A 55,213-nucleotide genomic window follows, 5' to 3' on the forward strand; every position below is an offset into this window, starting at 1 on the left:
TTATAAACTCAAAAGTAAAACATCCCGGCACATTAAGTTAATGAAAATTGGGGGAGAAATGTGCTTCCAATTATAATGCAAATATTTTCACAATGCAACCAATGGTCTAAATGATCTTAACCAGTTCTTAATGATCTTCAACAGGCTAATTTAAAAAAAAAAATATATATATATATATATATATATATATATATATATATATATATATATATTTGGGGTGAAATGTGACCCAGACATGTTATTGTGAGATGTAGTTTTTGAAAAGCTATAAATAAGAGTAGCAAATCAAACATTCATTTTCATTTTAAACTACAGCAATTGTTTTTAAATGACAGAACTACAGCCATGTTAAAGGAATGGTTTACAGTACTCAATATACTGGCAGATTAATATGTCTACCATAAACCCTTGCCTATTTACCAACCTCTGCACACACTTCGCTCTTTCTTTCTACTCTGCACATGCTCTCTGCTCTCTTAAACTCATTTGACCTTCATATTTTCCCTGCAAGCAAATCTCTGACGCGTGTCTGACATGACCTTAGCTCTCTTCACTTCAGTCTTTTCAAAACACGGGTGGCAAATCCTTACATGCCCCGTTTCCTACATTCCCATTAGTTAAAATGAGGTACAACATTCCCCTTGACATTCACTTTCACAAAGTATAACGCTGTCTAAAAAGAAAAGAAAAAAACTACTGTCAAGTTTAATATTTCTTTCTTAATCTCTAATATCAGTAAATCAGCCAACGTCCCATATGACGAGTGAGTGTGTCCTGCACAGTGAGGGTAGTAGTCTAACCAAAATGATTGGGAGTGCATCATTGCAAACAATCAAATATGAACTATAAATACAGTTCCCAAACCATCTGAAAGAGGGGGGACTAATACAGCTGTAGGTGAGAGAACCATCATCTGGAAGGCCACGGTTTTCGAACATGCCCTTCTCTATGGCTCTCTCAGTGCTCGGACTGCTGTTTCTTATGGAAGGGGGCTTTAAGGCGACTCCAGAAAGAATGGCTGCGTCGGGTTTTCCTCTCGCTTCCCCGCACCATCTCGGTCTCGTGCTGGCGGATCTGACGCACCAGTGCGGCAAACACCTCGTCGATGTAATAACGGAACGCTGCGGAGGTCTCAAAAAACGGGCACTGGAACTCTCTCGCCAACTGTTTGCCCTCTTCGACAGACACCTGAAGGTGTAAGGACAAAATAAATAAATACATATACAGAACAATAGTAAATATATATGAAAAAGTTTATAAAAGTTATATATGACAAAAGATTCGGCTCAGAGTCTCTTTTGCTGAAAAAAAAGTTGGAAAAAAAAGTAAAACAGTAATATTATAATATAGTAATTACATTTATTTATGTTTATTTTAAATAACTTCATTTGAACAACATTTTGTATTCATTTCAATGTTGAAAACAGGCTTGTATTTTTGTCCTTGATAACTAAAAAGAACAGCATTTAATTGAAATCAGAAACCTTTTATAACATTATTGATGTCTTAATTTCTTTTCAAAATCTTACTGACCTCAAACTTTTGAAAGGTAGTATACAGTGTTAATATAGCCTACACTATACACTAAAGTACAAAATAGGTTACACTTTATTTTAAAGTGTCATTGTTACAGATGTAAGTACTGAGTAATATTAAGCAACTACATGTACTTACTATACGGTTAGGATTTGTTTGAGGGGTAGTTGCATGTAATTATGCATAAATTACTGTTATTACTATGGTAAGTACATGTAACATATGTAACAAGGACACTAAAATAAAGTGTTACCCAAAAATATACGAGTACTATAAAACACTTACACAGCATTTATTAATCTGTTAATGTTAATTTTCTAAACCACAATCTAGCAACCACACAGCAACACCCTCACAACGACTGTGGTGGCGATTCTAGAATTGGTTGTTCAGTGGATTTGGAAATATACCAGTTATGGTACAGTAAGAATCTTTCCAGTGCTTCATATTGTTGTGATGTCAGTCCGTGTTCCCCTGTCTTTTCATGTTTAGCAGTTCCCTGTTATGTCTATTAATCTCCCCAGGTGTTTCAGATTAACCAAGCCCCGTTGTTATCTTGTTTAGCTTGTTTGCCCTTGTATTTAAACCCTGTGTTTTTGTTCAGTCCTTGTGATTTCATTTGATGCTATGTTGCAAAGCTGCATGTTGGTTGTGCCGTTCCCGAATCTGAGTTTGTAAAGTCTGGAGTTTGTTTAATAAAGTGTGCTGCATTTGGATCCTGCTTCCTCCTTGTTTCAACCGCATCGTAACACATATATCCTAAATGCACAATGCAGCCTATTGTAAAAAGCTGAGAAAATGTAGTACTTTGTAACTGAATGTGAACAGACTGAGACATCCTTTAAAATCATGGGTCACACTTTAGATTAGGATCCAATTCTCACTATTATCTAACTATTAACTACAACTTTTGCCTCAATAAACTCCTAATTTCTGCTTATTGATAGTTAGTAAGGTAGTTGTTAAATTTAGGAATTGGGATTAAGGGATGTAGAATGTGGTAATGCAGAATAAGGCATTAATATGTGCTTTATACGTACTAACAAACAGCCAATATCCTAGTAATATGCATGCTGATAAGGAACTAATTAATAGTGGGAATTGGACCCTAAACTAAAGTGTTACCAAATCATACAGCCAACAAGAAGCTTTGTAAGAGAGGCCATCAAGAAGCCTACAGCGACTCTTCAGAAGTTACAGCCTTCCATGACAGAGATGCTTGTGCGAAAGAGTGAAGAACTTATGGTATCTTGGCTAGAGTTTGCCCAAAGGCATGTGAAGGCCAGGAAGATTCCGTGTTCTTCTCAGACAGCACAATGCTAGACTGTGTTTGGCGCATACGCATATCGACAGAGCACATCACAATGACACATCATCCCTACAGTGAAGCATGGAGGTGGCAGCATTGTGCATTAGGGATTCTTCCCTCTGGCAGGCAATGGAGACATCATAAAGACAGAAAGAACATGGATGGAGCTGAGAACAGAAAAATTACCTTCAGTGCAATGACTTTGAAAGATGACAAAAATTAAAAAAACATTAAATTTAAATTAAATTAAAATAAAATAATCCAATTCTAAGCACTGGTGGAACAGTTTAAATTGCTCCTCATAAATGGTACCCTTCCAGCTGGATAAGTAAAGCTACCACTTGTTTTTTTGTTGGCCAAAACCTGTAGATAAGTTGCATTTGAGTACTTCCGGTTGCATCGTCCGGAAGTCAATGGGTTTTTAAAATGTTTATTTTTTTTTGTTAAATGTTTAAAATAAGGTATGTGGCTAACATAAGTGCAAGGTTTTATGTTATGATTTAATGTTTAATTCTACAACATAAAATACATCAGTAATATCCATTTGTGATTTTACTTGTCTTGAAAAGGGCAGTTGCTATCAAATGTCCAAATGGGACTAAAGAAGTTGTCTGGGACATTAAACATCATCACGTTGAACAGCTTAAACTCATTTACTCACTAGTCCGCTTTTTACAGCCTCGTGTTTATAATCACGCTCTTGTTATATTCCAATACACACTTTCAGGGAAGAAGAGAGTGACTTTGAAGTCATGCAACTGTAGTGTAGTTCGTTCAGAGCCTAGGTTTAACTTTTTACTTTAGGATTCAAAATTCAATTAAGTTGTGTTCATTTGTGAAGATTATCATGATTAACAAAATGTGTAAGAATCATAAACTTACTGTATGTTGGTCACAGAGCTTATGTTCTGCAATAATCCAAAACTCCTATTAGGTTTTTGTTGAGGAACCCAGGTGAACTTACAGGTTGGCCTACAAAAATATGTCATCACTGCAGTGCTCTATAACAGCTGCCAAAAATATCTAGCATTTTATAGCCTATAGTATTTTGAATTGATGTGATACATCTTGGTTCCATAATGTATCACAATATTATGCAACAGAATCTGAGGGGGGTGAATATTTATATAAACACTTTATTTCTATAGACCTTATGTAGCCCCGCCCCTTTTCAGCGCTGCGCTCGTTGTCTTTTGCTGCCGGTCTGTATTTTCACAGCGATCCTGCGTATTTATGAATGAACGGCTCGTTTTAAAAGCTTCCCAGTCTACTGACATTTGTTAAGAAATCTGCTTTAAACATTACAATCCCCATGATAACTTTCGTTAACTTTACATTAAGTAAATCCACTTCAAAAGCTAATTACTCCTGGACAGCAATGCCATAGAAATATACAGAGCGACCGCAAAAACGGAAGTTCAAAGACAATATTCTAAAGATGGCGGCGCCCTCGTTTCCCTGGTGCATAAGGTCTACAGGTACAGGGGTTTCTGGTAAATTTTCTCACCTGTCTGAGATGGGCCAGGTCAGACTTGTTTCCCACCAGTACGACGGGGGTGTCCACGGTGCGTCTGACACGGTAGATCAGCTGCTTAAAGTGCCGTGCCTCCTGGAAACTGCGGCGATCCGTGATGGAGTACGAGATGATAAAACCTTCTCCTGCTCGCATGTACTGATCACGCATCGCTGTGAACTCCGCCTGGTATAAGACAAATACATGAGGCCTTGTCCATCCACCTACTCATGAATATGATAACATCAGTTGATAAATTATAGAAATATTCCGAAGATCAATGCAGCTCAGTCAACAGCATTTATGGGATGTTGTGGATTACCACAGACAGTTTCAACTCCTCCCTCAAGTTTTAAACCAACACAAATCATGTTTATAGTTATTCCTTTACAATAGAAGTCTATAGAGTCCCGAAGTTATGACGTCACTTTGTAGGCCAAAACGCGGAAGTGAGTTCAACAACTCTTTGTAGAACACAGATCTTATTTTTTGCGATTTTCCAAAAGTCTATGGGGAAAATGCATAGCTTTTCGATCGAGGGAACCCATGCGCCGCTAACTTCTCTAACTTCGCCGCTAACTGACGTCATAACTTTGGCACTCTATTGGGTAAATACATTCCAGAACTTCTGAATCTCATATTAACCCTGTATGCCTAACATAAGAAAAATCTTCTTTTTTTTATATAAATGGAACCGTTTATTGAACCTTTAGACAACATAAAAACATAAAAGAAAAGTTTGGTCATATTGTTTTTCTTAGAGTATTATATTTGATACATCAGGCTTTTATGGCTCATATAGTATGATATAGTGAGAATATGGAGCTCAGAGGCTCCATTACATGCAATTTGCAGCAGTAGCTGATATTTATTTGGCCAAAAAGTAAGATGAAATTCTGATAGCTTGTAATGTAAATCAATGAGATGCTTTCATAAAATAAATATAAATATCAGTTATCAATTTATATATATCCCAATAGGAGATATTATAATCTATGTATTTATTATTATTAGGCTTAATAGGGTACATTTTCCTTTGCAAAAATATGAATTATAAGAGCTATTTGAACAGGAACACCTATAGGCAGGTGAACATCTGGTTAAATTTTATCGATGTAATTCCTTTGGAATTTTCTTTAAAAAGTCACTATCTTCTATCTTTGTTCATGTCATGCAAAATAATGGAATTCACTGGATTTACATTGTCATGAAAGGCAGTGCTCGAAATGGGTAAAAAAAAAATGCCAGCACTCCCAAGGGTTAAGAAGTGCAGCCCACTTCAAGCACTGATGTCAGGAGTTGAAACATTATATATATAACTTGACACAGAGATTATTAGGCAATTTTACCACATTAGTATGAAATTCCAAAGCTGGCATAATAATAAATAAATACATAAGTAAATATATGAAGAAATGTAAAAAAAAATACATAAATATATACATAAATAAATATACAAAGAAATGTAAAAAAATATATATATACTATTTATACTTTTATTTCATCATTTATGTATAATTGTATATATGTCTACATTTACTTATTTCCATAGTGGATAATTTCACATGTACATGCTTCCGTGTCGAAATATCTTTTATCAGATCTGTTGAAGATGTGGTTTCTGTTCATGTGTGTCAAGCCATTTTAGAAATCCCAATCAGACAATGTTTTTACGGCCATGTACAGGATAAAGAGTATGTATGGTCACCCAATACACATACAGTTAAGGGTGATATTAAATTACTTAAACCATGATATAAGATTTTGGCCATATTGCCCATAAGTCATTTATTTCCTGTGTGACTTGCAAAGCCTCGTGTTTCGTTTGGTCACACCACAAGGTTTCACTGTGGCCTCAAAGCTTCAGCATTGCCACTCTGAGCTTGATTGCTATGTCTAAGGTAAAACATGCCCCTCTCATTACCATATGGACAAAGAAATGTAGAAATGAATAAATCTATAAATAAATGTGGAAATAAATAAATGTAGACATAAAAACAAATTTTCTAAGCGAGTACTTGTCTGTCGAGCTTGTTACAGCAGGATGGATTCTGATTGGCTGTCAATGTTTTTATCGTTCATCAGCTGGATAAAATTGTTCTTAAAGTGATTCCAACGATATCATTTCTCTGTGCCGTTATTGTTATAGCAGTCGTATGAACTTTGCTATTCTTTAATATTGAAAAATATTTTTTGAACTACGTATTTTCGTTATCTTTATAGTTATCGTCCTTGGTGTGAACGGGCCTTAAGTCTTGTGTTTATACTTTTGGCCTCATAGTGCATTCCTGTAAACTAGGATTTTTATTTTTATTTTAAACAAGTGATTAGTATAGGTCAAGTTTTCTGACTTAATTGACATTATGCCACAGATGCATTATGAAACATTCCTTGAATGTCTCAACAATGTTACCAATTGAACCGTAAACTAGATTATTATACTGTAGGCAAAATTTAATTAAACTCGTGATGAGATGACTAATGTATTTTATAACAGTGCTGAGTGATCCAATGAGGATAAAGCAGCTGACTCAGAGAGAAACATTGTGCCTGTGTGTTTGTGTCTTGTGAAGTGACGGCCGCAAAGACGAAAACAGAAAAAGGGAAGTGAGACATATTGTTGAAGGAGAACGACCCTCTTATAGTCTGCAAAATAGAGTGTTAAGTTGACTTGACTTCACTAAACTTTACAACAGAGGTTTTTGCGCTTCAGTGTCTGTCTGATTCTTGTTTTGTTTTCCATGTGCTCATCTTTATCACAACATCCCTCCCGCCTACCTGTCCTGCTGTGTCCAAGATGTCCAGGTTTGCTGGCTCATCATCAATGCGGATCTGTGTTTTATAGGCATCCTCTAAAAACAGTAAAAACACATGCATGAACATAATGCAATGGTTGATGAGGGATCGCAACAACATTAAACAGCTCATATACTGTATTAGGGCTGTCAACGTAAACGCATGTGATTAGTTCAAAATCCTTAATGCCTTAAAATTATTTTTCTCATTATTCTGCATTATTATTTTATTATTATTCATTATTATTATTTATTGAACATAATTTATGTCACGCACTTACATGATCTTAGAAGTCGGGAGTTTATCACACTGAGCATCTACAATGGTGCAAGCACCTGTAACTTTGGTAGGAGGACTTTTTTTATTCTATTATTTCATTTCTCTTCTTAAATTCAATTTTTCTTCTCTGTTAAGTTTTCAACGCACATCGACGCACTGATCGCACATTGTATTTATGCACCGACACATTTCAGTACATTCACGTTGTTTCAACAATGGTTTAGGTTTTTATATCTCCATGTGGTTCTGTTCGATATCGCAACTTGACTTGTCTAAAATTTAAACAAGCTCTTTGCTGTTGCACTGTACACATACTATATTGTGAATTCTGAAAAGTATTTTTTCTTTGGTGTGCATAAATTTATGAATTAGCTATTTGGAATCCTTATATCATTTGGTTATTTGGTGTCCTTTGGAGTCTCCAGGTGTCCTTTTTTGGAAAGACACCTAAAAAAAACTTGCAGAAAACACAGTTTTGTGAGAATCACCTTCAATCTAATTGTTTACTTTGATGGATATAGAAACTGTGATGGATATAGCAAATGATGACAAAATGAACGTGTTAAAAATATAAATAAGTGTGTGTGATTAATGCAGCCTTGGTGAGCATTAGATACTTCTTTCTAAAATGTAAAAAAATTCTTACCAACCCCAAACTTTTGAACGGTGTATGAGACAGAGACAGCAAAATGGATTCAACATAGCAAAAGAAAAATGGCTTGTAAAATACCCAATTTACATTGTAAAAATTAATTTGACATCACCTCAAAAATAAAATGTGTAATTTCTGAGACACTACCGAAAATTACTGGTTGCTCAGGTTGCTCATTCAACATGGATAGCAGAAAGTATTACAACCTTTATATATATATATATATATATATATATATATATATATATATATATATATATATATATATATATATATATATATATATATTCCATTAATTTGCATCAAATTAAATATGTCATCCATCTAGGCTAAGACTCACTGGGCCACTTTTTGACAGTCATCCTGAATTCACCATAATTTGCTCGTCTATACCAGTAAGGTCACAAAAATGTAACACAATATCAATATGAAATGTAATATAATAATTAACTGTTAAGTTAAGACGACATGTTAGATATTTCCTCACCGATAGTAGGGTCATGATCCTCTGGAAATCTGTGACTTATAAACTGCATGATGATGGCTATGAGACAAAGAAAAAGAGACAAGCAGAGTTCTTACATAATTGTGATATCATGAAATACAACAAGAGGAGTGTAAACATCTCCCCCTTCTCCCTCATGCGGAACAAACACACCCTGCTGTCGGCATGTATTTGCTCTGTATGCGCTCTCTGCTCTGTTCCCATGGAGACAGCGATATAAAGAGAGAATATCAGTCACCCTGAAGAACCTTCTGTAGTGCAGTCTCAAACAAGGAGAGCAAAGCTTGTGCATCCTCACCAGGTGACCTCCACTCATCTCCTAGGCAACAGACTCCTGGAGGCGAAGGAAGTTGCTAGGCACCTGCACCTTCATAACGACCAGACTGAAGCACTGAGCCAACACCCACACCTTTATTGTCTGGCTGCCAGGCACTGTTTGTCTACAACTGTAAACCAGCCTACTGTCTGACCACAATACTGGGCTGCATCGAAAGAGAACAATATCCCGATAGGAAAATATCCCAATAAAAGTGCATGAAGAAAATAGACACAAGGGTAAATCGCACAAAAACATTTCATGTTAAATTCAAATGAAGAAAATTTTTCATAATTTCCATTACAGTATTTTCAATTATGATCATATTAACTTGCCAATGCTGTAATATAGCACTGTCGGGCCAGTGCGAGCCAGGGCTTTCAAAGGGCCGTGCCGGGCTAATATAGCCCTGGGCCTGTAGCACCGAGCCCAAAACACACTGCGTTTCCACTGTCGGGCCAGAAGCTCCACAGCACTTCACCAAAACACGCCTCTGGAACAACGTCACACATCATTTCAGTTTTATAAAAAAAAATTTTTTTAAATGGAAGTTTTATCAGAAAACTAATCAGAAATAAATCCCTGGGAACTGCGTGATCGCAAAACAAACATGATAAAAGCGACCGTTTGCTGGCAGTTTTGTTGTTTACTTGAATATTTAAAACCCAAGAATCGATGTTTTACCACAGGTTTACAATAAAAAGTGATACATTGATCATAATTAATTAATTTGTGTCAAAATTGCACATTAGTCACACAGAAATAAAGTGGTTAACCGTTCTATTTCTAAAAAGAAAGAGGACAGACATACTTATTCAGTCGCATCTGATTCTGTTTATCTGGTAGTTACAGGACATATTTACATCACATTTAGAAAGAATGATCATTTCTACAAATATGCCACCAAAAATACAACCCAAGGAGCTTTAGCACTCTCTCCCAGTAGGCTAGTTATATAAATATAAAGTATAAAAAGACGAGGCTACTGACAGATAAAATAAAAACATGATTGTGATAGCCTTTATGATTTGTCTGATTTCTTCAAGCGTTCATATTTACCATGTTTACTATGGTAATGTAGCCTGACAAGACAGACCCAAATCAAGATGTTGGGTCTTGGAGCACACCATTGGCAGGGCTCAATCCGAGGGGCGGGATAAACGGTTGTCTTTCAAATTCCCTCGGCAAGCAATAGGATAGCGTTACAACCAACCAGAGCAACGAAGAAGGTGACGTAGTCAGAGCGACGGACTTCAGTGTCGTTCTTTGTTCTTTTTTCAAAGAAAAGCTTAACTCCAAGTTTTTTTCCAGCTCGCAAGCCAATGGAGAGTTGCTAGACGACACTGGCTGCAAACTAAAATTTGCTGCCGCTAGGGTGCATCTAGATTTCTAGGCTAATGGTAATGGTTAGCGTGCATAGTCTTTTGCATCGCGTATAAATATTTCTACCTTTTACGGTGGTCAGAATCCACATTGGATCACAAACAGAAGGCATTCAAACATGAAAGTGAGAAAGTTTTTTTTTTTTCTCACCAGCCACTGTGGCTAGTGATTTTCCAAAGTTACTAGTAGCCACTCAGCATTTTCACTGGCCACAATTTTGACATCGGTACCATGGGGAAAAACTGCCATATAGATATTTTGAATATTATCTCATTATTTGGCAGCAGGTATATTAGGCTGCTGTTACTTTAAGACCTGATGCACGGACCCATTATGATTTATCTCTCTCAACTGTTTACGTTCTCTTAAATAACTCAATTTAGCACTGAGAGGCTGCTTTATGTGCACGCATGAAATTCAAGCCCTGTAAGACCTACAATATTGATCTTGCGCAATTGAAGCGCGTGAGTCAGGGGAGGCGGGTTTATGTGTCATCTCGCTGTCGGAGAGATGAGAGAGATGAGAACGTGCAGCTGGTATCGTGTATCTATTCTGTGGAAAATTAGTATTGGAAGCATTTCAGATATTTAAGTATCGATTTGTATCGAAAAAATATATATTTTTGACAACAGTACATGCACTTAGTTTATTATTTCAGATGCCTTTTTAAAAGACTACAGAGTTATCCATTAGCATTCTCAGTGGTTATTGCTCACCTTCAAATCTACCATCTTTGTACAGTCCCAAACCCAATTATGAACTGTGATGTCACAGACAGTAGACCAGAGAAGCCCAAAAAAATGTTTTAAGAAGAGCCAAATGGTCATGTCTGTTTTGTCACTGTTTAATGTTTCCTTGTTTGTCTTGTGCCTGAGCAGATGCCTTTGTCTTTGTTTGTGTTGGCCATGTGATCCTCTCATTCCGCCTCCTTGTTCCCGTTACCACACCCCCTTGTTTAGTCCTTGTCTAGTCCTCATTTGCTTGATTGTGTGTACCTGTTCCTCATGTGCTCTGCTCCCTTTATATTGTGTTTCTGTCCTTCATGTCTTTGCTGGTTCGTTTTGTATCCTATGGTATGTTCCTGTTCGCTTGCACGTGTCTGCAGTTCTAGTTGTGTATTTGATTGTTTCTAGATCTAGTGTATCCAATTGTTTCTAGTTCTAATGTATCCTAGCCTACTACAGACCAACAATGTATTGTAGCCCAGATGGGATGTGAAGTGAAGTGAAGTGAAGCTTTCTGAACCAGCGAAGCATTCAACACAATTGTATCGCACAAAGGTTCATTGCTCGAAGCTTTTCAAATCAGAGCTCGACCAGGACCAGGACCTCTGCTGGTGAAAGTTAGGGAAAGCGCTGTGTCGCAAAATGTTTCAAAACCAACCAACGCATTAATCTTAGAAGCAAAAATAAATGAATGGATGGATGAATAAATTAATGAATCAATATATTAAATACATGACAATAATCTGTTCCATTGCATATACTAGTAACTCAAAATAACAAAGAAAACATTTTGTATTGTGGATGTGAAAATTTTTCCTGTTTGTAATCAAATAAAACTCATGAATAGAGGAAGTAATTAAATGCAGGTGCACACACACACACACACACACACAAACACACACACACTTTCACACGATTATGTAAATCTGTAGCCTACTACAGACCAACAATGTATTGTAGCCCAGATGGGCAAGGCTTATAGCGGCTTTGTACTTAATGATCATTGTAAGAAGTGTTCTTTAGAATTACTGGTGCTTGGGGAGAGGGTAGTGCTTATAGTGTTTTGAACTGGGACCAGTCCTTTGAAACAGTGGGAGTATGTATCAGTGGCGGCTGCTGGTCTTTCAAAGAGGGGAAGCTCATTTTCAGCCTACATCATAATTTTTTTTTTTTATTTATACTTAAAAAAATATATATATATATATATATATATATATATATATATATATATATTGATCGTTCATTCATTCATTCATACATACAGTATATATATATATATATATATATATATCATGGCAGGCTAAATCAAAGGTCATCGCTCACTGAAGTAGACAAAGAAAATGTTATGCTTTTGAGAGTCTCCACTGAATTGACACAGAAAAAAAAACATCTATAACTATAACAATATTTCATACAAGTGCTATAAAAAAAAAAATTAATGACATTTTTTTTAATGCTCAAAAAGGTAGGGACACCAATCCGACGCCAAAGAACTATGAAAGCCAACTGTGTTGTCGCCTCACGTCGAGGAAAAATCTACGCTTGAACACACCGAAAGGACTACAGGCGACTGTCAGCTACAATGCTGTCAGCTATGGCTGCGTGTAAAGGAGATAACTGTCTATTAAAGCAGATATATTCGTCTATATTCGTCATTCAAAAAGGGAAAGCAAAAAGTAAGATTGCAGGTATACAAACCATAAACAAAGCAGTGCTTACTTACCGTTTTGAATATCAATCATGCTGATCACGTGCAGTGGAAGGCTCAGGTAAGATGACGTAAAACTACAACAGCCTTTCTGTCTGTCCCGTCATGACTTCTGTGCTCGCTTTCATCAATTTTGCTCTTATTCTTGTGCAAAGACTCGTTCGCTAAACTGAACAGCCTATCAGAGTTCTCTCTCTCACCGACGGCCCAACGCCGATTCTACATTTTGAATCGGCAAATAGAAAACGACGGCATCCGACTAGAGCCACACACTGAAAAAACTGGGGGGAAAAATCCAACACCAACACACTGAAAAAACGAAGTCGTCAGTCGACACTTAAAAACGGCCTGACGTTACCTGAAGCCCGATCGTCGGCTTGGTGTGTCCCTGGCTTAAATATGTTCCAAAACACACAGTGGCCTTTACATATCCTTTATGAAAACATATAATTTCTTACAAAGAAAAGTGTTTTAAGGGAGATGGATGGGATAAAGTGGGGAAGAGATTTGATTTTTACTTGATCACTGGAGGATTTAAGCATTATAAAGTGACTTTCTAGTAGGTCCCTGTTTAAGCTACTTAGAGGTGGGCTATTTCACCAAAACATTTAACACAATATGAGTAATGTTCAAGCTCAGTAAGGAAAGAAATCAAAATATAATAATTATTTCTAAAGATTTGTCGAAATAACTTATCGAATTACAGCTGTTCTTTATATTTCTCAACATCATCACTTAAAAATGTTAAAAGCATTGAAGGGATAGTACACCCAAAAATGAAAATTCTGTCATCATTTACTTTCCCTTAAGTTGTTCCAAACCTGTATGAGTTTCTTTATTCTGCTGAACACCAATAAAAAATTATATTTTGAAGAATGTTGGTAAACAAACAGTTGACAGCACCCATTGACAGAACAGAAGAAACTCATACAGGTTTATAACAACTAGAAGGTGAGTAAGTGATGACAAAAATTTCATTTTTGGGTGAACTATCCCTTAAATGCATTTCACGAGTTCCTTTGTCCATATCATTTTTAAAGCGTATTTGGCTTGCTGTCCGCAGTGCAGGGGCTAGAGGAAGCAGTTTTAACTCGAGCTTAGATATACCCCGCATTGGGACTACAAATGCTTGGATGATGAGTATGGTAGCAAGATGCCTAAATTATGTTGATGGAGTTGGGGAGGTGGAGGGATGCCAAAACAGCTGATGCCAGAGCAAGTTGAGTGGCTGCTTATATGCTCCGGCAGTTCATTGAAAGATTAGATGGGTTCACTCCTCCCGAAATTACGTTGTGAACTTCACTGACATAGACATTACAGTACGGTATATCAACAACAGAGAGACAAACAGAGAGAGAGAAGAAGAGAGAGGGGGAGAGAACTGCGTTACTTACCACTTTTGCCCACACCACCCTCTCCTAACATCACCAACTTGTACTCGCGGGAGTGACCCCCTGTGCTCCGTGAGGACTCCATCCAAATCACTGGAACACACATCACACAAAACAAAATGTTGTTTAAAATAGTTTGAAAAACTTTAAGTTTAAAGGTTCAAGTTTAAAGTATACTTTAGAGACGGACGGACGGACGGTAGATGGATGGTCCTTGGTGATTTGTCAAGTCATCATAATAAACAATAGAACCCTCAGTGTCTAATTCCACAGCTGCACTAGTGCATGAATGCGGGCCTGTAGCGGAACATCAAAAAAACACCCAGAATAAAAAGCACTTGTAGAGGCTGCATTTGACACCCAAGCTTCTGTTTGATGGAGAAGAGGAAGTGAGTCATTCTTTCGAGCTATTCATGTGACAAAGCGAAGCATCCACAGGGTGGGTGTTACATTAACCACAGTCAATAATAGATTATCTGCCAGTGTACCCCTGTCTGATGCATTTTCCCATTGTCATTGACTGTAATGCTGCATTAGTTACTGTAGAGCAGGCAGCCCTTCTATGTGATTTCCAACAGTCGAAATAACACCTGACCTGAGTAGCATTCTTTACGTTTTGAGCAACTCTATTTAATTGTGTGTGTTAAATGCAGCTCCTCTAACTCTCATTTTGTATATCCATATAATGTTTATTTGATTATATTTTGTGTGTTAGAGTTTTTGTGCTGCTGTCGTAATTGATTGTCATTGTTTATGGGAAAGCAAGCGAAAATTTTATTCATGAAAGAAAAAGTTATGAGCAGCTCTTGTGGTGTCCAACATTGAATTTAACATTGTTAGTTAATAATAAATGGCTCAGCAATTTATTATCAAATAAATACCAAAAAGGGTTTAAATTATTTAAGTTGACAGAATCATTATTCTGCAGCCCCTATTATTGTCACTTTTAATCAGTCATGAGAATCATAAATTCAACCAATTTTTTCTGGTATTGGACTTTCTGTTGCCCCTTATTTACCATGGTAACTATAGTGCACTTTGGGGTACCATAGATTATATATAATGTATAGTATTTACACTTTATAATATAACATTTTTATTGTTAGAAAATTGCAAAAACACAAAAGAATATGAGTTTTAAACTATTCAGGTATGATGCAAATTGTGGTAACAATGTTGGACAAAAATATAAACATCACAGAAAATACAGCAGCTAAACTTAGTTCGGCCTCGAGCTTCAAAATCAAATTATATAATTTGCTGACAGTTTTATTGTAGCTACTTGATTATTGTAACCGTGTAACTGAGGTATGTTGGCGGAAACTATGGTTGCTGTAGTACGTTTGAAAGGGAACTTTAGTATAAAGGCCTTTTGTCATTGAGTGGCACAAACCCTCCGCTTTAAATATACCCAAGTTAAAAGGGAAACTTGCACAACCACGAAAAAAGAGTATTTTAAACTAGCAAAAGATGAGTAGCAGCCTGGTAATTATTTCATGACCGAGTTTGAAATGAACCGCACTACAGGACTGGATTAACTGCAATGCAATAGTTTGTGATATTAATAGACAGAACGCCTCGACGACATTCTTTGAGTTAACCTTTGACAATGCATCATATATATGTGTGTGTGTGTGTGTGTGTGTGTGTGTGTGTATAAATAACGTTATTAGTTATATTTTCAACGTTTATTTTATAATTTTTTAGTGGTCATCAAAATTTCCGCGAAACTTTTAACACTCTTTTGAAGTTGTTGAAGAAGAGCCCACAATTCATCGATGTGAGTGAGTAAACGTATACTTCAGCGACAGTTTATTAAAATAAAATAAACTAACGAAACATAGTAGCCGCCGCCGTTACAGTCATTTTGCTTTTAAAAAGTGTGATTCTGTAGGCTACATGATAAAACAATGACATCGAGTTGAGTTACTTGGTGGCTTACCTGTGTCACAGGATCTCTGTCTCCATTGGGACTTTTGTATCGATGCAAATTATGTTTAAATATTTGATGTTAGAAAATTCCTGCCATACAATTCTCACTGTAAACATACAAAGCCATGGACGAATGGAGCAGCTTAGAAGATGCTGGGTCCTAAAGCCCGCACAATTACATTCAGGCCATTGACAATTGACAATGACAAAGTAGAACCCTAACATAATAAGTTATAGAATGAAATATAATTATCATAAATCAATTTACATACATAAATCAATTAAAGACTAGTTAGTACAGTTATTTTTCCTTTCTGTAAAACTAAAATAAATTAAAATTGTATGAGTAAAGTTATAAATATACAACAATAAAATAAATATATGGTATTTAATCTCCATATTAACAAAGAGTATAGAAGAACAAGAGGCGAAACTCTGATGCTTTTTTGGAAACAGCCACTATGGCCGCCATTTTGGGATGAAAATTCCAACTGGAGTTACTGGACAACAGCAGATAACAGTTAATCCAATCATTAAATACACATTTGAGGTAGTTTTTTCTTGCTTTTTTTGAGTATTACCATTTTATGCAACTTTACACATCGATTACTATTATTAGATACCAACTCCACTAGGCCTGAAATAAATTTTGTACGTTTTACCCATACAAAAATGTAATATTTGGCCATATATATATGGCCATATATGTTATATTTTAAATAGCATGACATCTATACATCTAAATGACATCTATACATATATTTGACTTATCTGAGAACACAATATAGCCTATGCCTGCAACAAATATGAACATTTATGTGTCCAAACATGTGAAGAAAATATTTGAGTTAATCTATATATGATACCATATCTGCATATATTACAGAGTATAGTATTGGTTTCTCCCATATATGGACAACATTAAGTATAAATATGGGACATATTTGTTTCCCACATATTTAATAAATGTATGTAAACATACATGCATGTGATACTGATGCATCGAAATAAGTACTTATATGCATATGTAGATATATGCGTCTTAGGCTACATATATTTAACATTTATGTGCATATACAGAAAAATATATGGCACTTACAAGAAAACGGCCATTTTTTCTATATTGTTTCATATATGTCTATGTGTTTTATATGAATTTTGCATATATTCTCATATAGGCAGCAGACATATGGGCACTGACATTAGGCTATATATGTAATTTACTTATATTGACATATATTACATTTCTGTATGGGTAATCCCCTGGATTATGCTACAAACATGATGATCTTATAGAACACGATGGACAGTGGCTGATTTTTTCTGTTTACATAGTCTTGCTTTAACGGTCATTAATATAAGATAGTAGCTAGCCTACTGCAAAAAAAAAAACAAAAAAACAGTTGACTGTAAAGCTTTTTTATTGCTGTTATATTGTCCAACATTCCCAATTATCTGATATAGCATGTCCTTTACTTACTGTTATATGTTGGTATTAATTCAGGGTTTGTAATGCTAATACTAAAGGTTTTGTGGGAAAAAAAGTAGGCCTACAACCCCAAAACAGAAAAAGTTGGGACATTTTGTAAAATGGTGGAACTCGCGTTTTCAGCCATGACTTAGGTGGCACATGCGAAGCAGACCAAGCTGGAGTAGTGAAGATGCTGAAGCCATAAGGCCCAGCATTTTCTGAAACCTTTTGAGCGGGACTATAGTGCCGCAGCGGAAGGATCTCATGGCGCGCTGAACGTTCAGTCCGCGCTCCGGCGACAGGCGCGCTGTCATAGACAGCGAGTCCAGTACTTTGCCCAGAAAATAAATTTTCTGACTGGGAGACAGCGAACTTTTCGCCCATATGACTGTTAGACCCAGGTTCTCGAGATGCTTGAGTAATATGGTGTTCTATGAGCACTGAGCGGGATCAAGCTAGAATCAGCCATTCGTCCAAGTAGTTCAAAACTCGTTTGCCCCAAAATCTCAGGGGTGCGAGAGCTGCGTCCATGCACATCGTAAATGTACGGGGTGCCAGGGACAGGCCAAACGGCAGGACTGTGTATTGATATGCCTGGCCCTCGAAGGCGAATCTCAAGAAACACCTGTGACGTGACGCTATTTGTATTTGGAAATAAGCGTCTTTCAGATCTATTGACATAAACCAGTCCTCCTGGCGAACTTGCGCAAGGATTTTCCTGGTTGTAAGCATTCTGAACTGGCGCTTCACAAGCATTCTGTTCAGTTGCCGGAGATCTAGAATGGGTCTGAGACCCCCGTCTTTTTTCGGTTCCAGAAAATATCTGCTGTATACACCCCCTTCGCTCTGAGCCAGAGGTTCTATGGCCCCTTTGCTCAGTAGTTTCGCTATTTCAGCTCGAAGTAGGTGAGCTACCTCGTTTTTTACCATAGTTTCGACACGCGCCGTGTAACGGCGGGGACGTCGAGCGAACTGCAGCGAATAGCCTCTTTTTATAGTGTTCGGCACCCATTCTGACACCCCGGGAAGCTTTATCCACGCATTTGCATGAATAGCTAGAGGTAGAATGAGATCTGGGCTCTGGCCGCAACGTAGTGGTGACCGAAGGGCTCCGTTGTGCTGAAACGTAAACACTGTGTTTGCAGTGTTCGAGGCGGGGGGTGCGCTGATCACAGCGGGCAGCCTGGCTCGACTTCTCTATGACCTCTTGTGGGGAGAGAGCGAGCGGGGCGAACTCCTTGGGGTTTAACATGTCTGTGAGGGAATGTGGTAGCGGGACAGCGGGCACACTCACTGCACTGAGAACACCGTCGGCCTGAGCTGACTGAATGTGTGTTGGTTTTGTTTTTACAGAAACCGTTGGAAATGTAAAAACCGGCTTATTTACTGCAAAATACACTGGGACAGTCACATTGTTTGGAACTGAACGAGCGAGAAGGAAAATCCGGCCGCAGCGGGATTTGAACACCGTCATTTTCCTAAGGGGGCAAGGAAGTTTTTGAGACATCGGGCTTTATTTCAATCCTTGGCCGGGGCCCGCGTGGAGGGGGGCGGCGGCCAGTAGAGCGAGAGCGCGGTCTCTGGTCTCGGGCCTGGCGGCGCTGAGGAGCGGCGGCGGTGGGCTGCGGCTGGGAGCTCCGAGCAAACAGCTGTTTTGAGCGACCTGCTGCGGAACTATAGCGCTTCGGCATGAAGTGCTTCATTGCCTGTGACGTCTTCTGAACCTCGACGAATCTGTCCGCGAAATCCTTGACGGCAGATCCGAAGAGGCCAGCTGGGCAGATGGGCGCGTCGAGGAACACAGAGCGCTCCGAGTCCGTCATCTCCGATAACGTCAGCCACAGATGTCTCTCAGCCACGGTGAGAGAAGCCATGTTTCGCCCAATGGCTTGTGCAGCGGATTTCGCGCCGCGAAGAGCCAGGTCTGTAGCGCTCCTTAAATCCGCACGCTGATAGCTTCCAGTCCTTCCTCGTCCATTTTGCGGAGAAAGGTCGGCCTGGAAGATCTGCAGAATAGCCATAGTGTGCAGTGCTGATACGGCCTGGCCAGCGGCGGTGTAAGCGCGACTGTGCATGGCGGAAGTCGCACGGCAGGCTTTAGAGGGTAGCACCATCTGAGCGCGCCGTCCAGCAGAGGGCAGGCAAAGATGGGCTGCTACAGCTGCTTCCACTGGAGAAAGAGAAAGGTATCCCTTGTCTTTAGCACCGTCCACCACGGAGAATGCTGCAGAGACAGAGGTACGCAATCTGGCCGAGAAGGGGGCGTTCCAGGACTTCGCAACTTCTTCGTGAGCTCAGGTAGAAAATGCGCGGGCCTAGACTGTGACGGGGCGAGGTCCTTTTGCAGGAAGAATCCGTCCAGCCGGTTGCGCGCAGGCTGCGCGGGCGGACTAATCAGTCTTACTCTTCGGATTCAAATTAGACTAATCTATGTTTTTATGTTACTGACTAAAAAAGGCTATGACATAGTCGACTAACTTGTAAGACCAGTCAAAGCCATTTATGCAACCAGCCACAGCTCTGTTTGTCAAATGTAGCTGTTAGTTAAAAAATATATATATATATATATATATTTCTTTTTTTGATCCACTCCCTTTTAATTGAAAACTTGCAGTTGTAAATTGAGCAAAATAAGGGGTGATAGGCGATAGATTACAAATCAGGTTACAACTTGAAATGATTTTTGACAATGTATCTTTAAAGCAGAGAAAGAGGTGAAGATCTGATCTAGTGTATCAGTTTTTATTTTATTTGCACGTCCATTGTGTTAACAACTTCAACATACAGTACAAGTCAGCATTAGTGTAACATACTGTATTTAGCATAAACTCACAGCAGTATGCAGATAATTTGCCCTCAAAAGCATTACACTTCATATTTTATGTTAGATGTCCCTGAAGATCATGTAGTGAAATGAGCAGTATTAGGCTAGATATGTAAAGTACATGTTATTACACTGTACTTACATTATACATAGACAACTTGTACTTACAAATATTGAAAAGGCCAGGTAACAACATGAATCACACTACAGGTGTGGTGAACTAACACTGTTTATCATCTAGGCTGTTTTAGGGACAACTAAAATAAAGCTGAATCACTAACTTCACTCCACCTTCACATATCGACATTGCGGTATCCAAATGGACTAATATATTTATTACAATAATTTTCTTCTCAGTTCATTTTCTTCTTTGTTCAGCTTTCAATGTATTTGTACAACACACAACAGCAAAAAACTGAGGGATTGTTAGGGACCAGTGGCAGAGAGAAAGAGGGGCAGATAGTACTTCATAAAAAGATAAGGTTTACACAAAAAGAAACCATTTCCATTCCAAGTAAAACAGTTAGATACAAGAAGAGCAGAAAGTGCTACTGCCCACCAGTGCATTGGAACAAACACTCATTTACAGTTGGTTATATTCTTCTTTATGTACTTATTGATATAAAACAAGCTTTTTATGCCCAAAAGATCAAAAAAGTTCAAGTAACACAGGGAGCTGAGGGTTAAAGTAAAGAAAATCACGCATGTATCATTTCACGGTTGCATTGTGTAATTTGGGTTGCTGTTTTTACAAAAGTGGGTTTTGCTGTCATATATAAACCACTAAAAACTGTAATATATACACCAGTTTTGAAGCAGAAATTTAGATAGTGAATGCATGCAGGGTTAAAAAAACACTATAGAAGGTGGAAAAGTTCATTCTTTTATTGTAAATGTATAGCCTGGAAGTGAAATGGCAAGTCTGGACTAGGATGATGGGCACATGGTTTCTTGATTTTCATGAAAATGTGATTGAAATGTGATTAATTTTCTCCTAAACAATGGTTAATCTCATTATGTGGTCTTTAAAACTCGCAATGAGCTTGACTACAGAGAATGCTTGGGCCTAATTTACTGCTATATTAATTTCACATGTTAAATACGAAATATCTCTAATGTGCCGGTCGATTTCCTTTTCCTGCTCTCACCCTCCCACTTTCTGCCTTACTAACTTAATATGCGCTTATTCGCACTGGGAAAATGGCATTTAAATCTGCCTCAAGGGCTGTGGCCACCGAATTACATAATTAGGAACACATCCACATTCACATTGCATGCCTTCAAACATAGACCCATGGGCCTACTGTGAGACTGCGGTGTGAGATGCTTCATCGCGGTCCCCAACGCTCAATTTGCTCTGGGGTGCGATATAAACACCACAAAACATTGGTCATTTACTTTGGTTAGTTTTCGACAGCTGGCGCCGACCAGGTAATGGTTACTGGCTCATGCCAAAATCCTAAAATGGTCATTTATTAGTCCTATCATAGTTGTTAGGTTTTTGATATACCATATACATATAGATATATAGATATATATTCTTTCTTTTGAAAACAAATCATAAAAATAAATACAGTACTCTACGAAAGTGCAAAAATTGTTCTGAATCTGCATATATCTGCGTTAATTCATATAGACTAACTTACTGAATAACCTAAAAGGTTATTTAAGTTATTAAGATTTCAAAGTTGGGGTGGTTAGAGGTCTGGCTAAATTTAATTTCTGTTATTTCATGACAACCTTAATGTCAAAGGTATATTTGGCGATATTCAATTGTATTATTAAAATAAAAAATCGAAGAGTACCAGTGTTACACCCAATAATACATTATGTACATCTTGACCAAAGACATTAGAATTAGTTGCATTGCCTTAAGAATTAAGTGTGGCCTTAAAAACATGTTTGTTGGCAATTAAAACTGTGATGTTAGGTACACTTAAAATGTACATATTTGCAGACAATACGCAAATATGCTAATATCTGTCACATTTGGCTTTGACTGTTAATTAATCTTTATTTCCCTCCAACTTTTTTGAACAAACCTTCCCTGATCTCTGTGTTATGGCAGCACAGCAACTGGGTTAAAAGTAATTTGCAGTAAAATGGAAATGTGCATTGATATGCCCGAAGAAGAAAAAAATCAGTCAATGAATAGTAGATATGTTAAGAAATGCAACAGCAAATATGTCATAGAAGTGCTTTGTCATCAAGATGGAGAAATTAACAATAATGTATAAGTACAGCTACAAATAAATAAAGCAGCTACAGCATGGAGACAGTGTAGACTGGCTTTACTGTATGGAACATTAGAGTGTTTTCATAAATTAAATACATTTTTAATCCTGAGCTGACGATCACTATTTTTTTATTTGGTGGTTGGCTGAAAACTCTGCCTTAAAACCAAGTATTGTTTAACAGATATTTAGAGTTTTATTATTTTGTTTGTTTTGTTTTTTCAGTGAAGTTACATCTCAATTTCAGCGTCATCAAAAGACTAAGCATTAATAAAAACTTTTTAAATGGATATAAATAATAGCCATATTTCTAGCTTTCCTTCTGTGGTAAATATTAGCATGTTAGCAAAAATGTTCATGATGGCGTCCAGTTTATATCACCATTCATCCGTATTTACTATGAAAAATTCACCCCATTATTTTACTAAAAAGTGGGCTAGAAACTCACTTTTTCTTACTGCCCTCCTTTAGGCTAAATATAAAAGTGTCTCAGTATCTCTAGCATGCGGCTAATTGAAAGTAGTGTATGTATATTTTGAATATGCCTGTATACTGGTGAAAGGCTCTGAGGATACTGTAGTATAACTGTCATACAGGTATTCAGAGCCATAATTTACTTTTTTTCTTTCTTTTTTTTCTATGACAGAATTTTTTGCTATAAGTTTAATAGAGAACTTACTAAGTGGTTCCGTTAGACTGCTTCTGGTCCTTTGTACTGACACACATACTCATCCACTCATTCACCTATCTATATAGGGAAAATGAGAGATTGTTAAATGGGCTTCTTTCTATAGAGGGGCTGACAGGAAGGAAGTGGAATAATACACTTTGCTTTCCCAATGTTTTAGCCAGACACTAGTACTCTGTAAGGTTATGCCATTTGGCAATCTGCCGCCTCGGGTTGTCACAGACTTCCCTCCAGTGAGTCACCCCTGATGGAATGGGGCTCTGACCACCCAGAACCAGGCGACCCACAACCTCATTCTTCGTGGTGCGGTCAAAATCAATGACCAGAAACTCCACAGAGATGTCCGGCATTAGCTCAGCGGGAACATCGTAGATAAAGGATTCATTAAAAACGGGATTGAGTGTGCATTTCTTGACATGCGTCTTCTTCTTGGCTATGCGCTTGCGGCCGTAGAAGACGTTCACTTTAACATAAGGGTCTGTAGATAGAGAAATAATGATGTGAGAGGTTAGATACTGATACGTTTTTGGCATCATCAATGGGATTATTTGAGTATCTTCACTCTTAAAAATAAAGATTTTTTGGCGTCTATGCTTTCATGTGGAACCCAAAATATAATATTTGCAACACCCCTCTTTATTTTTAAAAGTGTGTATTTTTGTGTATATGTGTGCTGTGCACTTACTGCCTGAAAGACCACTGATGTCCATGGTTGGCAGGTGTTTGGCCTTAAGGACCACCACATTAAGCCTGTGAGTAACAGGATGGTAGGACAGTGAGACCAGCAATTCCCCGCGACTTTCGCACTATGGAGAAACAGAACAGAAATTGAACAAATGCTTATAAGCATACAAAAAGTCCATCAGATAAATGACTAAAGATCATAGTGATGAGCTACCCGCGATGACCTGTCAGTGATCACACAAGACTGATGTGAAAGGATTGCCCCAACGACTCATGATACTCAGCTCTTTCAGACTCTGTCCCATAGTAAGGTAAGCCTAGTCCAACTATCCATACTGTACTTCCCAGAGCAGTGCTAACAAGAGGAGGATGCCTATCACCCAGTGTTGTGGTCGAGATCAGCTCTATCGAGTCCAAGGCCAAGACAAAGACTAGAAGAGGGTTGAGTCAGATATAATACAGAGACCGGAAGAGGGTGTGAACGATTCAGGCAGTGTAAATAAGTTCAGGATGAATAAAACCTGGTTTTGCATCAGTGTCACACAGTGTCACTCCTGCGGAGAAACACGATAGCACCAGAGTGCATCATATTCACAAATCGGCAATGATTCTGACTCGAGGCCAAATCCAAATGCTCCCAAGTCCGTGACAAGGCCAAGAACATAAAAATATGGCCTTGGAGCTCAGACTTCAGGCAGAGGCCAGTCTTGAGTACTACAACCTTGGTCAAGTGCTTCAATGCCCATGGCCATCATAGCCAAGTCAGTGTTTGATTGTTGAGAAACCTAACGGCTTTTAATCCAAGTAAATCCAAGTGGTCTCTCAACAATCAAACACTGACTTGGCTATGATGGCCATGATGTTTGCAAGTTATAGGATTAATTGTTCTCCTGGCACTCCTGACCTCTGGGACAAAACCAGACTAAAAGTAAGATGTTTTTGGAAATTGTCTTTGGAGGGTCCCCTGGTCAAGAGCAGGGGTTTCAAATCCTGCTCCTGGAGGACCACTGTCCTGCAGAGTTTAGCCCCAATTGAACACACCTGGACCATGGTAATCAACATTTACTAGAAATTTCCAGGAAGGTATGTTGGGACAAACTGTAGCTAAACTCTGTAGGATCTCCAGAACTGAAATGGGATTCAACTGGCCAAAAAGATGACTGCATATGGACTGCTGGTGTCAAGTCTTCAGAAATATTGGCAAGTACCTTCTGTCAGCAAAGTCAGGGTCCTCCAAAACTCTAGGAGGATTGGGAGTGTAAAACTGAAAAAAAAATGGAGGAACTGGAAGAGAGGGCTACTCTCTGAGAAAACAAAGGAAATTAACATTTGAACTCTCTTGCTATATATCCATCCCCATTCGAGACACGATCATACTTGAGTTGATCACCTCCCAATTTACACATCATTTCCTTCACGCATCCCTACCTGAATTCACCCAAAAATCTATATGGTTTAATATGTACAATTATCATACAGTTTTATACATGTTTGGTATCATTTGAAATGTCTCTCTCAATGTGACTGGTACAAAGGTCTCATTCCCACATAAGTAAACCAAAAAGATAATAAGATGTGGAGAGTTTAGAGATATCTTGTTAACTGCTGTGGGTGTGACCCCACGTAAATCAACTTCTGTCCCCATTAAGTCTGGGACAGTGATTAATGCAAATTGCCACTGTGAACTCATGTTTACATTTGAAAAGAGGTTTCTGCCTTGGTCTGAGTATTTAGGAAGATGCTGAAGAAGGATCGTGGCGATTTGTAACTCAAATTAGCCTGTGATGCGGAGTGTGTGCAAAACACTTCGCATCATGTATTTTATAATGTTCCAGAGCATTTGATGTTTTGTTTTTATTATCTTTGAATTGAATAAGAAATTGGCATGATATATTTACCTGACATAATAAACGGTTACATTTGATTTTATTCTCACTGACTCAGATTGGGATTATTTTCCAAAGTAGATTAAATGGATTTGTATGTTACCGTAAATCTGAGTCAGATTAGTGACAACTAATATTTGGCATCAATTCAAGTGTACTTGGTTTGCAAAGACAAGAAGTGAATTTCCGTTTAGAACAGCAAATGCTGCTTGACCAATCTAAATTTGGGTGTGTCTTACCTCTGATTTAATTTAATGTTACTTTACACTTTTCAAGTGTATGTGGGAAACCACGGTGTGGCCAATCCAAAGCTATTATAAGAGAAGTAAATTTAAATTCAAGTGTATGCAATTCCATGGGGGCTATACCAAAGTATCTTTGATTGTGTAAACATGAATGTGACCGATCTCAGGTATATAGAAATTACCTCTGTTTGATGACCAAGTCTGATAAGCTTGTGTACGTAAGACCTGCGTTTAAACGTGAGGACCTCTGAGGACCATAGTTTCCTAATTTGAATGGGTAAAATATAATTAAAGAGTTAAAAAGAAAAATCAAACATTCAAAGTACTCCCTTTTAATGATGCTCAGATATCATTAAAACCTTTATCATTTATGGAGTCAGATGAAATAACGAGGTAATACATATGAGAAAATGTATTTCATTTAATCTGGTTTGTGTTGCATAAAAGGAAAGACAGTAACAAGCAGAGACCTCACCCGTTCAGAGCATGCCTCCATTGGACCAATCTAGAAGGGCTTACAGGAGTACAGGGGCTTTCCTTTCAGTATGCTACCTTATCCCAGATGTTACATATCTGATAACCTGGATGAAGTCATTATCCACCTTGGGTGCTAGATGAAAAACCTACTTTATCTCCTAGACAGTGAAATGGAGGAGAGAGCATTCACGGCAATTACACCAGAGCTTGTCCTGCTCACATGATATATCAAATTGCCACTTATTCTCTAAGTGTGAGGGAGAACTGCAATGGGGAGCCATCTGTGCACCTGTCAGTTCTCCCTGGGCAATGGTGATCATATGTTCATGTGGGTAAGCAAGGTGGAATAATCAAAGGCACCTGTCCATTGTCACAAGAGAAGAGGAGAAAAAGAGCATTGGCATCTCTGCAAGCCATGCTTCAACTCCCAGAGGACATTCATTTCTAACCGTCTCTGCGAATACAGTTTTGCAATCTGACACTTATGAGCGCTGAAACCTTCAGCAAAAACCACCTAAAACAGCTTAAGGTGACTTTTGACCCAGAATTTTAATCATGAGTTATTAAGCTCTGTCTCATAGTAATCGCAGTGTTAATAGCAAATTGTGATTACGGTTAAGTTTCAAATGTAGAACAGTTCCGGCAAATGTAACGGCAAGTTTTGTTTAGCAACAAGCAACCAAATATAAACTGGCTTAATGCTTTCCTCATTAAGTTTTTATTATTAAGTGTTACTTTGTACAGTCACTGTGTTTAGTTTCCGTGCTGAACTTTCACTGTCCCTCAATGGTAGAACAAGCATCCAGCCTTAACCCAGTTGCTGAGACCACAAAAAACAGCTTTAGATATAAATAAAGCCACTTATTGCCATATAAAAATACATCCTTTTCAGTACTGTTCTTCACATTTATTTCTGGTCTACACTGCTACAAAAAATTGTTGCCTTATTTTCTGGGAAATATATTTGAGGGGCACAATTGTTGAGGGGCAAAAAGGTTTTCAGAGAGTATATCTTGAATTAATGTTCAAGATATGCCAAATAGTTTGACCTTATTTTAAGTTTAACCCTGCCTACTGTTAGATTTATGGTCAAAACAAGAACATTTACATTTACATTATTTTAAACTGTTGTAAATGGGATAAGAAGAATGAACATAATTCAAGCTATTTTCTTAAAAGTTTTATTGTATTATGCAATTTTTCAACTCATGTAAATCTATTTAGTTTTTATGATGTCTAGATATTTGTACTGGACAACAAGACAAAAATACAGATTGAAAAATAAATGATGAAGATTTAAATTTTTAGAGCTGTTCTGTTTTATTCTTTAAATAGCATATTGAGACTGCTAATATTTTTGGCTTCTTTATCAGTGTTTTTCCTCAGTCACTTTTTTATCCAACCATCTGCTCAATAAAGAAATGTAAAAGTAAAGATAGTCTTTTCTGTGGCACAGACCTTCGTCCACATCATATACAGAGACTTCTAAAGCTATACAACGTCGCCTTTTCTTTTTCTTGTTTTTGTCTTGTCGTCTCCGTCTTTGTTTTTCTCTTCTCTTCTTTGAGAGTAAAGATTCCAGTCCTGCTCCAGGTCATCACAATTGCAACTTGAATTAGGAGGCATCCTGGAGCTAAAACATGGACTTAAAACAGCCTTCATATTAATGTGTAATGTCTGTAAGTGTTTGTGATTTTCTTTTTAGCTGTACAATGAGACTCAGTCTTTATGACTGACTGTGTTCTTAAATTTCTATTGATTTGTATTTTGACCATAGATCAATTTGAAGGGGGAGGGGTATATTTACTGTAAACATATGACAGGAATTTACAGTATTAAATTGTATTATTTTACAATAAAGTACTGTACAGTCAACATCTACAGTTAAAATCATTCCATACTGGGTTATTTTCTGTGAAATTGCTGAAAAATTTTGCAATTATTAACCTGGAATATACTGTAATTTTCAACAGACATATTTAACAGTTTGTGCATGTTAAAGTTACAGTATGTCTCATTTGTAAGCTATACTTTTTGAGATTTTATGATAATCCAATTTATCCATGCAATGAGTCCAAATAACTGGATTTAATTTGTACATAAAATAGCTATTAAAAAGTACAGTTGGTGACTGCAACACTCAGGCAGAGGTGTAAAGTCCAGGGGTCAGAAAGTAAAAGTCCTGCCATATGTTTATTCCACCCATGAACTCGGCCAGCTGATTTCACTAATTAGTTCTATCTCCTGGTTGAAAAACTGTGCCAATTAGCAAATACAGGTGATTGGAACAAAACACTGAGGAGAGCTTTTACTTTCTGAACCTGGACTTTACACCTCGGCACTCAGGAAATAAACGTAACAAATAACTAATGAGAACTTGGTGGTTTCTGTTAATTTCAGGATTTTTTGAAGTTACATAAAAGGGATTACACTTTAGATACCGTCAAAACATTGATAGTGTATATTTAAGTGTCTAGTCAAATACAAATATATACATGAATATTTTAAAACAGATACCTATGAATTTGATTGAGGTCACCCTAGCTCCTCTTATTCTGCTAACATTCATTCTCTTTCTTTTACATGGAGACTAAGCAAGTAACGAGCATGGCGCTGCCGCAGTATGTCACTCACTCCTCATAATCACCATCTCTCTCTCACTGCACAAACTGCACCCCATCTGTTTCCTTAGCTTTTTCTCCTTCCTTCTCTCCTATAGTCCTCTGACTCCCTCCCTCCCTCCCTCTCTCCCTCCCTCTCTCCCTCCCTCTCGCTCTGTCTTCGATTGAATCGATTGTCCACCACTCCCAGCCAACACCCTAATGCTCCTGTTTTGTGGAGCCATATCTAGGCACTGATTCAATTTAAGATACTCTCTTTATAGAAGAGTATAAAGCAGACAGGAAGTTCTCTGATTTGAACAAGCTTACTCTGCATATTCTGTGTGCTGATGTACAAAGCGGGAACACAAGCTCAAATACTTATTTGCCTCCAAGTACTTAAAATTTCCTGTGGCCAGAGAGAATGAGATTATGAACATCGCGTATAATGCTATTGTTCCTGTTTTGATGGAAATACAGCAGTGTATTTATTAGACTGTTTACTTGTTATGCAACCACTTTTAACAGTGTTCTGCTTGTGTTTGAGTGAAAATGGTTGCAAAGCCTTCATCATAACTTAATCAAGCTCTCTCTCTATTTCAATGAGTGTTCACTAAGCCCTCTTTTACACCTGCTATCTGTCTTGTGTGACCTGATCATCACAGGCAGAAAATCAGTTCTCTAAATACAGGTGTAGAAGAGGTTCAAAACATTTTGTGATCACAAATTATAGTATATTTCAAGGTAGTCAAAAATGCATGTGATCACAGTGGAGTGTAAACACTGATCTGCTATAATGTGTCTCGGACATTACAGTAAATGCCTAGTCACCTCTCAATCATCCATTACACTAAAACAGAGGGATTACATTTTACTTTAAATAAACCTGGTGAGAAGTTTCACATCAACACACAGTTGTACAGATCATGTAAAGCATTTCCTAAGTTCAGTTAACACAGATGCCAGTATAAGGAAAATAATACTAATAACTAAAATAACAATGAGCATTCCACTTGAAACTGGGGTAAATTTTAAGCAATAGTGCGCCAAATCAATGCTTTGTTTACATTTTTTTTACATCAGTAAGATTTTACAGTTTTTTTATTTTTCAGGTATGCATTAAATTGATCAAATGACAGTAAAGAAATGTATAACGTTAGAAAAGATTTCTATTTCAAATATATGCTGTTCAACTTTCTATTCATTCAAAGAATAGACAATAATAAAAAAGTTTCTTGAGCAGCAAATCAGCATATTACAATGATTTCTAAATGATCATGTGACACTGACGACTGGAGTAATGATGCTGAAAAATTTTCAAACACAGGAATAAATTACATTTTAAAATATATTAAAATAGAAAATAATTATTTCAAATTGTAATAATATTTCAAAATATTGCTATTGTGATATTATTATATTATATAATTCCGGGGGACGTTCAGCCTTGTAAGCACAAGAGACTTCTTTCAAAAATATTAAAAAACCTTACTGACCCCAAACTGTATATAGTCAACCCGGTCACACTAAATGCGTCTCTGAAGCACGCACTGTGTTTATCGTGCAATTTATATTCGAAAATGATTTTTTATGTGCATATGATACGCATGGGTAGGTTTAGGAGTGGTGTGGGGTACGTATGTATTATACGTTTGGTTAGGATTAGTGGTGTGGAGTGCGTGTGTATTACACGCAATAAAGTGTGTATCAAATGCATGAAAACTAATTTGAACGATAAACACGATAAACACACTTTTCATGAGATCAGGCTGATACGCCAGAGACCCTCCCTTCAAAATACAATCACAAGTGGTTACAGGAAACTTATTTTCCATCAATAAAAGGCATCAATACCAGTTGTAAACAGGGGTAAGAAACTACAGAAGCATAGAAAGTATCAATAATTTTCATGAAGTGAAAAACTAAAGATATGCTTGTTGTTTTGTTTGTGGGTATCATTGCTAATGATGTTAGCATTAGTTCTAGTTTCCAAATGGTTGTACTGATGGATGTCCCCCCTGCAGTCAGTAACCTTTATGGCTACACTCTCTGTCTGCATAATGCCACTTTAATGGGCCATGGATCAATAGACGCTCTCACCACCCATAAAGCCCAGCCCATACATGTAAGGATCACAATGGTATACAGCTACATAATAAAACATCTGTAGTATGAAGCACAGGATGATTTTAGAAGAAAATATGATTGATGTTTGTCCACACAAAACTGTCTAGGTGGTTTTAAGTGGTTTCTAATTCCCCACCCCCACATCTAAATTCCCATCATCACTTACAATAGTAATAGCAACCTTTACTTAACAAACCTTGTAAAACGGTGTGCTGAAGTGTGCTTAACTGTATTGAATGTACACTTGTAGTGTACTTCAAATCTTAAAAATATATTTTTACAAACTGTACTTGTAGATAATACAGCCTAATATTAATGAAATAATAGTACATAAAGAGAATAAAATTGCAAGACTCTTAACTTTTAAGTTACTTTGTAATAATGTTAAATTTAAACTTTTATTTCAATTTAAGTACAATTTAAATAAATTTTTTAATATTTTGTCATTTTTTAAAGAAGTGCACTTATTTTGATTTGTTGAGTAACATACTAGAGCACATGTAAAGTACTTAGTTATAATTTTCAGTGTTATTCAATATATTACAAGTTAATATATTTTAAATGGAATAAACTATAACTTCATCGGTACAAATGTGTGAATACAAATACCTGTAACATAACATACAAATAAATACATGACAAAAGTTTAATCAGTAATTATATAAAAGTAAGTTTGTGTCTGTGTGTGTGTGTGTGTGTGTGTGTGTGTGTGTGTGTGTGTGTGTGTGTGTGTGTGTGTGTGTGTGTGTGTGTGTGTGTGTGTGTATATATATATACACACACACACACACACACATATATATATATATATATATATTAGTCTTCTAAGAATATTGTTCACAGTGCTTTGTTTACAGTGAAGTAATTGAATTACTCACCATGTGTCCATATAATAATATTGTGTTTTTGTAAACTGCACTGCACACCTAGTGAATTGACATTTTGTTCCACTGCATACTTGTACATGCCTGTAATGACAATAAACTATCTCTAATCTATTCTCTAATGTAATCTTTGGCCCTGTTTACACCTGGTATTAAGATGCGTTTTGTAGACAAAGAAGACACATTCTCATTTATACCAGGGGCCTCATTTATAACCGTTGCGTACGCACAAAACAGGCCCTGAAAGAGGCGTATGCCACTTCCGACGCACAAGTTATGATTTATAAAAACAAACTTGACGGGAAAATTTGCGCACCTGCACGCAAACTCTGACCCATGCGTAAAACGATTTGGAGATGGAGCAGTTTGGCAACACCGATGGTGAGCTGGAGTTACATGTCTTTTTGGTCACTTTTAGACAGAAAATCTAAAAAAAATTATTCATATACAGAAAGAGAAATAAAATTTTACTCACCAAGCCTATCACATGAAGCAAAGATCCATCCCTTCCTAAAAGCGCATTGGGCCGTTTAGTGGAACTGACGCATATATAGCATCTAACACATCTGTGTTAGATGCTATAGTAAATCTTAATTATAAATCTTAAATCTTAATTATAAGTCCTAATCATAAATACAGTTCATGTTCACAATAACAGTTTAAATAAGTAATGATTTAAACTTTGTTTTACTTCTGTTGTAAATATTTAGATTAAATATGCCATTCTGATTAATGGAGTTAAACACTTAAATTAGATGAAATCATTACTGAAAAGTTACAACATTTTTTATAGGCTATTCAATAAATAGAAATATTTTTTGTCGATGCAATGCTTTTGAACACTTTTCCTCTGGCATCCTGTGTTTTAATGTTTTAACTACAGAGATAATTGCTTATCATGATAATAGCAGATTGTCTGAGAAAATAGTTTCTTGCAAATAATGCACAACAAGGTCTATCTGTTTCCATTAAAAAAATAAATGAATTAAAAATACTCTTTGGCCAGTGGAATAGATTGAGAAAAACTTTCTCCGAAATGTATTTTACACTATTTAATTTATTTATTCAAAAACATTTATTCTAATGTGACATCACATCCGCATTTCATATTTTCCTAATGTCTTGTACCTAAACATGTTATCACGTGGATGAATAATCATATGCAAATGATATGCAGATGAGGATATGCATAGTAAAACTAGGCGTTGTAAGCTCCATATATGGTTGTTTCGGGGAGGAGACACATGTGCGCACAATCTTACGCTAACTGGGATTTATAAAGTGAATTCTGCGCAGGTTCTGGCGTACGCATGGTTTTATAAGTCTGAATATTTTTTTGCGTAAGCCATTTTTGGCTTTCGGCCGCACGTACACTTTAAGTAAGGATCCTACGCACAGTTTTATAAATGAGGCCCCAGGTGTTTTAAACCGCCTCCTTTGTCCACTCTTTTTGTCCACCTGATTTCCTCAAGGGGACGGGTCTATGGGTGAGTAAAAGTATGGGCTTTTTCCTGAACTTCTGATTTAATAAATGAAATAAGCTTGTGCAAAATTACATTTGAACGCAAAAGGAGACGATGGAAAAACGTACAGAGAGCAGCAGCTTTCGTTCCTGCTATGACACCCGCAAGACCATGACGAATGAAGTGAGTGCATGTTAGAAATCAGGAATGATAAGAGAACATTGTGCTTGGTACATTTAAGTGTACTTCTTTTTCACACTAACTTGAATTAAAAAACTTTCCCTTAAAACCACTTTTTTAATCTGACAGTTACAAAAGGAAACTTCACGAGTTCACACTGACATATAAGTTAGAATAAAATATGTCTATTTTGCGTGCTGTTCAAGGAGAGGCCTCAGAGCCTGGGGTGGTGATGGCGCAGTGGATAAGACACATGCCTCTGGTGTGAGAAAACCGGGTTCGAATCCACTGTGAGACACCAATGTGTCCCTGAGCAAGACACTTAACCCCTAGTTGCTCCAGAGGCGTGCGACCTCTGACATATATAGCAATTGTAAGTCGCTTTGGATAAAAGCGTCAGCTAAATGTAGAGCTCGGAATTTGGCCCGAATCCAGAGTACTCCCCCCAGGAATAATTAAGAGTGAGGGTGGAGGTGGAGGATGCTGGAAAAACTGTCATGGAACAGAGGCAAGTCGGTTCAATATATAAGCCTCCTCTCGTGCTGATTGGGTAGATTATCTATTTGTAATCTTACCGAACTTTGAAAAACCAGACCGAAAAAAAGAAAAACCAGACCCTTCCTGTCAGAATACGCAACACAGCTACTCGTCCTAGCCCTTGTAATTTCAAAACTGGACTACTGCAATGCTCTACTAGCGGGTCTTCCCAACCAGCACGACTAAGCCTCTGCAGATGATCCAGATTGCAGCAGCCCGTCTAGTTTTCAATCAGCCTAAGAAAACCCACGTCACACCCCTCCTGATCTCGCTCCACTGGCTCCCAATTGTGGCCAGAATCAAGTTTAAAGTTATAAACCTGGCTTTCAGGCCTACCTCAACCCACTACTAAAAATGTATGCTCCCTCCCTGCTCACTGAAAAAGTCACTGTCCAAAACCTTCACTCTCTCTGTTCCTCTCTAGTGGAATGAGCCACCAATCTCCACTCGAACTACTGAGAACATCACATCTTTTAAGAAGCAGCTGAAGACGCACCTATGCACCAATGCACTTAAACACACAAACACACACTTCTAAAAAAATCTGCATTTCTTCTCTTCTCTAGGTGGTTTCCTAATCTAGTTGTCTTATAAACCTGGCATTGTGCACTTGCACTACAAGGATTGCTGGCTCTAAGATGAATGCTTTGTTCTTTTGTAAGTCGCTTTGGATAAAAGCGTTTGCTAAATGCATACATATAAATGTACAAATGCAGCTACAAAGGTCTACAAATCATAAGTCATATATATCCTCTAAAATGCCACAAAAAAAAAAGGTTCAAAATGTCAACACAATAAAATCAACACCTCTGGGACTCGATCTATAGCTTCAATTAACTGTAATTGATGCCAGTGCTATCACTCTGAAACTGCTTGTATCAATCACAGGCACGCTTAACCTGGGGCAAAGATCTCAAAATCTTTTCTGTTACTTCATTTCCTGCAGGTTTATGTCTAGAGAAAGCCTTTCACCCACAATGACTGCCGCTAACCGTAAAACATCTAGGGAGATCCATAAAGGTTCTAGCAGCCATCTCATGGGGATGATTAAGTTTAACGATTGCTGCGTCGAATAACAGCCGAGGAATATGATGCCATTTGCAGGGCCAGCAGCACCCAATACTGATGTTTTCATGCTTCCGAATGATTTAAGTGTGGGTTTATGAGGATTACAGACATCTAAGGCCACATACACACTGCAGCTAAAATCGGATGTCAATTCACCTTTTAGTGCTTAAACTTGTTCTGTACACACAAAGTTTTGTGATTTACAGAAGTAACAATTGCATTCTATAAAAGTTCTGCAAATAAATCACAGGGCACGAGGTATGAGCTTTGACTCATTGTCATGGCCTGATTTTGTTAGAAAAAAACATAGAATAAGAATAAGCCCAAAATAAACAGTAATAAATCCAAATGTTTTATATGAAAACAAGACAAAAATATCGTGACTTGCACCCCCTTACAAAAAATAAGTATACTATACAAGTTTTTAGTCGCTGAAATATTATTTTGGTCAAAAATACTAGATACCAAACACAAAAGACGCCAGAATGTTGCTGTGGTTACCAGGGTATCAATCATCACATTTTAAGGAGTGAGTCGTGTTTCGTTACGTTAGGTGATTCACTTCTATATTTAAATGTGGTTGTCACTCCTGAAACTTTACAGTGTGTACGTGGCCTAAGATATCCCACAATCCTGTGCAAGGTCAAGAAACACTCACCTGTGTGTTCCTCTTGCTGATTTGCTGGGTGATATGGGCTCGTCCCGTGCTGGGGTCTACGCCCACCAACGGCACGACCGCCTCCCCAATGACATCATCTCGTGCAAAGCGATCAAAGCTGAGCACCAGGAAGTGCAGTGTAAGCTCGGGCAGCAAGCTGTAAGGGATGCCGTAGAAGGTGAACGTCTCGTCAAACACTGGCTCCAGAGTTTTCCTCAGTACACGTGTCTTCACCCGGTGCTTCTTCTCGGGTAGGATGGTCATCTTCACATAGGGGTCAGAACTGCCCGCCTGTTCGTCCACCGCGGGGAGTCCCTGCGCTCCTACGATAGTGACAACAAGGGCCTTCTTGGGGAAGTTGTAGTCAATGGCCAGACTGAGCGTTCCCAGAGAGGGCAAGTTGAGACTGTAGGGTGATGCCGTTTTACTGGGTGCTTCACTGCTGCTTCCTGAGCTGCTCTCCATACAGCAGTAGTCCGCCCGGATGGGCAACGCCCTCTCCAGTCTGGGAGGACCCATAGGGGGGACCAGGTGGTTCATCTGTAGGTGCGTGGTACCACCTTCAGGATCTGCATCCACAAGGACCACGTCACCGTTTTGTGATCCACGACTCCATTCTCTTAACAAGGAACTCGATCCTGAGCGTTGGCCCACCCGTACAATCTTCTTGTTGTTGCTGAGGGTCTCGGGGTAGATGCTGATGCCTTTGAGCATGTGGATGAACTTGTAGGGGGGGTCAACGGGTGGGTCGTAGGGGCCGCTGTTCAGTTTGTATGCACCTGCCATTTGACGATATCGCCGCTGACAGCATGTCCACATGAAAACGGCCACTGTCACGGAGACAACCAAGACCCCTGCACCCAGAAAACCTGCCAGCACTGGGGACACATCTGAAAGAGACAAAGACAAGAAATTAGATCACCTCTCGTGGAAAGGAAATACATTTTAGCATACTTTTAAAAGGGGTACTTATTACAGAATTAATATATTGAAGTATATTTAATATATATATATATATATATTTACATATAAGTGCAAATTGAATGTAATGTTTTTGGGAACTTTGTTGATTGCAGAATGAGAGAAAGTGTTAAAAAAAGTATATTTTCTGAATTACATGACATTTAAAATAAAAGAGTCTCTTGACACTCTCTGTCAAGGAGGATGGAGGATTGGACAAGAATAGCACATAACAAGCATGCAGCCTCTATTTTTTAAAAACTGCTTGTGGAAATTTTGCCACAGAAAAGTATATACATGTGACCACATGTTAAACACTGAGGGCAGTTTTAGAGTAGGATAAGTCTAGGAGGATAAGTCTCCCCTCAGTTACCCACCCATTTACTATAGGGATAACAAAGATAACTTTCCTATTGAGTGAACATTTACAGAAGAAAAAATACAGCTAAAAGTTCATGTTTCTTTTTTCAAGGGAATAGCCCCTTACTTTACACCTAGATAAGGAATCTGAATTTGTATTATAGATAAAATTATATTTCAACATTATATGCCTTCCTTTAGATATAAATGTTGTAATAAAAAGGAAATTCCTAAAAATGCATGAAATTGGTGAGCGAAAAGACTGAAGATGCCAGAATATTGCAGAAACAGAGCAAAGTAATCATTCATACCGCAAGTTACCGATTAAGTTACTAAATAAATATACTTGCCATCATACTATGCCATCATTTTATTTTTTGTCTGTAATGTGTTGTTTGTACTTTTAATATGCGTTTTGGACATTTATGTTATTACATTACATTTAAATATTTTTCAATTTTTTATTATTTAATATATTTCCATGTTGTCTTGTCTTTTGTCTATACATGAATCTTTATACAAAATAAGTGTGCAGAGGACATAAAGATTTTTAACAAGAACGAGTAACGTTATCAAACATCTAACTAAATACTGTCCACAAATAATATTTCATCATAATTTATAATAGTTTAATTTTAATTGTGGCCCACGTCCACACAGAGCTGTGGGTGATATGGAGTTGGATGAGGTTTCTAGAGAAAATCATCTGGTCTGAAAGTGAATTAAACGGAACAACAAACACGGACACCGATGGTCTCAAATTAAGGTAAGAGACTGACCCAGTTAGAAAAGAGAGTAACAGGGAATAGAACACATAAAAACAGCAGCAGTGCTTCAGGTCAGTACAGGCAAATGCAAAAACATGCATATGAAAAAAACAGCAAAAAATAAAAAGAATTATGGTATATACTTGTTTGTGTGAGAGAAAAATCTCACTCAAATTTAAAAATGAGCTTTCTAGGTAGGGCTATTGAAATGATCCGTGGCAATGAAAAACAAATTTCTGGGTATAATGAAAGGATAATTCTTGCTCTTGGCTGCAGCTTGGATTCTTTCCTGTTTAATTCATGGCTGTATGTTTCTTGCTTGCTTCAAAACCATTTGCTATCTAATGGGGCTGATGCTGAACACAGCAGTTATATTTATGATCACAGATTCTTTATTACAGCCCATGAGAAGATCCAGCACAGCAGTAACATTCACCTGCCTGGAGCATTTACTGTTATTCACACAGACCTAATCTCAACACCCAGACATCTCTTCTGTTTCATTAAAGGTGACAAAACTGACACTGCCAACAGAATCTGGTCATTTATATGTCTGTCATATCTGGCTCATTAAAACAATTCCCCTGAAACTTTCAAATGTCAGAACAGGCCATAACAAGCTTAACCGGAGCTGGCAGGTTCTTCTTTTGCCCTATGCTGCAAGGCATTCAATTAGAAAACATCACACTATGGGCTCCCTTTGCCCAAACAAATTTAATAACAGACAAGTAGCATGCCATTGTCCGGAGGGCTCTACACATGGCTTTAGGACAAAATTAAACAATCACCACCCATTTTACTTCAATAATATTTAATTAATTGGGATCTGGATAGTTCTACAAAAGTTGGTGTTTCACAATATCTAATTTTGTGGGAGCGTGGCCTGCGAATGCTGACTCTGATTCCGACAGGTCAACCATGGCATACAGAGGTCAAATATTCCACTGCCGCCTGTCATCTGGAGTTTCCGAGTTGGGGGCGAGTCGTGAAAATGTCGGGCAGAATAGATGCAGTGGTAAATCTTGTAAAATTATTATTATTTTTTTCATTTACAATTATAAGACATCTACAGTAAGTTGCATGTACAAAATACGCCATTGTACAAGCTGAAAAGAATATAGCAATTATATTTACAGCACCTTCTTAAATTGAATAAAAATATATAGCAAAAACGCAACCAATGCGCTTTATTCATCATTTTGTAGATTCACTTTTTTTTTTTTTTTTATGTAGAAAAGATACATCGCCATTTTGCTTTGACCAAAATGATTTGAATGCGGCAGAGTTTGATTGTTTTGGACAATGTTTCTTCTTTAAAATAACAAGAAAATACACCGAAAAAACTATAAAATTGGGGGGGTGTCAACTCAAGATGGGGGAGGAGAGAGAGTGAGCAAGCGGGACATTTGAAGAAAGACTGTAGAAAGAGAGATGGCTGAGATAATACCAAAGAGGAAAAGATCTGAGAAATGTAATTAGAAAAAGATTTTGATCAGTCAAGAGAAATGACCTGCGTTAATATTGGAAAAGCTTTACAGCACTGGAGAAATGTTAAAAAGCAGGAAGGCCTAAAAAACAAATGAGGTTGCTTTGTTTCTAATTTATATGTGAGTAATATAGGTTTACACAATGCTACACAGACCAAGATATGCTATTGTATGCTGTTGTTGTTGAATCACAGTTGATTCATCCATACTTGTGCCAGCTGTCTGATGTGGCAGCTGTTACACTGCATTCACAAGGGGCGTCTGCGTCAATGCTTAACGGAGGGCATGTCTGAAGCTTTGTGCAAGTGACAACAGCCAATCACATTACTTCCAGCTTGGACTTTATTGAGCTAGGGTATTTGCATAAAGACACCTGCATTGGAAGTGTGACGCCCAGTGTGAATGTTCCGTTGGTCGTTGCCAGGTTTGCATAACAAAACCCACCCAATCACGGCCTAAACTAGCCCAATTGCATTTAGGGGGAATTCCCCGGGAAAAATCAAGTTCCTGAGAGGGGAAGGGGAAGGGGGGTTGGAGATGGTCGGGGGATGTGGGGGGTAAAAATCATGTCCCGGGAGAGGGGTGAGTACTTGGTTGCTTCAACCTGCAAACTAAAAAAAACAACCTGCGGCAACAGTGTAAAAGTAGCCCAATTTCGAGGGAAAATCGCAGTCTTGGCAGCACTGGTTGCCTGCGTTTTATTGCATGGTCGTTATTTTGGGGGCGGAGCAATGAAGGAAGGGGTGTGTTTCTTTTGGGTAAGGGGTGTGTTTGTCAGAAACCGCTTTCTGCACCTTTAAATTCACATTTATTTTACATAATATTTACTAAAATAATTAGAAATATATCATTTGCAAGTGAATAAACGTCAGAAAATAATTTGAACTTGATCAAAAAAAAAATCATGTAATATAGACGCACACTCGAAGATATAATTGATGGATTCGCAGAAGTTTGCGAGGTTTGTGGCATTAAATGTTTATTAGATATTCAAACACTTGTTAATATGATTGAAATGCGTATTTGCTGAACGCTGACAGCACATGAAAAAAGTGGTAGTGTTTGCCTTTCTATTATTAGACAGAACTGTTCAACAAAGATAGTAAACTAATGAAGACTGACAACGGGCGCTAATGTGCGTCTGCACTCAGGCGCAGAGTTCTAAATGCTGCCAAAATAATAGTCGATGGCTATTAACTACTATTAAATTATTGCATGAACTATTGATAAGAATATAGAAACTAACAACATTAGCCGAGAACAATGCCAAAATAGCTATTTGGTCACTGGTTAACCAATAAGCTTGCACGGCCTAGATGACATCACCATAAAATGTGTTGTTTTAGAGAGATATTACCTATTGCTTTAGAGATGGACCATTTCATGTTAACTTATGGAAACGAACTCGTTAATTTTTTGTTTAGCACGGTAAGGTTTAAGAGTGATTTCTTTGATAAATTCGCTGCCACAGACTCCCTTTTCTTTGCCATTCTCTCTGCAGTCTGCTTTGTCTGTCTCATTCTCTTTCATTTCTACATTTACTTACTTGACACTCTTCCCTATTCTTTTTTTTGTTATATTCATTTCACAGTCTTACACCCCTCTTTCTTTGCCCCTCTCTCCTCCCTTCCACTTCTCTCATCTTTTCTTTCCTCTTGCAAACTCCAAAGGCCTGGGTGGTGAAGTGTTCAGGTCACCGTGGCAACAACAGGTCCCATTCTTTCGTCATGCTGATCAGAGCTGATTGGAATTTTAAGTTGGGCTCGGGTTCAGTGAGCTGATGAGAACAGGATGTGCTCTCCTGCTCCACACAACAGCCTTAAGTAAAATGCCAGCCAATGGGAACACAGAAACAAACCACATGCCCAAGCTAAAAAGTACAACAATAAAGTTTAGGGAGACAAGCCACCTGCAGAAAATGTAATTTTATTTAATTGTACAATCTTAAAAAAAAACAGGTTCTTTATGGCAAAAAAAAATGTGGCATTGCTTTCAAAACTCTTTTGGAACCTTTATAAAGTTTTGGTCTACATGGCCAATTTGTGTAACCAACGTGCGCAATTGTTGCTAAATTCCAGATCACGTGGATTCCTATTGAAATTTGACTGAACAGCTGTAAATGTGACCAAACCGTAAGGCCAGCGCTCTTAAGTGTTTTCAGAAGAGCGTTGGAGTTTTTCCCCGGTTAAGATGCTATATGTGCTATATGCGAAATATCCGCCGAAGTGTTACTAGTATCTGATTTCCAATATAGTTTGTTTCTGGAAATAAAAAAGTTGATATAATATAAAGTATTTGCTCTGGCTGTTGTTTTCAATGATTTTGTTCCATTGTTGTGCCTGTTGTTGTTGTCTGTTGCCTTTGTCCCAGCAGGATGTAACAGTTGGTCACTGTGGTATTTGTCCCGCCCCTCATCCACTGTGATTGGACGGCTGGGTAAAGAGTGACAGTGATGAGCGCTGCGTTTTAACCGAAGTTGAACTTTCTTCATCTCTCGGCCACCAGAAAAAAAAGCTGAGCGCTCAGCGTGAAATAGAAACTTAGCACATATCTACTTATGCTACTGCCAAACGCGGCGCTCCCATTAACAAACACGGTGCTCCCATTGAAACCAATTGGAAAAATACGCAAGCCATGGGAAAAAAATGCTTTGGTGGACACTTATACTATATTATATTTATTTAACTGTTTATCATAGTAAAACATTTATTAAGTATCACTAGTGTCCTTTATAAACTATAGCAAGCATGTACAAACACACACCCACTCCTTCACCCACATAGCATTCACCACATTTCATACAAGATTACCGACAGCATAGTTTGTTGCTTTAATGTAAAACATCACTAATGCTCTGCTGGCCTCAATCTGAGAGGAAGATAGTGTGCTGCATTACCAAAGAACTTGCCTATTACTGCAGCTTACCGACCACTCGAGAGTGACTCGTCCAAGTCTCTACAGGTTTCCTGAAAATGAAGGATGAAAACCTAAGACCTCTATTAAAATAAAATATTTAATTTAGGCTGTTAGTTAATGAATGATTGCTGCTCATGGAAAACTTTTCAACATGGTTGCCAAGGGATTGCCAGGCAGTGTTTATAGAGTGCAACAGTTGAGTTCCGGAAGTAAAAACACCATTCATTTTCAATTAGGAAATTGATTTTGAATGATAAATTATTCACACCTTTAAAGACAGACCTACTGTAATCTAAGAGGTTGTTAATCCATGGTATTTACTTCTGCCGAAGCCGTCAGCGTGTGTTATTCCAGTTTATTTTATAAAATAATCGTTTTTAACAGAGGAATTCTTGTTGAAAACCTACATCACCCATACAAAATAATAACACCAATCAGAGAGTCAAAAAAAGCAACAAGCTCCCAAATAGCTCTTTAGCTCCACCCAATCCAATGAAGCGCTGCGTATGACGTGATTGAGCTCACTATGCTCTCAAAATACTGAAATGTTTGTATATGCATATTTTGCAATTTATATTTCGCCATTGTTTAAAATTTCGATTATGCTGTTTGCAATTCTTCATAGGATTGCAATTCTTTCCCTCACTAAAACCGTTAAGTACACAGTCTTGTACATTAGCAAACTTTGACTGATTGTGATTCATGTGTAGAGTTGTTGTTTATGGCTTATAACTCTTTAACCCTCTGGTCCTCTTAGCGTGTCAGTCAAAAATGACAGAATTATTTATTTATTTTTTCAATGAAATGAATGTACTATATTTAAGTTCGATAATGTTTTTTTATTTAGTATTTTTATGGGATTTTACGGTACTAAATTATATAATCCATTTATTCTCTTTTTGAGCATAGACCTAAAAAATAAAATTTCCAGCTTAAAGGTCATTGGATGCAAAATTCACTTTAATATGGTGTTTGCATATAAATGTGTCTTTGCTGTGTGTGAACACAACCACCATACAATGAAAAAAAATTGAATCCTCAAAACACTAAACACTAGTGTCTAAACTCTCAATAATCAAGCCGTTTGGATTTTTTTTAGCAATATGATGTCATATTGCTCATGCTCTGCCCACGACAACTGACGGACTGTCTCGTATTAGCATATTTCCGCCCTCAGCCATTTTTATAGATCTTATGTAGCCCCGCCCCTTTTCAGCGCTGCGCTCGTTGCCTTTTGTCTTCGGTCTGTATTTTCACAGCGATCCTGCGTATTTATAAATGAACGGCTCGTTTTAAAATCTTCCCAGTCTAGTAACATTTGTTAAGACATCTGCTTTAAACATTGCATTCCTCATTATAACTTTCGTTAACTTTACAATAAGTAAATACACTTCAAAAGCTAATTACTCTTGGACAGCAATGCCATAGAAATATACAGAGCGACCGCAAAAACGGAAGTTCAAAGACAATATTCTAAAGATGGCGGCGCCCTTGTTTCTCTGGCGCATAAGGTCTATACTTTGAGGAGGTTGCCATGGCAGCACTGTCTTGTGTCAACATGCCCCACAGAAGAGAGGGGTGGGGGGGTGGGGTGAGCAGTTGCACATTATCACTTAAAGAGACATTGTCCGAAACGGGTCGCTATGAACAGAGCTGTTTTTGAGGAGGTAAAAAGGGTGTTGTTTTACACAACCATTGAGGAATTTTAACCAAAATATGTTACAATCTTTACATGAAGACTCTAAACTGTCGTAAATCTTGAATGCTTTAGAGCACAGACTTAAGTTTGATCTCTTTTCAAAGATGACACTTGGCAGATTATTGCTGAAGTGCAAAAGGTTTTAAAAAGTGAACGTGTTCAAAATTTGAGCCTCATATCTCAAAATGTTACTTTTCAGAAACATTTTATTTGGCCGCAGTACCAAATGTTTTCACTAGGTAAAATTCATCTCCCATCCATTTCCTATGCAGTCATTTTTGACCGCGAAGAGTAGCTACGAGTGAGACTATTTTTTTCAGGACCATTTAACCTATTCGAATCATGTCCATGATTATGATCATGTTTTTTTTTTGTGTTCACACATCAAGTGGCTAAAACCTTTACCAAGTTTCGTACCATTCCGATGAAGAAAAATTAAAATGAAAAAAAGAAACTTAATTTTTTTTTTACAGAAGAGCACCAGGGGGGAAGGCGATTTTTAAATCTTTATGGGGGAAAAAAAACAACTTCCAGAACCAGCACAGCTGAAAAGGGGTGCAGGTAGGCTACTGTTGCACTCTATTAACGAATTGCTAGTTGGATGCTAGGGTATTCTGGGTACTTACTTATGGGGCCAGGTCAGAACAGCCCACCCTTAAAGGGTCACCTAAAAATCTTAATTTGTCATAATAATCATGTCGTTCCAAACCCGCAAGACCTTTGTTCATCTTCAGAACACAATGTTATGAAGCAATGAGAATATTTTTTGTGCGCAAAAACAACAACAAAAATTGTGACTTTATTCAACAATTTCTCCTCTGCTGTTCATGTAGTAAACACAGTGCAACTCTTCCGGGTTCTATATCAAAACGCTGCCTCAGTATTGGCTGACGCTGATCGTGTGATTTTGTTTGTTTTTTGTGCACAGAAAGTATTCTCGTCGCTTCATAACATTAATGTTGAACCACTGTAGTCACATGGACTATTTTAACAATGTCTTTACTAGCTTTCGGGGCCTTAAAATTGGTCATAACGTTGCAGTCTATCAGAAAGATTTTTTCGGATTACCATAAACCCCAGAAGAACCTCTCTAAGAAGGGTGTTGATTAAAACGAACATGGAGACATAAGATTTTTGAAATTCCTGATTGAAACCAGCATCTTTGATACAAAACTGTATCTGTCAAATTTCTATAATGTGACCCTGTTGGCTTTATATTTCCTGACATTTTACCTAAATTATTCTTGCTTTCTCTTTAATGTCTTTTTTACTCCAACCCGTCAGCCTCGGTCAACCCCGCCCTTTTTCTGTCCACACAAAGGACGCACCCCTCGCGCTTCAACCACCCCGGAGGGATTCCGGGCCAGATGATGTCACTTTTGGCTGCATGTTTTAAAGCCAGCTGCTTCTGTTGCTTAGAAACGACCCCTCCGAGAGAAGAAGCACAGGGAAATAATCATTTTGCCAGCTGATACACTCAGCTCTCGCTCTGGTAATTGCTTCATAAATAAAACTGAAATCTGACATACTAGGTAATAAGTATCTGAATGATCTCTGAAATAACTATTAGCAGTGGATGCTCAAGCTAATGCTATTACTGTTGCTCATATTTTAGTAATGGATTGAACAAAATCCTAACCATAAGTTTTACACCGCACCGTTTCTGTTAATGAGACCTCAAATTATGCAAATTACTGAAAAATGTGCTGTTACATTTTTAGATTTAAATTAAAGGAGAGACTCAAACCATAATCCCTTGTGAAATAGAAGGGTGCTTAATTGTATTGAATGGCTTTCGTAGTGTAAATCCCTAAATCTTAAAAGTATATATTTTTTTTAAAACTGTACTTGCAGATAATATAATAGTAATGAAATAAAAGGCCACTTAAGTGCACTTTTATAACTGTTTCTTAACACACTTAAATTTAAAAAGTGCACTTTGTAATAATGTCACATTTACAGTTTTACTTTAAAGTACAATTATGTTTTAATAATATTTTTTCATGCTTAAAAGAAGTACCGGTACACTTATTTTGATGTGTTGACTGCAGTGTTACAAATTTATTAAGTGATCTAATTTAGGTTCAACAGTATTTATACTGAGAAAGTTTACACAAGTTTTTACCATTTGGAGGCATAGCTGATGACATCAACCTTTTGTTACTTCTCAAGAACAGCTGGGCTTTTGTCTCTATGATATCAGGTCTGGGGAATTTCCGGGAACGGGCTGACTTACTGTCTTTTATTTACATTTACAAATCCCTCCCCCTTGAAAGGTATAAAACACTGTGTTTTAGCTATTGAGTTTAAACTTGATGACTGCAGCTACCGACAGCTCGTGTTCTCAATAAAGCTGCAGAAGATACAACCAAGTCTCCGGGTCTTCGCTTCTGAGTTTCCAACAACTGACATACTAAATAACAAAATACGAACCCTTTTCTTTGCATTTTTCATGATTTTCACGATTAAAACCTGTATTATGCTGCCAGCCCAATAGTTGGCGATGTCACTTTGAAAAGAAACTAGACTAAAGTTTACTAAAGTACTAAGTAAAGTACTAAAGTACTAAAGTACAAAATACTAACCCTTTCCTTTGCATTTTTCATGATTTTCACGATTAAAACCTGTATTATGCTGCCAGGCCAGTAGTTGGCGATGTCACTTTGAAAAGAAACTAGACTGAACACATAATACACATGCACATGACGTCACTGTTTTCACAAATTCACATTTTTGTTGATTACACAGAGACAATAAAGGTATCGTTTTCAAAAACTTGCACGATGAAACCCAATTTCAAATTTTGCATTTTCGGGCCCCCCAAACAGCATTGTCGTGTTATTGAACGACCAAAACACAAAAACAGTGTCATGTAAACCGCCCCTTAAACATATTATTTCCATAATAAATAGCCTACTCTTTTTAAATGTATGCTAAAGTGTGCTTTCTTTTCACAAGGTTCTACAAGCTAGAATATCTGGTCTTCTGGGTGGTCGAAGACCAGACTTGACCTCATACACCCTAACAACCACTAGTAAAACACTAAAATAACTCTAAACATAACAACGCACTAGCAACCACCCAGAACACCCTAGCAACTACTTAGCAACATGCTAAAAGAACTCAGAACACCTTAGCAACCACATAGCATAGTGATGACAACTTTTTCACAGGCAAGCATCTCTTTAAAAAAAATTGTAATAGGTGTATTTTTTCCCCCATTAAATTAGAATTTTAAATCTGACATTTTTCTAAACGGTCGAAAATGTGTGGCACTTATCTCAACAGATATTAATGTACGTCAGCACGGCTCATTTTTCAAAAAAACAATACATTTCCTGCTGATTCTGACACACTCCATAATGTGTGTCAGTTGCACAAGTACACACAACTGTGTGTGCTGAATATGAGTGTGTTTGCGCGTGAGCCCACATGATTAATAAGCTGGACAAAATCGCCCACAAATGAGAAATGATCCCATTGTCTGTAGTCACCACTGAGCTTTACATCAGGGTGTGGTTAGTGATGAGTAGAAATTAAAAGAAATCAGGATAAGAAAATGATGAGGTTAAGAAAAAAGGATGTATGGGTCACGAAGCGGACAGGTGTGGATAATGATGCTCAGCACTGCCAGATTCTCAGTTTTCACCCTTTCTTTATACGCCACCCACAGTTTTGCTCTCCGTTCAACAGGATCACAAAGAGGTTTAGGTAGCTGCTATATCAAGACGGTTCCCTCTCTATATGCTGTCAGTGGTAGTATGTCAGTACCAGCAGGGTGAAAACCAGCAGTTTTTAATCACCAGCAGTCGTGTAGTAGAGACACTGTGTGCTGGATTTCAGCAGGGACAGAGAAGACTTGTCACTCTGACACCAGTCACACGCATAAATCAACCCATTGTTCAATCACTGCGGCTTCACACACCCTCTACACACACAAGAGAGAGAGAAAGGGAGAACAAGACATATACACTTAGATACCAGATATGTGTGATAAGCTGAGATCAAATACAGTCAAGGCTAGAACATCACTTCAAAGCCTCTTAGTCTTCAAAAACAACTCTTGAATTGAATTATTAATTTTATTTTTTTTACTTTGCACAGTTTGCAGTAAAAAGAGTTGTTTAAATTGCTATAACAGTCCAAAATGAATCAAATAAAAATTCACATATTTTCTAAATAAAATAAAATACCTCTCCATTACACACACACACACACACACACACACACACACACACACACACACACACACACACACACACACACACACACACACACACACACACACACACACACACACACACACACACACACACACACACCAGCTGGGTCTGAGCACATAAGAAATTCTGCAACACACTCTGAAATACTGAAATCTGTCTAGAAAAATGTTAACCTAAAAATGCTTCATGTGGAACATCAAAAATTATTATTTATATATTTAATAGAGTAATAATTATTACACTATTTAATAATATATTTAATCATTTAATTCAAGGCAAAAATATGATCACAGAATCAACCTAAAAACATTAGGATAGACACAAAAAAAACTACATTTAAGGGTTTAACTTTGTTAAACCAACAGTGTAGGTTACAGTGTATAATAAAATGCACACTACTGAGATAATCATTTCTGAAATGTTATGTTACAAGTAAAATTATATCATTTTTAATCAGACTCATTCAAGTAACTTGACGTCACTCTATGTACTTTTGCTGTCAATATTAATAATCCCAGCTAGACTTTGAATATCCATAAAACAAGCAAAAGAGAGATGCTATTAACGTTTAAGGCTTGACCTGGTCATCTTCCTTCCTGAAAGCACTTTCTTGATTCTATTTTGCCCATTAAAATAATGTCCTGCAAGGTCATTCGACTCTCTGCCTAATCAATGAAGGCAATGTTATTATCTGAGAGGACTTGACATTTGATTAATATTGATACAGCCTTAATCTGACAGAATTCAGTTTGAATTCAGAAACCATGCAGTTTCTTGTTTCACTATTTTCAATCATTTACACCCTGTTAACCAGGTGTGATTTGTCTTTTCACACTGAAATCAACAATGCTATATGAAGCAACAAATCAGAACATAGTTGCAGTGTAATATACAGTTATGTAGAATGGGATTTTGACCAATGATATTCTAATGTGGGGCGTAGCTAGTGAAACTAGAAAGCAAGCTACCGACAATATATCTAGTTTGTGGCATCGATATCTGTTATTGCTTGTCAATTTATCATGTCGGACCTGACTAAGACACAGTGATAAGCTTGTTTGATGTCATATATCATAAATCTATATAAAGCTACCAGTCCTTGTGAAAGTGCACGTAAACATACTTTTTAAAAGTACTTATTAATACAGAATTAATATACTTTTAAAGAATCTAATTAAGTGTGAACTGAATGTAGCCTAATGTTTTCAACACTTAATTGCATAATAGTATGTTATGTATTTAAATATATTTGAAATTACACATTTGTAATGATAAAGTAAATTAAATTATGTTAACTTTAAAATAATGTCGAATTACACACTACAGTTAAAATTAGGCTTTAATTAAGGACTTTAAATGTGCTGTAACATAAATGTATGTTAGTCAACAAATCAAAATAAGTGTACTTCTTTAAAGCACGATAAAAAATCATTAAAACATAATGATTTAAAATGTACTTTAAAGCTCATAATTTGACATTAATACAAGGTGCACTTTTTTAAAACATAGGCCTAGTCATGAAAGTGAACTCTCTTTAAGTACTCAAGAGGCCTTTTATCATTGATATATCAGCAAGTATAGTTTTAAGATTTAAAGTTCACGTGTACATTCAATAAAATAATGCACACTTCTTTTCCAGAAAGGTAATCAGCAGGATTTCCAAGCAACAATATATGTTTTAGTGGCTTTGTTTCTATTTCTGTGGCATTGTGTTTGATAGCCTCACCCACCATCTAATCTCATCTGTCCAAAATCCCTCTTCACAACCGTACATGCACACACATACAACATGTTCTGATTTTCTATTGTCCTGTCACATCATATAGAATTTTCCTTTAAGAGAGGAGAGACCAATCCCTGGAAACTTGTAATACTGAAGGAATAAAGGGTTTTATTTCCTTCATGGCTTCAGAAACCCTAAATCTGTGTTTATCTGGCTGGACTAGTTCTGGTTATTTTCTTCTCGAGCACACATTTTGCTGCTGATTCTGTCTCTAGGCAACTCCCACGTGGTCCAAGATGCCTCAGACGGGTTCCTAAAATACTTGACCCAAACTACATCACACGCATTCACCAGGAAACGCGTCAAAACTGTCCACCTCCCCCAGCGTGTGATATAATCCCACTAAAGATTAACAGCAGATAAATCTCACGGTTCATGATTTTAAAACCATTGAACAACTTCAAATGTAATTTTGAACTCAGATATTAGATTAATGGGATTGTGTTTTATTTTTCACTAAATATTCTGAGCAGTATTTTCTGGACAGTATGGTCATTATTGATCTTTTTTTAAATAATTTTATAGGCTATATTTTAGTGAGTTGGGCTATCAGGGTATTCAAAAATGAGAGTTGAATTGATGGTTAAAACTTATTTCATACCTATTCAATCCTGTTAAAATCATATGGCCTATGCTCCGTGGTATAAAAAATAGGACCAATAATAATACTGTGATGACAAATAAAATGTAGGCATCAATTATTTGTGGCATGTCACAAATTTTATATTTATAATATTGGGAATAGCATGTAGGCTAGTGGTAGCCTATACTTGAAGCTTATACAAATGTGCATTATACAGATATTTATAATGTCTTATAATACAGCCTATAATGTCATATAACACAGCCTATAATCATTACAATTTTAAAATGTTAGCCTGAAATAGGGACCGTATACACATAAATAGTAAGGCCTTTAAATAGTAATATATGATATCATCATGTGTTCATTATACATTCATAACAGGAATAGGCAAGTAATGTATAGTAACTGTAATTTGATTGTGGTTACCATCCCTTCTGAAAACATGCAGGCCTAAACGCCAAAACAGATTGTATTATATAGCATTATGAATATAATACATAATGTATTGAGGTAAGGGCACAAAGTGATCCAGTTGACGCCTCGTGAACACTGAACAGACATGACGTCATACACGCAGTGTCTTCAGGGATGCGAGAGTTTAGTGTATCTAAATGCGCCTTTCCTTAAATATGTAGGACTAAATTTATTGCTACATTGATACTTATTCAAATGAAATAAACCATCACATGACGCAGCATGTGTGTGTACATAAACACACTTAATCTGTCTCAGGTGAATCACGTAGGCTTCATGTGCGTAGCCTATTTCCGGTGCTGCACTTTACACTTGATTGGTGAAAATTAAGAATTTCAGTAGCCTATCTATTTTATTATCAGTTATTACCAAAATAACTTGCCCTAACGCACTATACATAATATAAAGTGGTAAATCAGGTTATACACTAACTAAACATACTACCCAGAAAATATTGCTCAGAATATGTAGGCTATTTAAAATAAAACATAAATCTGACTCCGAAATGAATTAAAAACCAAATAATATTTATGTCGAATCATTTAGCCTAGTAACACCATCGCAGTTACAATAGCGTTTACTATATAGATTCCGTAAAAGCCCATAATTACGTAAATATAGATAGACACATTGACTTACCATAGGTTGGTTTTAAATTAGTCATCTCGTCCATTTTGAAGTCCATTGTCTTGCCTGTGATCAGAAAACAAAAAATAAAAAGCAAAGGGAATGAAATTCTATTTTATTTCCATGAATTTCTTCAGGCCGATCCTCCAGCTGAATGGGTGGCCGAGCTGTAGGATGTTTTCGTCTGTGCCTGCGCGCTCCTCAAAGATGCACTCGGTGACGCGCCCGCGCTCCCGCCTCCTCCTCCTGCGCTCCAGATGAAAGTGTGATGGAGAGCCTGTTCACTGCAGAACCAATGGGTGGATCGTGACGTCCAGCTCCCCCTCTTAGAATGTAATCTGGGCGTAACGGATGTAGCTAGAAGTTCCATTAAATCAATAGATGGAGCTGGGCTAGGTCAAGCTTCACCCCATGACGTCCAGAGAGGGGGAGCTGGACGTAATTTGGCTCTGCAGCGCCGACTGAACTTTTATTTAAATACAAGCCCTTCAGCGTCCCCTACAGTGCAAAAAACAGACAACACTACGCATCTGAAGTGTTGCACTGCATATTTTATTCGAACATTTTTTATATTAAAATAACAAATATATTCTAATTATTCGATTGTAGAGAATTAAATATTAATTTGATATTGATCTGAATATTAACCTTTTCACTAATAAATAAATTTTTAGCTGTTTGTAGCTAATTACTAGATAAGTATTTTTAAAACTAATTTTATGGAGACTGCATTTGCATAGAATTACATGACTCAAGATTCTATTATTTCAAGGTCCATAAAGCACTATTTTAAAATCGTCTGATATTTCCAGTTTTCCATGACTTCATAACCTTGATGATATAACTGCAAACTCTGTATAGGCATAATTTGACTACATGATGTCACAAAGAAAATACAACTCAAAACATATATATATCAAAATGATTTTTTTTTACTTTGGTGTACAGTCAACATACAGGAGCAGAATGTCCTTTAACAATAGAATAATTATAATAACAACAATAATTGAAATGACAATATCAATAAAATAGTCAATTCAAATATATTCACACTTGATAACATACTGATAAATACTTGTAAGAAATAGTTTTCATATATGGAATGCTGTTGATTGACTTCCAGTTGGGTGATTGTCATGTTACTGACATACATGTTGGCTTCATCATGTAGTAACCTTTCACAATACAATATGCCCATCAGTGAAAACACACAAATTCTAGAAGTGTTACAAGGGACTAGGCCACATATTTTTGAGGGGGGAAAAAAGCCATAATTTGGAATATTTTCTAAACCTTTGATACAGTGAAAGAACCAGACCAGAACACAGTAGCAAATGAAAGAGAAGTAAATTGAAGTTACTCTTCAATGACAAAAGTAACTGCACGTCTATGTCACGATGACCTTTGGGGTCGATTGTAACATATTTTAAAGGCAAAATAACCATCCAACCATCCGAGGACCATGTGAAATTCAGTGTTGGGTGTAATGCATTAGTATATTGTAAAAAATGATCAGTTGACTTACTTAAAGTGAGGAAATCCGTTGCTTTCAAATGATTAAGTAAATACACTTCATGCTTAATTGAAAAAATTAAGTTACGTGAACTTGACAATTACACAAATTATTTTTTTCAATTACGCATACTTTGGTTTTCCTCGCCTTTTTTAAGTTAAGTGAACGGATAACATTTTACAGTGTAATTAATTACTGTAATTTAATTACTTCTTCCCCTTAAAAAGTAAAGTAATGGATTACTCTTAATTTTTCTGTAATTTAATTACAGTTACTTCTGATGTAATTGCATTAAATACTGTATAGCTTGTAACAATTCTATATATAAATAAAATGTAACATCTGATGTTAAAATGTAACCTCTCTTTAAATATTTCAGTCAGTTCAAGAATAATTTATGCAATTTTATATTTATTTAAAAGAGATATTTCATGTGTGCCCTTGTTTTGTTCAACTGGTTGAGGTCGATATGGGATTTAGAAAGTAATTAGTAAAAAGTAATTAGTAATACGATATTTTTTGGGGGAAAGAGTAATTAGTACAGTAATCCAATTACACTGTTGAAGATGTAATTAGTAGCTTAATTACTTTTTTAGAGTAACGAACCCAACACTGGTGACAGTTTTTGGCAAACTCTTTAAACCAACAAAATGCTTCGAATCATACCTGTAATTCTAATCAAGCTATGCACTGAAATTGCTAATGACATTTAGATACTTGTCTAAGTCTATTTTCATAAATGTTTCTATCTTTAAATACAACAAATATGTTATCATGTTAATCGGATGTGTAATGCGTGAGCTTAAATCTATTTCACCCAAAATGACCTCAAGATAGCAAACCTGTTTAAAGATAAGCCAACACTGATTGCGTACATTCCAAAGTGACTTTGAAATTTGCATTAAAACTACAGCTTTACTGTAATTAGCCTTTAATCTGCAGTGTATGTATATGGAACACATATCCATTGAAATACAGCACAAAGGCACTCATCGAAAAACAATGAGTGTACCTGACATCTAATGTGTTTTATAGCAACTGACGTTCAAGAAAAAGAAGGCATTATGCTTTACAATAAATTTCCCGAAAGGCTCATAATTCTCAACGTGACCTGAGCCGATGTGATCAATCCTGCAGATGTAGAATTTGCATCTTTTGCATCGCCCAATTTACAAACGTCATATAGGGTCAAGACGAAACCCCAAAAAACACTCTATGACTGTAAGACGACTAAAACATCCCTGACGTAATTCATTGCTTAAAACTACTGGAGTATTTCAGACCAATAGAAGGTTTGCTAAGTTTATAATCAATGTGAGAATAACTGGGATGGGCTTTTTAGTTATTTCAAAATCTATATATGAACAAAGGAGCACAAAGGGAAAGGCACAAAGATTATTACTTTACTGGGAACGCAGAACATCATACAATCCTCTACTAAATCGTTTCTCTTAAATTGTCATTAACCACAGCTAACACTTGTCAAGCACTAATAATAGTGAGGATCTGATTAAAGTCAACATGAAATGGCATTCGCAACCCATTTTCTTCTGTAACGTAACATATTTCCCAGCCAAATACTGTAATAAGTGGGGGTTGCAAAAGTCCCTTAAGCTCACAAAGACTGCATTTATTTGATCAAAAATACGGTAAAACCTACAGAGCCCCTAAAGAGACATGGTTATGGTCAAAGAAAATAAAAAAGGTGGGAGGAAAAATTATATTTCAAATGCTTTAGCATTCGCTC

General features: G+C 37.2%; 2 protein-coding genes across 3 annotated transcripts; both read right to left on the bottom strand.

The window, feature by feature from the left end:
* Positions 1-287: 287 nt before the first annotated feature.
* Positions 288-16,184, bottom strand: rit1 (Ras-like without CAAX 1). Of its 2 annotated transcripts, none has more exons than XM_077196556.1 (6): positions 16,056-16,184; positions 14,117-14,206; positions 8,573-8,629; positions 7,137-7,210; positions 4,353-4,544; positions 288-1,188 (listed from the first exon to the last, which is right to left on the bottom strand). In XM_077196556.1, the coding sequence occupies exons 2-6, from the start codon at positions 14,196-14,198 to the stop codon at positions 958-960; spliced, it is 636 nt and encodes a 211-aa protein (XP_077052671.1). In that variant the 5' UTR covers positions 14,199-14,206; positions 16,056-16,184; the 3' UTR covers positions 288-957. The 2 variants fall into 2 exon arrangements, with proteins under 2 accessions (XP_077052671.1, XP_077052669.1); XM_077196554.1 differs by lacking the exon at positions 16,056-16,184 and adding an exon at positions 14,291-14,417 and having other exon boundaries at positions 823-1,188.
* A 4,060-nt stretch (positions 16,185-20,244) lies between these two features.
* syt11a (synaptotagmin XIa) lies at positions 20,245-52,223 on the bottom strand. Its single transcript, XM_077196527.1, has 4 exons — positions 51,966-52,223; positions 36,072-36,961; positions 23,948-24,068; positions 20,245-23,740 (listed from the first exon to the last, which is right to left on the bottom strand). The coding sequence occupies exons 1-4, from the start codon at positions 52,009-52,011 to the stop codon at positions 23,430-23,432; spliced, it is 1,368 nt and encodes a 455-aa protein (XP_077052642.1). The 5' UTR covers positions 52,012-52,223; the 3' UTR covers positions 20,245-23,429.
* Positions 52,224-55,213: the final 2,990 nt, after the last annotated feature.

This window comes from Siphateles boraxobius, unplaced genomic scaffold (assembly GCF_051911475.1).
Source record: "Siphateles boraxobius isolate OS27281-9 unplaced genomic scaffold, OSU_SipBor_1 35, whole genome shotgun sequence".
NCBI lineage: Eukaryota > Metazoa > Chordata > Actinopteri > Cypriniformes > Leuciscidae > Siphateles > Siphateles boraxobius.

Excerpts from the sequence above, each read along its gene's own strand:
- rit1 (XM_077196554.1), bottom strand. Across the intron at positions 4,545-7,136 it reads TCTTGGACACAGCAGGACAG|GCGGAGTTCACAGCGATGCG; the intron begins GTAGGCGGGAGG and ends GTCTTATACCAG. Across the intron at positions 1,189-4,352 it reads ACCTGGCCCATCTCAGACAG|GTGTCTGTCGAAGAGGGCAA; the intron begins GTGAGAAAATTT and ends TTACACCTTCAG.
- syt11a (XM_077196527.1), bottom strand. The coding sequence starts at position 52,011 with ATGGACTTCAAAATGGACGAGATGACTAATTTAAAACCAACCTATG. Across the intron at positions 24,069-36,071 it reads TCAGCAAGAGGAACACACAG|TGCGAAAGTCGCGGGGAATT; the intron begins GTGAGTGTTTCT and ends GTTTCTCCATAG. Across the intron at positions 23,741-23,947 it reads CATCAGTGGTCTTTCAGGCA|ACCCTTATGTTAAAGTGAAC; the intron begins GTAAGTGCACAG and ends CTCTATCTACAG.